Raw genomic sequence first — 72,089 nt, forward strand, 5'->3', positions numbered from 1 at the left:
AAATAATTGTGTATTAACATTTATTTGTTATAATAATATTATTATTATTATTAATATCTTTTTAAATGATATATCAATAATTAATATCTTTATTATCAGTATTGTTATTACGATTAAAAACAATATTATTATTATCAACATTATTATTATTACCATTCATAATTTATTATTAATAATATGATTATTAATATCATTAACATAATTTATATTATTATCATTATTATTATTAAGAGTATTATCATTACTAATATTATTATCATTATTGTTAGTATTAGTAATATCATCATTTTTATTGTTTGTTATTAATATTATTATTATTATTATTATTAATACTATTATTATCATTTTTATTATCATTATTATTATTATTAAAATCATTATTAATACAATTATCATTATTATTATTAGTATTATTATTATTATTAATAAATTTATTAATTATTAATATTATTTAAATATAAAAAATACAGATAACAAATTAGGTATTATCTGCTTTTTAATTTTTTTATGAAATAGTGATATATGAAATCTGCTTTTGATCTATATTATAACACTATCTGTTTTTCTTTTATTTTTTTATTATCACGATCTGCATCATGATCCAGTTTTATTTTTTTATTTCACGTGCTCCCATAAATCTGATTCACGTTTTATTTTTTTTATTTTTTTTCCTTTCTGTTCTTAATTGACTATGTCGATCCTATTCAATTCCATAAATCCATCGATATCTATCTGTTATTCTCACAATCACTAAATTCTTCATCTCCATTATCAATAACATCTTCTGTATTGAAGATTAACAGAAATATTTTTTTTTTTTTAAAAATGCTCGACAACCTCTGTCTTGTCTCATTTTGTCAAAAGCTCGAAATTTAAATCCATTTCAAAATCTGTAATTGCAGTTTTGTTAGGAATAATTCAATCAAACTTCCTGCAAAATTTCATATCCCAATTCCTCATAACGAATCTTAATTTTGGAGTCAAACTTTATATTTCAAAAGTCAAACTTTTTGTTCATCATCAAATTCGAGTTCGTTTTAAAGTTTCCAGTTAAATTGACGATTGAGAAAGTTTCTAGGAGTGTTTTGAAAACTATTTCATGTAGAAACCTGGATCTAAAATGTCCTCAAATTCCCAATCAAATTTTGAGTTTGTTTTTCTTTTTATTCGCGAACAGCAGACTGTTTGTATATTTTTTGTTTTGTTTTGTTTGTTTACTGATTTATACAAAAAAAATTTATGGATTAATTCTAATTCTATTAAAGAATCTAAATCTTCGATTGATATGCTTGAATCGATTTGGGTCGTTTGAATGATGAGGAAGGAGAAAGATATTAGAACCGAGTAAAAATGGGTTATATTTAAATTACTTGGGATTAATTACAGAATAACATAAATGGCAGAATGGTTAAGTATGGTTGCGAGTGAGCGAGAGGTCACGGGTTCGAGCCCCGTCTTGGGCAATCTTTTTAGAAAAAGCTTTTTAAGGTAGTTTTCCCATTTCTATATTATTATTATTATTATTATTATTATTATTATTATTATTATTATTATTATTATTATTATTTTTATTATTATTTTTATTAACTTTATTATTATTATTACTAATTTTATTATAATTATTGTTACTAGTATCAAAAGTATTATTAGTATTACTAGTATTATTATTATAATTATTAGTATTATCATTATAATTATTAGTATTATCATTATAATTATTATTATTATTTATATCATGATTATTATTATTATTATCAAAAATTATTATTTTCATTATCATTATTATTAAACCTTTCATTTTATTTAAAAACTACTAATATCATTACTACTATTACTATTGTAAATATTACAAAAATTATTACTATCATTAGTATTAACATTATTATTATTGTATTATTATTGATATCTTTAATTATTATGATTAAGATTATGGTTATGTTAAGTATTGTTATCAAAAATTATAATTTTTATTATTATTATTATTAAACTTTTCATTTTTATTAAAAACTGTTATCATTATTATTATTGTTATAAGTATTATTATTATTATTATTATTAATATCATTATTATTAATGAAATCATAAACATTTTTATCATTATTGAGTATTATTACTATTATCATTACAAATATTATTTTAGTATTATTATGATTACTATTCTTAACAAACAAATGATATATATATATATATATATATATATATATATATATATATATATATATATATATATATATATAAGAAAATATATTTAATACATATAACACAACACAAATTAATATTATTATATATAAAATGAAAATATATGAAACACATATATCATTAAAATAAAAAGGATATAACTAATGAATATATATATATATATATATATATATATATATATATATATATATATATATATATATAAACTTGTTCGATTACGAGTATATGTGTTAATATATATACTTGATATAGGTTCGTGAATCCGAGGTCAACTCTGTACTTGTTCAGTGCCATCTTATGCATATTTACTACAAACTATCGTTTCGTATCGTGAGTTTTCATAGTTCCCTTTTTATATATATTTTTGGGCTAAGAATACATGCACTATTTTATATCTGTTTTACAAAATAAATATAAGTATTAAACTTAATTCTACGTGGGTTAGAATCACAAATATTCCCTTAACTTGGTAACTTAATCTATTGGTCTCTGTACCGTAGGCGCGAATCCTATTGATAGATCTATCGGGTTTGACAACCCCATCCGGGCTAGTCGCGCTAGCAGTCAACGGATATTTAAGTACTTCGAGGGTCGAATCCTATTGATAAATCCATCGGGTTTGACAACCCCATCCGGGCTAGTCGCGCTAGCAGTCAACGGATGTTTAGTACTTCGAGGGTATTTATCGCACTTGATTCGGTGCTCTATAGACATCAGGGGTATTCATTATTATATTATTATCGTTAAGGCTTGTTACCAGGTGCCCATGGTTGTAGAATCTTTTTATTACACTGCGGTGTAAGGATATTTATGGAAACTGAAATCTTGTGATCTATTACTATTATCAAAATCATTAATTATGACAAACCTATGAACTCACTCAACCTAGTGTTGACTTTTTAAGCATGTTTATTCTCAGGTACTTTTTGCTTCCGCTGTATAACTTTGCTGTTACATAGAAGTCAAGCCAAGCACTGGGACCCGAGTTAACATCGTCGTTAATGGATTTTGACGGGGTGTTATAGTTGGTATCAGAGCATTGGTCTTAGCGAACTAGAATTTGCATTAGTGTGTCTAACCGATAGTTGTTAGGATGCATTAGTGAGTCTGGACTTTGACCGTACGTGTTTATTTTAAATTTTACTTATCATTTCTTGCCTGAAAATTTCAACTTATTTTTAAGTCAATTTCTATATGATTGAATGGTTTCGACTCGATAAGCAAACGTGTTATTATGAGTCTCAAAATTTTGAAAGGTTTTATGAAGTCATTTTATGTGACTAAATTATATTCTATTATTCCTATATTATTTATTAAATAAAAAGGTGTGACTATGTGATTGTACGTTCCTACGTATAACATTTTTATTCGATGAATCGTCTCGGTTTCCAAACCAACGATTAGACTTTCGAGATTTCCAAATCCGAATTATTTTAATACGATATTCCGATGTCGTATGAGTTAATAAAATATTCCTATGTTTTATTTCTTGAATTATTATTCTTCTCGCGTATTTAATTTGCGTAGCGGTATTTTTCTCGGATCGCGCTCCTTTAATTGTTCGGGCCAATTTATAAAAATCAAATTTTGATGAGTGGGTCATCTAGGCCATGTTGGCTGAAATTCTCGTGGATAACCCAGATTTATAGGGTGCATTAAAGTCTAGTCTACAGCCTGACCTATAGCTTTAGAACATTATTACTTGCATCATACATATACATATCTTTTATTTTGTCACTCCGGGAGGAACTCCCATTGTGATTCACAATATTCTATAACTCACGCACATTATCTTTATAAGATCACCTCGGTTGGTGAAACCGGGGGATGTCACTCATGATTTCTGAAATTCTTGACATTCCTATATCATCTATCCTGGTTTTGTGTATTACGTATGTACTACATGAAATATCATCCCTGATTTTTAAAATTTCTATGTTTGTTACTACTCATACTCATACGTATATAACCTCCGTGTTATATCACGTACCTATGTGCCCTTATGCCTTTGTGCATTGGTTTGCGAACCGGAAAATGTCATAAAGATTCTCGATAACTCAAGGACATTATAATGTCATCACGATTCATATTCATTACTTTTAAATTTTGTTTTCTCGTTATTTTTTATCATTGAACTTTCTTGACGGGTGGCATCTACGAAACTCTAGAATGGAAGGGCTTGGATTACCGATTTAAAGGATCCTATAGCTCAAGCCCCTAGACCTGAATAGGCCATTACGAATTGAAAGTCTTTAATCAAAAGATTATCTGATTGCATACTTATCATTTATTTATCTCGACAAGTCATACTGCAATTATTGCATAAATGGAGCATAGACAAATCATATCTTATCACATCAATCTCAATAGACTTTGTCTAACACTTTTCCTAAATTTTCTCCATAAATTACGGAATCTTTTTGCTATATATACGTATTCAAGGAGACGAATATATCATTCAGTATTCAACACTCATCTCATATCAAACCTTATTCCAAACACATAATATGGATTTCTCACTTGATTCCTCGAGCTCCACAGGCAGTGTAACCGGAATGAACGAACCAATTAGTCATCATCAATTCTGGATGAATTGAGGATGGGTTCGTAGTTTACATAATCAATGGAGAAGTGAATAAGGTGATCCTTTTTACCCACCACATTGCCCTATTGACGAAGAACCTGAAGCACTTACCGGTGAACCCGTTCGGAACACCATTTTCACCCTCATTTCCAGGGTATCCCGTCACGAATATATCATATCTAGAATTCTATATCTTATTTGTCCCCTTGTCCGAACCACCAATCATCCCAGTATAATAGAAGAAGTCAATGAGCTTCGAGCTCGAGTTGTGGCTCTGGAGAATATGGTGCAATATCTACAAGCATCAGCAGCACCAGCAGCATAACCAGCACCACCAGTACCATCAGCATCACCACCAACAGCATCAGCTTCACCAACAACAACATCTGCATTCCACGCCTCAAACATCAACATCATACGCCCCATAGATACCAAGGAATATTAGTAATAATGAGTTAAGATGTATTGACTCATTCTTCCTGAAGAATTATATATGTATACTTTATATATATATGGTTTGGAACAATGATAAATATTTCGTACTAAGCTATTACGTGTGAATCTTAACTAGTATGTACTACTTGGTTAATTCATATCACTAATATGCTATGATGTACATCCTTCGTTAATGACTTAACAATCGTTAATCACTGCTTCAACACAATAAACTCCATTTCATAATAAACCAAGTGTATTACTCAAATACATGATTGATTGTATACTTTCATTTTCGATGTACTCGAAACTTTCTAGAAAACATCATTCGTGCCTTATGAATTTCACAAGAATTCCACGAGCACCAACATCATATATTGAGGTATATCAATAACAATGAACGATGAAGTATTGATTCATAACTTCATTAGCGAAATATTTCGCGACAATTATGAAATCTCTAAGGTTTTGGAGATTATTTATTCTCGTTTCAACCGCAAATCAAATGAGTTTAATATTATATTAACTCATTAAATCTATATTATATCTGAAGAATACATATATGAATGTATATCTTCTCTTTTGTACAAACTGTTAATTGTGAAAATATTTTAACGGGTAGGTAATACCCGAGAAATATTTATATCTCACATTAATATGTTACATTGTACATTCTTCAAAATCTGATTCAATAATCAGTAACTATACTACTTACATCCACATATGTATCCGCGCACCAAAGAACAACCATTTTCATTCAAATCAAATTACATATTCTGAATTTGACATATCAGAATTCAAGTAAAGCTTTAGAAGATGTTATCTTCCTAAAGATCACTACATTCATGAATTATATTCATTCGTATTCTATGATGAATTATCACATCAAACCACCAAAATTATCATTCATTAATTTTAAAATCAACAACGCCTATTCATCAACCATTAGATCCGTTGACGATTACAATCAACGTTTAATCATCTAAAAATAAAATTTCTTGAAACCATCTCGGGTTGTCAATCAATGATTCAGATTCGTTAACCTTGAGAATGCTGACGAAGCAGCAAAAGCTATAGATGGTCTTAATGGCCAAAAGTTTGATGATAAAGAATGACGTATTGAAAAAGCTCAGATTTGGAACTGAAAAACGGATTGAGCTAACCATAAAGGAGACCAAGGACAAATACAAGGACCAAACCCTATATTCAAGGAATCCAGGTAATTCTGAATCCGATGAAATCTTTAGAGAACACCTTGCTCCGAAGTCATGTTAAAAGCTTGCGGAAAATTTTTCTTCATCAACTTTCGAACTTAGAAATTCCAAAAATATCATCATAAATATCTCCGATATTTCTGAAGATATTTTCATAAATATTCTCGTCCGAAATTATATACCTCTTTGTGCTATCTGTATTACATTATATTGGAAACTTCTGTAAAACCTAAGTATAAATTATGAATGTTTTGAAGTAGTGTTGGGAATTGAAGCATGAGTTAGTATAATATAATGACGTCAGGCCAACGTGATTATATTACAGTAAGTCATGCAAAATTTTTAATGCAAGATGATGATTCATAGACTTTATAATCATCATTTACCATATTACATAACTCTTTCATTCTATTTAACCTCTAAACATATGAAGAAAATATTTTTCTTGATGATTCGGTCTTTTTCGGATATTCTGGTAATTTGACAAATCAAATAGTGCTACTACCTTTCCTTTCTACTTTGTATATTATGATAATTCGAAACTTCATACCTACAAATTCTGGACCATTACTCGCTTTACTTAGAGTCAAGAAGAGAATAAAAAGGCAAAGAGCTCCGACATATAAGGGAAAATATAAAGCCCGATAACAACACGGAAATTACAAACCGTGTATATCAATACATATTGCAACGTAAAGACACGGGAGAATTAAAAACATTATAACCCCAAGGGAATAGTAGAAGAAAACAAATTCCTCTGATGGTAAATGAAAAAGAAGAATGACTGTATATATAGTCAATATAATAACAAGGATCAGAACTGGATTAAGCATTTCCTTAACCTTTTGGAAGTTTGAATTGACGAAGAAAGTATAGAAGTGGTGAAGATAATGAAACGGAAGAAGCTAATTTATAGCGAAATTCCAGACACAGCAATCGAGGCAATTCACCGCATTTAATCAAAGAAATCTCAAAATTCCTTAATTACCGGAGAATCAAATCTTATAAAGATTATGAAGATTTCTTTAAGTCCCTTGAATTCCGGAAATCAACTATGACTACGTCAAAAGTTAAGGCAAACATTTAATTTACTCATCTCACTCTTTTACGATAGCTTCGTTTATACTTTTCCTAAAATCGAATCGTTTTATCTATATTATTCACAAGTAATAAAACTCTATTTTTTTCAACTCATATTCATCATTACAATATTCTTGTTCTAAACGATGACGGTCTATAACAAATTTCATGACTGTGATTTTCATGAACTCTTCTCTGTATATCTGCCCTAATATTGTGGCATAAACGCTCAAAGTTTTAAATGAGATCAATACTATTCATAACACATTTCATGTGTTCAGTTTACTGAAATGCTTGTATAGGACCATCATCCCTTCTGAGGATAACCTAGTCAAATGACACTCTTGTTAATCTTTAGATCACCACCGCACTAATGATAAAATGCACTTCATAGAAGAACCTGTAGAAATTATGGTTCGTATGACTTAAACGCTTGAAACAAAATAATATTCTATCCGTTGGAATTCACGAAAGGCCCCGAGTATACCTTGAAACGTGAAGACAAAATAAAATGAAAATACCCTCACTTGTTTACAAACAACGCCGACTGATGGCAACAACTAAATTTCGGGACGAAATTTCTTTTAACGGGTAGGTACTATGACAACCCGGAAATTTCTGACTAAATTTAAACCTAACTTCGACTAATTCCGACGATTCACGAACCATTATTTGTAAATAATTGTGTATTAACATTTATTTGTTATAATAATATTATTATTATTATTATTATCTTTTCAAATAATATATCAATAATTAATATCTTTATTATCAGCATTGTTATTACGATTAAAAACAATATTATTATTATCAACATTATTATTATTACCATTCATAATTTATTATTAATAATATGATTATTAATATCAATAACATAATTTATATTATTATCATTATTATTATTAAGAGTATTATCATTACTAATATTATTATCATTATTGTTAGTATTAGTAATATCATCATTTTTATTGTTTGTTATTAATATTATTATTATTATTATTATTAATACTATTATTATCATTTTTATTATCATTATTATTATTATTAAAATCATTATTAGTACAATTATCATTATTATTATTAGTATTATTATTATTATTAATAAATTTATTAATTATTAATATTATTTAAATATAAAAAATACAGATAACAAATTAGGTATTATCTGCTTTTTAATTTTTTTTATGAAATAGTGATATATGAAATCTGCTTTTGACCTGTATTATAACACTATCTGTTTTTCTTTTATTTTTTTATTATCACGATCTGCATCATGATCCAGTTTTATTTTTTTATTTCACCTGCTCCCATAAATCTGATTCACGTTTTATTTTTATTATTTTTTTTCTTTATGTTCTTAATTGACTATGTCGATCCTATTCAATTCCATAAATCCATCGATATCTATCTGTTATTCTCACAATCACTAAATTCTTCATCTCCATTATCAATAACATCTTCTGTATTGAAGATTAACAGAAATATTTTAAAAAAAAAAATGCTCGACAACCTCTGTCTTGTCTCATTTTGTCAAAAGCTCGAAATTTAAATCCATTTCAAAATCTATAATTGCAGTTTTGTTAGGAATAATTCAATCAAACTTCCTGCAAAATTTCATATCCCAATTCCTCATAACGAATCTTAATTTTGGAGTCAAACTTTATATTTCAAAAGTCAAACTTTTTGTTCATCATCAAATTCGAGTTCGTTTTAAAGTTTCCAGTTAAATTTACGATTGAGAAAGTTTCTAGGAGTGTTTTGAAAACTATTTCATGTAGAAACCTGGATCTAAAACGTCCTCAAATTCCCAATCAAATTTTGAGTTTTTTTTTCTTTTTATTCGCGAACAGCAGACTGTTTGTATATTATTATTATTATTCTTCTTTTTGTTTACTAATTTATACAGACACTTTTATGGATTAATTCTAATTCTGTTAAAGAATCTAAATCTTCGATTGGTATGCTTGAATCGATTTGGGCCGTTTGAATGATGAGGAAGGAGAAAGATATTAGAACCGAGTAAAAATGGGTTATATTTAAATTACTTGGGATTAATTACAGAATAACATAAATGGCAGAATGGTTAAGTATGGTTGCGGGTGAGCGAGAGGTCACGGGTTCGAGCCCCTTCTTAGGCAATCTTTTTATAAAAAGCTTTTTAAGGTAGTTTTTCCATTTCTATATTATTATTATTATTATTATCTTTATTATTATTATAACTAATATTATTATAATTATTGTTACTAGTATTAAAAGTGTTATTAGTATTACTAGTATTATTATTATAATTATTAGTATTATCATTATAATTATTAGTATTATCATTATAATTATTATTATTATTTATATCATGATTATTATTATTATTATCAAAAATTATTATTTTCATTATCATTATTATTAAACCTTTCATTTTATTTAAAAACTACTAATATCATTACTACTATTACTATTGTAAATATTACAAAAATTATTACTATCATTAGTATTAACATTATTATTATTGTATTATTATTGATATCTTTAATTATTATGATTAAGATTATGGTTATGTTAAGTATTGTTATCAAAAATTATAAATTTTATTGTTATTATTATTAAACTTTTCATTTTTATTAAAAATCGTTATCATTATTATTATTATTATTATTAGTATTATTATTATTAATATCATTATTATTAATGAAATCATAAACATTTTTATCATTATTGAGTATTATTATTATTATCATTACAAATATTATTTTAGTATTATTATGATTACTATTCTTAACAAAGAAATGATATATATATATATATATATATATATATATATATATATATATATATATATATATATATATATATAAGAAAATATATTTAATAGATATAACACAACACAAATTAATATTATTATATATAAAATGAAAATATATGAAACACATATATTATTAAAATAAAAACGATATAACTAATGAATATATATATATATATATATATATATATATATATATATATATATATATATAACTTGTTCGATTACGAGTATATGTGTTAATATATATATACTTGATTTAGGTTCGTAAATCCGAGGTCAACTCTGTACTTGTTCAGTGCCATCCTATGCATATTTACTACAGACTATCGTATCGTATCGTGAGTTTTCATAGTTCCCTTTTTATATATATTTTTGAGCTGAGAATACATGCACTATTTTATATCTGTTTTACAAAATAAATATAAGTATTAAACTTAATTCTACGTGGGTTAGAATCACAAATATTCCCTTAGCTTGGTAACTTAATCTATTGGTCTCTATACCGTAGGCGCGAATCCTATTGATAGATCTATCGGGTTTGACAACCCCATCCGGGCTAGTCGCGCTAGCAGTCAACGGATGTTTAAGTACTTCGAGGGTCGAATCCTATTGATAGATCTATCGGGTTTGACAACCCCATCCGGGCTAGTCGCGCTAGCAGTCAACGGATGTTTGGTACTTCCAGGGTATTTATCGCACTTGATTCAGTGCTCTATAGACATCAGGGGTATTCATTATTATATTATTATCGTTAAGGCTTGTTACCAGGTGCCTATGGTTGTAGAATCTTTTTATTACACTTCGGTGTAAGGATATTTATGGAAACTGAAATCTTGTGATCTATTACTATTATCAAAATCATTAATTATGACAAACCTATGAACTCACTCAATCTAGTGTTGACTTTTTAAGCATGTTTATTCTCAGGTACTTTTTGCTTCCGCTGTATAACTTTGCTGTTACATAGAAGTCAAGCCAAGCACTGTGACCAGAGTTAACATCGCCGTTAATGGATTTTGATGGGGTGTTACACCTAACCCTAGCTTTTTGATTTTTATTTAATTTTTCTGTTTTTGATGATTAATATGATAGTATAGTGCTTGTGTGTTGTTGGATTAATGATTGTATGCATAGAATCACTCGTTATTACATGTTTTCGGTTTGTTTGATTTTGGACAGCAGATTAAATGATCATTTCAGTATACTTAACTGATGTTTCTGATAAATTAAAGTGTTTAAATGTGTTCCTCTCATCAAGACATTGATTTTAGACTCCGGATTCATGTTATTTCGATTCCCGGAACTTAAGTTATGATTAAAATGGTGTTTTCATAAAATTAAAATATAAAAACGAATGTATTCAGTTTTGGTCTGACTTTGTGATCATTTTTGGAGTCTCTAGGGTGTACTAGTGTGTTAGGATTTATGATTGGATGAACTTTCATGTTCGGGTCATCAAAATCCGAGCCACGGATCACCCGGTACGATAAAACATGTTTTTGAACGGATTAAAGCTCCAAGTTGATTCATGGCTGTAGGTCACAACTTGGGGTCTGATTTTAGGGTGTTCTTGAGTACACTAATGTGTCGGGTGGTTTGGTTAGACGAGGATATATATAAGACTTGTCGAAAACCGACACCTGAAGCTCAAGTTATCACCGGACGAACGTTTTAATTAAACTTATGATTATAACATTTAAATTATGATATAAATAATGATTTACATTATTATTAAATTACTTATGATATAAAAGTAATTATTTTAGTTTAAGACTTATGATATGTATATATATATATATATATATATATATATATATATATATATATATATATATATATATATATATATATATATATATATATATTAATTAAGTTTAAGACTTATGATATATATATATATATATATATATATATATATATATATATATATATATATATATATATATATATATATATTATATCATTTATTATATCATTTATTAATTACTTTATGATTTAATTAAATATTTAATTAAACTTATGATTAATAATACTTTTATTATTAATGGAAAATACTTATGATAAGTATTAAACTTATGTTATGAGATTATTATTATAAGACTTATAATGAATATTAAATAATTATTTAATTATTATAATGCTTAGTTATTATTTAATTATTAAATACTTATGGTTTAATAATTATAATTAAATACTTATGATATGATTAATAATTCATTATTAATTAATAATACTTATGATATGATTAAAAATTTATTATTAATTAATAATACTTATGTTATAACTAATATTTAATTAATAAATTAAATACTTATGTTATATTAATTATATCATTTAAACTTATGTTAACTTTATTAATTCAATTTAATATAATTAAACTTATGATATGACATGACTTTAAATAACATTATAACTTATATTATTATTATAACTTATACATTAAAATCTAATGTTGACCATGTTTGACCAAGGTTGACTTTTTGAGTTGACTTTCGGTTGACTTTGACTTTCAGTCGACTTTTGTTGACTTTCTAATTATGGAAACTTTCCTAAGTTAAAAACTTTCCAAAAATAGAAACTTTCTAAATATGAAAACTTTCTAAATATAGAAACTTTCCTAAAATAGAAACTTTCCAAAAATAGAATTTTTCTAGAAATGAAAACCTGCCAAAAATAGAAATTTTCTAAAAATAGAAAGTACGTGTTTTTACGCTGTCCTGATCAAACTGAAGCATACTGAGTGTTGTTCTATGTTTACTTGCAACAAGTACTATAGCTATCATACCAAGACTTGACCTAAGTTAGTTATTTATATCGACCTGCTTTATTTATAGGTCGGCGTTGTGATCATTCTTGATCACTTTACTTCCCGTGGTTCACATTTCTGTGTTATTACTTCGTTTACGTTAAGGTGAGTTATAGTCCCATTTTTCTATTTTATATCTTTTGGGATGAGAATACATGCATTTTATTTTTCATATTGGACACAAGTGAAAGTTGGTTTAAATTATTCATTGTGAGTCGAACAAAAATATTCCCTAATCTGGTAATTGTAATCACTGATTTCTACTGGTGAACGCGAATCCTATGGATAGATCTATCGGGCCTGACAGCCCCATTTCGAAGATACACATGTTCAGTGTATATTGTTGTTTGGTAAGGGCATGGAAATGGTTAAGTGATTACCAGGTGGCTCACGGGTTAATGGAATAATATTTTTATATGTTTTCGAGCATATAAATTTTGTGGTCCAAAATGAGTCTTTATGTTTTCAAACATAAATTTTTATAGTTTAAATTGATTATTGTTTGCAATATCAAACCTATAATTCACTCAACATTTTTGTTGACAGTTACTCGCATGTTTTATTCTCAGGTTCATGATTGATTGCTTCCTCTGTGCTTAGAGAGTCTGCATATTTATGATGGCAGTTTTTGTTAAACATTAACTTGCATTCTATTTTGATACATTAAATTATGGGTGTTTGTTGACTTTGTTTTGGTCAACTTTTGGTTAAGTATTTATATATGGTTTTTCTAAACTTACATATTTTGGTAGGTTTCCTTTATAGGAAATCATTTTTTAAATAAAGAATGCAAGGTTATTTATTAAATTCATTTAGAGTTATGATCAAGCTATGGGACCAAGATAACGATGGTCGTCAAGTGTACTTTGACGGGTCGTTAAAACTTGTTCCATGATTTAGAAAGACCATCCTCATCTTCTGGGTCATTAGACTGTCCAGCGCCAAATTCATCAATAAAACGACCAATATGGTCTACATTAACCTAGCGAAACCAACAAAAATGAAAAATATATTAAAAAAAAAAGAAAACAGTGACATATTTTTTTATTTAATCCATCACAAACTTGATACACCATAAATTTTGCGATTAACTTATTCCCTGAAGGGGTCAACTGAATTACTTCTCTTTTTTTGTCGAGATCAACGTTTTCATTTGAGGGCCCCGGTTCATTGTATCCCATGTTCCTCACCAGGCTTGGCATTCTGTCTAGACTATTTGGTCTCCAGATGTTAGAAGATGAATGATGTTGTTGCTAAGGTGTCCGAAATTAATGCTTTGCAGTTGTTGCTGCATTGGAGGAATTTGTTAGGCAAGTGTATTTAGGATGATTATGAGAAAAAACTAATTTATTCAACTTCTACTTTAGAAAAGCATCTTTTGTTAAAATTCTACTACTTTAAATATATGGTGCCAGAATGGATCCTCCGCATTTTGATTCTACTAAGTTTGAAAATGATATAGGTCAAAGTACACGGTTCACACCATCGTTTAAAAATCAGTCCATTATATCACAAAAAGGATTAAAAGAATGATAGTAAAACTTTTAGTTTTAGCTACGGAGTTTTTAGTATACTAATTGTATTCCAAACGAAATTGCAAGTGTAAAGTTACCTAAATTTGTGGTCGAGAAGCTGGCGGTGATCAACACATTCTAGTATTGGCAGGCCTCCTGTTGATTTGTTTCTAGATGTAACGTGCATATATATAGAAGTAAAAGCAGCTGCTGCACTGTTTCCCTTTCTACTGTTATGAAAACCTAGCCACCCTCACAGCACATTTGAAATCGAGGCGTTCTTTAGAATGAGATTTCAACCACTCTTCAAACAATATTTTTTTGTTAGGTGTTACCATTTCACCACATCAAACCGGTTGTATACGTTCTTATCTATTTCAACTATATTTTTTTTGTTAGGTGTTAACAACACATAGTAGCAGTGGCACAACAAAATGATCAAGTAAATTACAACACAAATCCTAAAGTCATAATACAACCACAAAATGAACAGCCATTACCTTAACGAAAAATAAAACCAAAGCTGTAGATACTAAGTTGGAAAAAAACCTCTTCTTCTGCCTTTTCACTCTCTCTTGCCCCTTTTTAGGAAATTTCGGTGTTGGAAAAAAACCTGAAATAAGAATATAAAAAATAGTTTTAAACAATCTCATAATGACTAATTGTAATGTGAAGAACAAAACAACATAGATATTAATGGCGGCCGTGACTAATTGCGTGAATATGTTTCAAAATCGTAAATACAGGTAGAAAGACTAATTAATTAAGAAGAAGCATCAAATTAATAATCAGCAAAGAACCCATACCATAGACCGATTGGAACAACATAGATACCAATGGCGGCAGTGAATTTAACAGCGACATTACAAAGACCCTAACTTCTGCCAAGATAGTCATTCGATTGCAATGAATCAGGGGAAAACCCTAATTACAGCACACAACGGCACTCGAATGTGACGAATGAGGCAAAAGAAATAGGTGCTTATATTCAAGCTTCTTCTATGGTGGCTTGTGGGGTAATCGGGTGGAAGATGCGTTGTTGTTGGCGGCGGTGCTATCAGAAATAAGTGGAGATGGTGGTGAGCGGTGGTGATGATTAATCTGGAAGAGGGGTCGTCGTAAATAGGTTTTAGGTTTGGTCGGTAGAGGGTAGAGAAAAGAGCGGATCAGGGGTTGTCGTTTTTGAGATGTCAAACGACGTAAAACCGCACGAGTTTTAGTATATTAAAATAAAATAATAATAATAATAAAATAATAAAGCTTAATGAATAATATACAATTATTAAATTAAATAAATAAATACGTAAATGATAACAACAACAACAATAAAGCTTAATGAATAATAAATAAATAAATAAAATAATACTTCAAAGGCTTGAAAAAGTCAAAATTCACTCCATCTTTATTCACAAAACAAAACGTTGTAACTCCTTTCTCAATAATCGTAATTCTTAATATTATTTAAATTGTTTAACGATATAATTAAATTTATATTAGATCAAATAATTCTCAAAAACGTGAAAATTGAAGAAAACTGTAGTTTCTTACTTATATGTCTGTCTACAAAATTGCTTCAATATACTCAACTAAATCTTAAATCCAGGCATTATCATCAATCGTTTGCTTATAAGAATTCATGTTGTACCTGATTCTATATTCTATATAGCCAACTAACCAAGTTTGAGTGCTATTTCTTTTTTTTTTTGAATAAAGCAACAACTCAATGACACTTTTAAACCTCATGAGTGTTAGTACTAAGTTATGACATTTTTGAAAGAAAAAGAAATATCCTGCTGTGACGACTGATTATCAAACCAGCTCCTTATAAACTACTCTGTATATAATTGACATATATATCTATAATTTCTATGTTGAATGATTTGAAATTGTTATTGAACAGCCGTGCAACGCACGGGCTCAAAACCTAGTAATTTATATATGATTCTTTAACAAAAATTTTATTAACTAAAGGGTTTTTGGCTCCGGCCTATCAATATTAAGGGAGTTCCTTTAAGGTTATGAGTTCAAATTCTGTCGTGAACATATAAAAGAGTGTGTTTGATTTATATAAAAAAAAAAAAATAGTACGTGGGTTCAACCGTTCAAAGATGCACCCATTATTCCTTAATAATTCAAGTTATTTGGCCTTATATTTCTCACACTTGATTTGGGCCAACTTTTTCCATACATTTTAGACCTCTTGGAAGACCAACAGAAGAAATTGTATTAAATTTTACATGTTGAAGAACAATAAAAGAAGTTATTGAACTGATACAACACACTCTGTTTTAGTAATCACTGTATCTAACTAAACTTTCAGTTTTTTTTTTTAACAATGAACAATTAAAACGACAAAACTATTTTGTGAGTAAGAAGGCGAAAAAACAACGATGCACTTCAATAAATCTGTACTGAACTTAGGAATTAAAACATCAGCAGGCACAACTTCCTTCTTGCTCAGTTTCTGAAACCATTGTTGGAATTCTTGGAAAAGACCTACCCGCAAAGCCAAAAAAAAAAAAAAAAAAAATCATATTCATAAGCTCAACTGAATAATATATGCACAAGACGAAAAGGGTTGCAAGGTAATGTATTATATGTACTACTAACATTTCATTTAAATCTTGAGGTTGATGTTCACTTTCAAGTGCAGTTTTCGCAACACAAAGGAATGCTTCATCAACGTTGTAGTTTTCTTTTGCAGATGTCTCAAAATATGGTATGTTTCCCTTCAAAGCGCACCATTCTCTTGCCGTCCTCTCAGATACCTTTATTTAACACTTTTAGTAATCGATCGTTTCGTTTGAACCTCTTTTTTTTTAAAGCATTTTCAGCAAATCGAAATTACGAATGTAGATATATACTTACAACTCGGCTGCTCCCTCCATCTGTGTCGACTTTGTTCCCCAACAACACGAATGGAAATCTCTCGGGTTCACTTGGATTAGCCTATATATAGGTAGTTAAAGTATGTTTAATAAGCATATAATTATAATAAGATACTAATAATTATTGAAAAAGATAGATGAAAATCATAAATTATATTGTAAAAAAAACATGGTTGACCTGCTTAAGAAAGTCTTGATGCCAAGTTTGTAGAGTTTCAAATGTTTTTTGAATGTTGACATCATAAACAAGTACACAACAATCAGCCCCTCTATAAAATGCAACTCCAAGACTATGAAACCTCTCTTGACCAGCTGTGTCCCAAATCTGTATATATAACCATCAATCATCAAATCTATATCTATAATTGTTCTGAAACTTATGTTCAAAATTACTTGTCTCGGCAAACTCACACACCCTTACACAAATATTTCACGAATATTTACAAATGTTCATTACAAGGCTTGAACCTATAACCTCTTAGTTAGAGGGATTCCTCAATAGCGCTAGGTTACTGGTCCTTTGATCACTCACTCACAAATTAAATGGAAAAGTGGAAATTAAATACCGATACAATTGGATATAATACCCTCCTAAAACTACATGTCACTTTATTTGTTAGACTTAATTTGGATGCAAAACATGATACTATAAATAAATTAAATAAGACCAATCAAATCAGATATTTTAGTAAAATTTAGGAATGAGTGGTGTACTCCCTTATTCCTATAAATAGAGTACACATTACTATTTACATCTATTCAAGTCTCTAGCTTATTCAAAATAACCATAAAGAATTATTAAAATTTTAATTTTACCATTTTTATATATTTAGTCGGTAAAACATTTATGATAATTTCTTCTTTCATCTACTTTGTTAAGAGAAACTAATTAATTCGAATAACATATTAAATGAAGAACTTAACAAAGTATGCATTTTAATAACATATTTTAAATTGAATATTTTTTTTGTTGAGGGACACTTTTTGTGAGATGAATGGAGTAAAAAAGATAAGCTTAATTAAGCTGGTAAACTAACAACACAATTGTATGCATTAATTGTTGTGTCTATCAAAGTTAGTTTCCTTCCACAAATTTAGATCCCACTTGACGTCTTGTTTTCTTTAACAACGTATATTTCAAATTTATATATACAATTTTGATGATTATATATAATTAGGGTTACAAACTGTAAACATTTCTTTTTTAATATTGACTTTCCTTATATAAATTTGATATTAATATTATTCATGACAGGGTTAAGTTATAAATATGGAATAAAATTATTTTTGGAATGCTTAAGTGTAGCCCTTAAAGTTACGTTTATCATTTTCCATATAATAATTAAACCCAACCCAAAATTAAATGTTAGTATCATACTGAAATTATTGGAAAATTGTTCTTATCATATAACTTGACTTGGTCAAAAATAATCACATGATAATCTGATTAGAGATTATGCCTCGTTTTATTTGAGTAAAATATCCACTCTTCCCGAGTATCCTGAAAAGATAATACCCGGTGTGTTTCCTGTTTTTGTACTTACTTGCAAAGTGACAAGCTTATCATCTATATGCAACTCTTTGGTAACAAAATCAGCACCAATTGTGGCCTTGTATTGTTTGTTGAACCTGTTATAAACGTATCTATGATAATTGCAGTTAATTTTAAACAAAATTTCATTATTACCATGATGATTGCATAATCATAAACCTGTTACTACTAGTACTAAAAATATATATATGAGGATACTGATTCATCAAAGATGTCTTGCCAACTCTACAAAACAATAATAATAATCAAGATATATTAATACGTTCATAATTTTCATATATTGTACAAAAACGTTCTGTATAATATTGGTGAGTTGAACCTTAAAGTAAGTTGTTATGAAGAAAATATTAATGAATTAATACGTACCCACTATCGCCCAGAACAATGACCTTAAGCAACATCCGATCAGACATCAACATGATCGGACAAATTTATAGAGCCGGTCGACGAATGTTGCCAGGAGATATGTAAGCCAACGGGTAAGAGTGACCACCTTTCACGTTGATTTCTTCTCTCTTAGTGCTTGTCTTCCTATTTATATTGTAGTTTTTGACATTTATTTGAAGTCAACAAGGACCTTTTTATAATTTAGACATCTTGAAAATCTGTTTTTTTATGTGAATATATTTGAAAGACAAATATTTTATTTGATATATGTAGTTTAATTGATTATTCTGTCAATGTTTTTGATATTTCTTTGGTCACCTTGCTAGGGTATTCACTGTTTGAAATAATCAACTTGCTCAATTGGACAATCTGAATTATCACATTGTCCCATAATAAATGTCAATTTTCACATTTTGAAATCTTTTTTTTTTTTTTAACGTTAACTCTAAATTGAATATATATTTTGTGTTATATCATGAATAGATTGAATTTAATGTATTTTCATTAATATAAATTTCACCGATTATTATATAACACAAATAAAAATAATAATAGTAATAGTCAAATTTAAATAACAAATAATTTCTAAAAGACAAAATAGGACGGAAGGAGTATTATTTAAATTGGATATTGGATATATCGCGTTGGTTCTATATCGAATAATTATTTTAGTTCTTGGATTCGTACTAGACAGATAGTTACATCGACCCTGGAGGCCCCCGCTTCGTGATGGATATGGGTAAATTAAACCTAGATGGATATAGATATGAACATGGATGAAAAGTTTCATCCATGAATATTCATTAACAACCGAAAAACATATACAAATACAAAAATATTTTAGGTAAACGGGAACACCCGGTAAACATATTAGCGCTAAATATATTGATTTTAATAAAGACATGAACATTGATGAAAAGTTTCATTCATGGATATTCATTAACAACCAAAAAACATATACAAATACAAAAATATTTTTAGGTAATGGGGATCACCCGGTAAACATATTAGCGCTAAATATATTAATTTTAATAAAGACACAAAAAACACAAAATGGCTATATGACAAGCCTTATAACCTCTTAAACAACCATGCTAAGTAAAACAAATAATCCCCACTCTATTGAAGCTAGAGATGAGGAAAGTAAAATTCTAAACGAGTATACAGAAGCAGTGCTAGATGAGGAAAGATATCTAAAGCAAAAAAGCTAAAATGAAATAGAGTGGTTAAGTCTTAAGAGTTAGGAGATAGTAATTCCAGCTATAGTAAATATGCATGTTTATATATTTACCATTACATATACATTTTCTGTTAGATATACATTTTCCTTTCAACCTTATAATGAAAAATAATTATGATATATTATAATAAAACACGTATATCTAACATAATAAATATACAAATCACATATTTAATTATTCATAGTGAATGTAAGAATCTAAAGTCATTTTCTCATGAACAATTGAAAAATATCACATCTCTCGAAGAGATGGATAATCTAGAGGGAAGTAAATTTTAGGTAAGAAATAAGAAATGGAGGTAAAAAAATTTTTTATTATTTTTCTATTTTTTTTCAAAAGTTAATTATGAATGATAACATCAGGTGAAAATATAAACATTTAAAAAGACACTTAAATGATGAATGTTATCAATTTGACGAGAAAATGCTCGAAAAATGACATTTATCACAGTGAATGTTATATCTAACGTCATCAGGAATAACATTCATCGTGATGAATGTTATTCTTCGAGCGTTTTCTGGTCAAAATAATAACATTTATCACAAATTGTCTTTTTTAAATGTTCATATTTTCACCCGATCTTAATGTTTGTGAAATTTAAAAATATAAAATATTTCCTCTTCCCTCCTAAGTAAAATCACATTTTTTCTATTGATGTTTTTAAAATTCATAATAATCTGCATCAAAATGCTCTCGTAATCTATATTTTTATAAGTAAAAAAACATCCGAAATCGTTCAAAAATATGTGATAAATGATAATACGGAGTAATCGTGACGAATGATAATATCATTCATCAAACGTTTTGATGAATATAATATCATTCATCACGATTATTATCATTAATCACCGATTTTTGAACGATTTAGTTATATTTTTCTCGTAATTTTTGCGTTTTCTTCTATTTGCATATTAAGAGACTTTAAAAGATAATTTTTAAATATGTGTGTGTCTCTCTCTGTGTGTGTGTGTATATATATATATATATATATATATATATATATATATATATATATATATATATATATATATTTGTTTAAATTAAAATTTAATACGTATATATTATCTAAATTGGTTGATTTAATGGTCGTGCAAGGATTGAACTTTATTATTGTCTTGTGATCTCAATCAATACAGGTAGATGACAGTTTACACTTTTGTACATGTGATCTTTGATTAGGTTTGGTTAGTGCACATAAAAGTCAATTATTTTTAATTATATTTATTTCAACTCTATTTTATTTCTTCAAAAGAAAAAAGAAATATTAATTATTATTAACTAAAAGATTTTTTAATAATAGTTCTTAGGATTGTCGTCGAATTATACAATTATTATAATCACACATTAATATATTATTATTACAAGCGTGTTCTCGACCGTTTTTTTTGCTGCTTATTTACTTACTGTTTTTTAGTATAATTGTTACTTAGGTTATATGTTGTTGGCGTGTTAGGTATTTAATATTTTTCTAGTCAATTGTGTTCCACCCTGTTGGTGTGATCAGTGATTTAGGTTTGTAGTTTCTGTTGCTTGTTTGGTTATGTTTAAATTTATTTTTGTATTAGTTGTAATTGTTAATTTTCAAATCGTATTATTATGTTTTTTCACCAAACTAAGAAAATATTCATGGGTGAATATCAAAGGGCTAAAGATGGTCCTCACTTTAGGTGTTAGGATATAAAACAAGTGATAGTTAAGTTAATATTAATGAGTCTAACTAAATTTTTATCTCAAAACATAAATTGATCATTTGTTATGATAGAGTATGTGAGTTGATGGTGTGACCTTTTTTTACACCTTTTTGCTGATTAAACACTATGGTTTGAAAATGTATTGTTATGGTGGTCTCGGTTCGAGTGCGAGTGAGAGGCGTGATATTGATGTGGTAAAATAAGATTGAGCGTTGAGTAAAAGAAAAGAAATTATTAAAATCAATTAATTTTATAAAAGAACACATTTAGACCAATCACAAAACTCGCTTCGTTGTTTTCTAAACCCACACCCAAACTCACGCCCCGTAACATCAAAATTGAGTGTGGCTTTTTGCCACTTGTTCAAGATGGTTCTTTTACCTCAAGACTGTTGGAATTCATCATATTAACAAGTTTCATATATGTACATGTCAAAACCAATTTCAACTTTTAAGCGGAAGCAATTTTCACAAACAAATTAATATGTTGTTTAATCCTTTTAAACATGAATCCCAAAACCATATCAAGTCTAGAAATATACTTACAACTATAAAAGAGCTAGAAAAGGGATGTACCTACTCCAAGTTAGGAGGTTACAAGATGATGAAGATGATGATGAACAAGAGTGTAAAACCCAATCCTTTGATGCACCAACACCACCCTTTAAGTTAGTTAATATTTAGGCACTTAACTAACTAATTAACCAAGCTCAAAACCCCTTTGATTACACTTGAAAAACTGGACAGCAGCTACTAGAAAGATGATGAGAATGCAAGCTTCAAAAGCATGAAACCTCAAGAGATAATACCTGAAACTAATAACCAACACCTAGTACTTTGGTTAGGATTTAATTAGGACACTTGATTAACAAGATTACTATGCAAAAACACTCCCTTCTTCCCTCTAAAAGGCCACGGCCAGCTGCTGTGTTTCAGCAGGAAAAAGGCAGTTTTTATTAGTGTATTGCTTGTTTACCCTCTCACTTGAGTCAAGGAATCCCTTGGTTAAAGAGAGTCTTGCATGCCTTAAGGAATATATTGTTTTCAAGTAACCAAGGCAAGCATGGGATGTCACCTAGGAGTCCCAAAATCTGCATTCTTATATCATTTAAATAACAAGTATAATTTATATAAAACTTGTTACATTTTATATAAAACTTGTTATTAAATTTCAAGTTATAAATATAGGTTACTTGTACTTTATAAACTAATTTATAAAGTATAACAAAACATAATTATTTATACATATAAATAATCAAATCCTTTATATATAAATTGTCCAAACAATTTATCTCAAGTGATAATATTTTAGAAACCCGATTTTCTAAAATTCAAGTTTCGCGTATTTGATTAATGATCCAACAGTTAAGATCAAATACGTTTAAGGTGTCGGTAAGCTTGTTATTGGGTATGACCCGACTTGGATCATAACATGTTAGCCACATTAATTAAATATGTCTCTCGGGCATACGAAAAACCTTCAATCTCCCACTTGCACGAGAAACATAAGAAATTAATGCAAGTGATGGATACCACCTAACGACCGTCCATCACCCCTAATATGTTATGACTTGGTGCCATTCAATAACATCATCCCTTTCGAGTTCCCATCTCGAATATGATTAGGTGAATCTTTCAATATATCCTTTTGTCCTAGATGTCATGTTAAATCCAAGAGACATAGAGTGATCACTCTCTTATAGATTTAACTTTATCAGGCCTTAGACATCTGACTCTCAACGAATAAGAGGGACAAATTCCATCTTGGCTACATACGTCCTAGACACTACACTTTGTACCATACCTGAAGCCTCCCTTATGAGCTACCTTTTCAGAATAGCGAAGGAAGGAATCAAGGCACGATATTCGGTGAATATCTGAACCCAATATGTATCTCAGGTCAGAGGATACAATGATATTCTCCTTTACTCAAGATTACATGTGATCAACCACAAAGGCTCCATACAGTAAATCTTGAGAGCGGGTCTTCCAATATTTGTGTCCCACAAATATCTATGAACCTTGGTTGCAACCTCGCCCCACATTCACCATTTGAATGTTAACCAATCCAAGTTCATAATAGTCTAGACCTCACACTTGTTCCCACAAATGTGATCAACTACGGAATTTAGAATAATTATTTATTCATGGATAAAATATGCAAAATAGGAACACGACTCAAAATTAAATTAATACCATAATTATATTAATGAGTTTGAGCTAATTCGTTCCGTTACAATACATAAAATAGATCATGTCCAATCACTAGCATATCGAAGCCCTAATGCACAAACATGTCCCTCATGTTTTGGCCCACGTAAAAGCTTCGTGAGTGGATCCGCAACATTATGATCTGTGTGAACTTTGTGAATACATATCTTTCCCTTTTCAACCTCATCCCTGATGTAGTTGAATCTCCGCTCAATGTGACGAGTCTTTTGATGAGCACGAGGTTCCTTGATCTGAGCAATCGCACCCTCGTTGTCACAAAAGATCTCAAGAGGGTCCTGAATGGAAGGGACCACTCCTAAGTCGTCGATGAATTTCTTCATCCATGCAGCTTCCTGAGCTGCCAATGATGCGGCAATGTACTCCGACTTCGTAGTGGATAACGCAACAACATCCTGTTTTGAACTCTTCCAAGAGACCGCACCTCCATTTAACATGAAGACATAACCGGACTGTGATCGAGAGTCATCTCGATCAGTTTAGAAACTCGCATCCACGTAACCTTTTACTGCGAGTTCCTCTTCACCAGACCCATATATTAGAAACATATCCTTAGTTCTCCTAAAGTATTTCAATATACTTTTAACAGCAGCCCAATGACTGTTTCCTGGGTTATTCTGGTATCTACTTGTCAAGCTTAGAGCGCATGACACGTCCGGTCTAGTACATATCATTGCATACATGATTAACCCAATAGCAGATGCGTATGGGACATTTTTCATCCTCTCTTGTTCATCTTTTGTGGTGGGACATTGAGATGAACTAAGGAGCGTTCCTCTTTGAATAGGTACCAAACCTTTCTTAGAGTTCTCCATCTCGAACCTTTTCAAGATCTTTTCAATGTATGCACTTTGATTCAAACCTATCAATTTCTCGGATCTATTCCTATAGATCCCAATCCCCAAAACGTATTGTGCTTCTCCAAGATTCTTAATGGAGAAGCATTTACTTAGCCAAGTTTTAACTCCTTGCATTGCCGGAATATCATTTCCAAAATAACAATATATCATCCACATATAGTACCAGGAACATGATAGTGCTCCCACTAGCTTTCTTATATACACAAGCTTCATCACCATTTTTAATGAAGCCAAATTTCTTGGCTTCCTCATTAAAACGATGATTCCACATTCTAGATGCTTGTTTCAATCCGTAGATTGACTTCTTTAACTTGCATACCTTTTTAGGATATTTCGGATCAACAAAACCTTCAGGTTGAACCATATAGACATCTTCCACAAGATATCCATTTAGGAAAGCGATCTTGACATCCATTTTCCATATTTCATAATCATAATGAGCAGCAATGGCAAATAATATCCTAATAGACTTTAGCATTGCCACAGGTGAAAAGGTTTCATCATAGTCAACCCCTTGAGTTTGAGTGAAACCTTTTGCTACAAGTCTAGCTTTATATGTATCCAAGTTTCCATGTATGTCGGTTTTCATTTTGAAAAGCCATTTACAATCAACTAGCCTTGAGCCAGTCGGTTGTGTAACAAGTTCCCAAACTTGGTTGTCATACATGAATTGCATCTCAGCGTTCATGGCTTCCTGCCATTTATCTTTATCAATCCTTGATAAAGCATCTTCGTAGTTTGTGGGTTCATCCAAATCAACCACATGGCAACCATCCATGAGAAACCCATATCTCTCGGGAGGATTACTAATCCTACTAGATCTACGAACGTCCTGTGTACTTTGATCAACCACTTGATCATTCTCAACATTTTCGTGTTGAGTGCTAGTGTCAACCAATTGTGTATCATCTATTTGATCTTAAACCTCTTCAAAATCTATCTTCCTTTCACTATTACCTTCCATTAGGAACTTAGTTTCAAGGAATTCCGCCTTTCGAGCAACAAATACATTTTGCTCGGTCGGATCATAGAAATAGTATCCCATATCATCCTTAGGATATCCTATGAAGATACACTTCATGGATCGAGCATGCAACTTATTAGCATTATAGCGCTTTGGATAAGCTTCACATCCCCATACTTTCAAGTATGAAAGAGAAGGAGGTTTTCCAAACCACATCTCGTGAGGAGTTCGTTCCACTTTCTTGGTTGGGGCCATATTTAAAATACGAGCCGCGGAGCATAGACAATAACCCCAAAACGATAGAGATAACGAGCTTCTTGCCATCATAGATCGAACCATATCCATTAGGGTTCGGTTCCTCCTTTCGGAAACTCCATTAAGTTGGGGTGTTCCTGGTGGAGTAAGTTGCGAGATAATCCCACAACTTCTAAGATGATCTTGGAAGGCATCGCTTAGGTATTCACCTCCTCTATCGGTACGAAGTACCTTGATTGTCTTATTGAGTTGATTTTGTACTTCGTTTTGATACTCTTTGAATGCTTCAAAAGTTTCGTCCTTATGTCTTAACAAGTAGACATATCCGAAATGACTGAAGTCATCAATGAAAGTAACGAAGTATCTTTCACCATTCCTAGTTATGGGCTTAAAGGGTCCACATACGTCCGAATGTATTAATCCCAATAAGTCCTTAGCCCTTTCGTAGGTCCCTTTGAAAGGTGATTTAGTCATTTTGCCTTGCAAACAGGATTCACATACATCAAACGAGTCCATCTCATTTGATTTCAAAAGTCCATTCTTTTGAAGTGTATGTATTCGGTTCTTGTTTATGTGACCAAGGCGGCAATGCCATAAGTAGGAATCACTCAAATCCCTTTTGAGTTTCTTGGTGCTTGTATGGTATATTGAGCTACTAGATGATGTGTCATCATGAACCAATTCATAAATTCCATTTGAAGGCGTAGCCTTAAAATAGAATACATTATCTAAACAAACGTGGATATCATCATTAACAAAATTAAGATTAAAATCACATTGTTTCAAACGGGAAACTGAAATAATGTTTCGACATAAATTCGGTACATACAAAACATTGTTCAAAATAAGTTTCAAACCACTTGGAAGCTTTAACACAAAGTCTCCTTGAGCCTTCACTTGCACTTTGGCTCCATTACCCATGAAGAGACTTGACGTTCCCGTTTGCTTGCTACTTCTTTTGAACCCCTGCAAAGAATTGCAAATGTGAGTTCCACATTCAGTGTCTAATACCCATGTATTAGAAGAAGTAATACTAAGCTCTATATATACCATATATATGTTACCTGAGGATTGCCCCGCATCCCTCTTTTCCTTCAACTCCTTAAGGTAGACCGGGCAGTTGCGTTTCCAGTGACCCATTTCACCGCAACCGAAGCACGGGTCTTCCTTGGGGTTTGCTTGTCCGGCAACCTTTTGCTTCTTGTTTTTGTTTTTGGTTGGGGTAACCATCCTCCCCTTTCCCTTGCCTTGATGGGCGGGTCCTTTCCTCTTAGCCGCTTTAGGCTTAGAGGTGCTATTACCTTTGGACCCACCATCATTGATCATTAGCACGGGTGAAGCCCTCTTACCCATGCTAGTTTCCGCCGTCCTAAGCATGCCATGAAGTTCTCCAATGGTCTTATCCATCCCATTCATATTGTAATTAATTACAAATTGGTCAAACCTCTTTGACAAGGAGTTTAGGATAAGATCCGTGGCAAGCTCATTAGATATGTTGAGATTAAGACGGTTTGCGCGATCAATAAGGCTTTTCATTTTGAGGACATAAGATGAAACGGATTGGGTGTCATCCATATGACATGCATGTAGCGCTCGAACCGTTTCGAAGCACTCGACACGAGCTTGTTGAAGGAACATCTCCTTCAATTGAGTGATCATGTCATATGCACTATGATGCTCGAAATTCTTTTGGAGTTCGGGTATCATAGTCCCAAGCATTAGGCAAGCGACTTGCACCGAATCGGCGCAATACTTATCCCAATAAGCCATGCCCTCTATATCTTCCTCGTCCGGTTGGTCGGGAATAGGGTCCTCCAACACATACGCTTTATCCTCAAGTTTGAGGACAATTCTAAGATTACGGAACCAATCCATAAAGTTCGTATGGTTGAGTTTGTCTTTCTCGAGGAGAGACCTTAACGATAGGTTGTTTAGGTTAAGTGGTGCATTTTGCATGTTGTTGTTGTTGTTGGCGGCCATCTACAAAATTTAACAAAGTTCCTTTAAGTATCGATTTTAAATTTAATAAACAATACCCTTTTATATTTTAATTGTTTTATTAAATCTTAGAATCCAACGGTAAATCAAATTTCGGTTAGGTGACCTTTATCCCGTCATTTGATTTAGCTAGGTAGTCATTTATGTGACAATTGCAATCCTTTTGCAACTTCTAAGTTATGGGATCATGCAATCCTTTTGCATGGCATATTTATCCCATCAACGCCTATTTGTTCATCATGCTTCGGTGATCCTAAGTTCATGATTCCCAAATCAAGTCGTCATACTTGTGTAAACATGTAAAATTAACATGCAAGTGGTTAGGTGACCTTTATCCCACAAGCATGCAAATTTTATCTTAACATATTAGTTTGCTCATAACGGTTAGGTGACCTTTATCCCATTATGAGTTCCCTACTATGTTTAAGTGTCCCACAAAAGGATGACGTTAAACTTGTTTTCCTTGTTTTAGTATTAAAGGGATTTTTAAGTTTTCTTTATTCTAGTATAAGAAAACACAATTTCCATACACTAACATGCATTTAGTGTGTGGTCCATTTGAAAATCCATTTTTCATGTCAAGTTTTATATCCAATAAACTTGTATAAACCATTTTATATGTTATCCTTTTGTTGTTCATAATAACCATTTATTAAGTCCTTATGTTGTTTCTAATATAACCAATTATAATGTCATTTTGCAAGTTGTTAATATGTGATTTTACTTGTATCATCCAAACATACAAACACAATAATCATACAAGCATGCATAACAACAATGTTCACAATCAAGCCAAGGTGGTGGACACTTGTTTAGCCGAAAACAAGTGTCACCTAAAGGGTTAGATCACAAAGTAAGAGATTTTTCAAAATCTCCCACTTAATCTTGCATCCATATGCTCCATCTTGTGTTCTTCCTTCATCATCTTGAATCTTCATTTCTTTTTACAAAGAAAATATACAACCTAATACATTTTTTTTCTAGGAAAAAGAAATTACAACCTAATCTATTTTACATACCAAAATAAAATAAATTACATTGCCAAATTACAAGATTATTACAAACCAAATGAATGAATAAATATTACAAACTATAAGAATGAATAAATCAACCAAATCATACACACATCCAACCACAAGGTCAAGGCTTGATTGTGAACAACAACTAACAACAAAACATGACCAAATTTGAAGCTCCAAACCCTTTTGGAAGCCCCATAAATTCAGCCATTTTAACATCCCACCCAAAACCCAAAAATTTTTTGATTCTAGTTTCATGCATGTTACTAGATTGTAATCTAAATGGGTTTTCAAGCCAAATACAGGAAGCATATTTCTATGACCTCGGCTCTAGATACCATTGTTTGAATTCATCATATTAACAAGTTTCATATATGTACATGTCAAAACCAATTTCAACTTTTAAGCGGAAGCAATTTTCACAAACAAATTAATATGTTGTTTAATCCTTTTAAACATGAATCCCAAAACCATATCAAGTCTAGAAATATACTTACAACTATAAAAGAGCTAGAAAAGGGATGTACCTACTCCAAGTTAGGAGGTTACAAGATGATGATGAACAAGAGTGTAAAACTCAATCCTTTGATGCACCAACACCACCCTTTAAGTTAGTTAAGATTTAGGCACTTAACTAACTAATTAACCAAGCTCAAAACCCCTTTGATTACACTTGAAAAACTGGACAGCGGCTACTAGAAAGATGATGAGAATGCAAGCTTCAAAAGCATGAAACCTCAAGAGATAATACCCGAAACTAATAACCAACACCTAGTACTTTGGTTAGGATTTAATTAGGACACTTGATTAACAAGATTACTATGCAAAAACACTCCCTTCTTCCCTCTAAAAGGCCACGGCCAGCTGCTGTGTTTCAGCAGGAAAAAAGGCAGTTTTTATTAGTGTATTGCTTGTTTACCCTCTCACTTGAGTCAAGGAATTCCTTGGTTAAAGAGAGTCTTGCATGCCTTAAGGAATATATTGTTTTCAAGTAACCAAGGCAAGCATGGGATGTCACCTAGGAGTCCCAAAATCTGCATTCTTATATCATTTAAATAACAAGTATAATTTATATAAAACTTGTTACATTTTATATAAAACTTGTTATTAAATTTCAAGTTATAAATATAGGTTACTTGTACTTTATAAACTAATTTATAAAGTATAACAAAACATAATTATTTATACATATAAATAATCAAATCCTTTATATATAAATTGTCCAAACAATTTATCTCAAGTGATAATATTTTAGAAACCCGATTTTCTAAAATTCAAGTGTCGCGTATTTGATTAATGATCCAACAGTTAAGATCAAATACGTTTAAGGTGTCGGTAAGCTTGTTATTGGGTATGACCCGACTTGAATCATAACATGTTAGCCACATTAATTAAATATGTCTCTCGGGCATACGAAAAACCTTCAAAGACCTGTTTCAAGAAATCTCTCATCCTGAGTAAGTTTCAATTTAAAGACGTTCAAGTCCCAAAGGTGAAATGTAATTCAATTTTTCTTTCCAGCTGTTCGAACATCAAGATAGTTTGTTTAAGGCGTAGTTTATTCGGTTTCAAGTAACGTCTAATTAGTAACAATCTTATATTTTCTTCAATTGTAGGTAGTAATAGTTGGGCTTCAATTTGGTTGGTGTCAGTTGGTTGTAATTTCTTGGACATATTATTCAAGCGAACATCGATTCGATATTGTCTCCAATTTCCGTTTTCTTGACAAAAAAAAGTAACCACTTCTTTTACATAAGTCACAACAAAGCTCTCGAATATAGTACTTTTTAGTTTTTTAGTGTGTCTTTGACAAAACTAGCTATTAGCTGGAACGAGAAACTTATAACTATAATAGCTGAAACTTATATTTATAAGTGTTTACTAAATCAGCTAAAGCTTGAAGATATAAATTGACATACACGGACAAAAAACAAATTGTATATAAAGATATAAGGAGTAAGTATGTTAATTTTCTCATTTCATAAGATCTTAGCTTAATATTAAAAGTTACTTCAAGTGTAGCTTATTTTATCAAAGCTTTATTTTTTCAATATGGTCTTCGATATAAACGCAGTCAAACACACATCAAAACATATGGGTCAGGACTCCGGACTATATTGAAGAACTTTAGAATTTAAACACATCAAAAACAACAAAGACTCCAAAGTATTTATTAACCTTTAAGTTGCAGCACCAAATAACCGATGCAGAAAGAAATGACAACAATAACAGCAAATGATCAAATTAAGCGCAGCCCGCAATGAATTTATTATGTATAACATCGACTAATATGTGACGATGATGACAAAATTGAAAGGTCAAGTCAAACAGAAAGCTTATCCGAGTGCTGCAGTTGAAGTTTAATAATCATCGATTATTAAAAAAATAATAGAAAGATTGGAAATTAATCACTGGCCTTGACTATGAAATTTTGGCGGCTGATTGGGTTCATAACCACCGGAGGCCCAGCAGTGCGAGGCCATGCCTGCATTTTCTTGTCAGTCTCTTCCCACCATTCCTTGTTTGAAACCGTGGATGGAGTCGTACCTGTTACAGCGCAAAAACATATATATATATATATATATATATATATATATATATATATATATATATATATATATATATATAGTGGTAGGATCAAGAGGGAAGTAACCAATCGGGGGGAAGCAAAATCTTTTTTTTTTTTTCGTTTTTTGAAAAAACTTTGTTCACGAACATTATAGATTGGATGAAACTATGAACATTTAATAAACACACTTTGTGATAAATGTTTTTATTTTGGCGGGAAAACGATCGAAGAACTAATATATAACAATTATCGTGTTTTTCGAGCGTATGTTGAGGTTTTAGATATTAGGGTTTAGATATTTAGGGTTTAGGGTTTAGATTTAGGGTTTAGATTTAGGATTTAAATTGAGTTTTTAACACGAACGGTTTAAAGTTTAGGGTTTAGGTTTTGGTGTTTTGGGTTTATGGAATAAACCCAAAACACCAAACCCTAAACCCTAAACCCTAAATCGGGCTAAATTTTACTTCACAAAACATGAAAAAAAAAAAAAAAAAAAAAAAAAAAAAAAAAAAAAAGTTAACATTCTTCACGAACAATATTATCTTGAATGTTATTTTTGTCGATCGTTTTCCCGCCTAAATAATAACATTCATCACGAAGTGTCTTTTCTAAATGTTCATATTTTCGTGTGATCTTGATGCCTGAAAAAAAATCCAAAAAACGAAGGAAAAAAAAAAATTTGCTTCCCCCCGATTGATCCTGCCCCTATATATATATATATATATATATATATATATATATATATATATATATATATATAGAGTCAAAAGTTCAAACGAGAACTATACAAAAGGCGAGAACTGCGAGAACTATGGATTTATAAAGATTTTCGCATGTAACTAGATTGAATCACCCATAAATGTTGATGGAAAGTAAAAATTAACATAAAATAGTTTGAAAAAAGTTATATTTTACCTATATAATCAAATATATAATTTGTCGTTCACATGTGCATATTTGTTTGTGAACATGTGAACAGTTTTATATAATTAACAATTTAACATGTAATTTGTGGTAATGAACATATGTTTGTTAATAATATGAACATTAATTAACATTTGCATGTAATTTGTTGCATTTAAATGCATAAAAACTACGAAATTAAAAAGTTCTCGCAGTTCTCGCCATTTTTTGGTTCTCGTTTGAACCTGCCCTATATATATATATATATATATATATATATATATATATATATATATATATATATATATATATATATATAATTGTAATAATAATAATAATAATCATAATGAAATGAAGAGAAAAATGTAACTTATGTTATGCCTAATAAATTAAAGAGATTTTGCCTATGAGATTCGGGTGTGAAATGATTTATGATTAAGCTTCAATTTAAACAATAGTCACGTTTTATGTTAAACTATATTCCACATAGTTAAAATTCAGCGAGTGTCAAACAGGGTGGATCTGATCGGGTCAGATGGGCCAATGTACAAGCCAAACTCCTAAATAATTAACATTTCAGAACATTGTCCAGTTCAGATTGGGCCAACCAACAAGCACTTTTGTACAGTGATCAACAATTTGTAAGTTCAACTAGACTTAAGATGTTGTTAGAACGTCCAACACATTTACACGATAGCTAACTCCTTTAACCAATTTGACCCATAACCCACTAAAGATAAACAAAAACATAATTGACACATTTATAGGTGAAAATAATATATAACCGTATCCATCAAAGATAAGGTCAAGGTATATCTGATTGTACAAGAGGGACATGATATATAATTTGGCCAAGTGACAGATAAATAGGCATTGGTTGGAAATTCAAGTTCATCAAGATGGTAATATACCTCCAAAAAGCTTCCTGTCAGAAATAATATAATCACATGTGAATGCAAGTACAAATGATCCTGCAAGAGCACCGACAATCTTGGCCCCAGTCATCTTTGCACACTTAAGTTTCTAGAAAAATAACACAACATCAGCCACAAGTAACAAGATCATACAAATATAAGATTTTAAAGTAAATCAGGTGATACAGTTCACATTTTAAGTTCGATATATTATAGATGTGAGGATTAAATGGTATGAGAGCTATAATAAACTTAGCAACAGAGTACAGTCGGAAGGTAGTAAATCAAACATAGCTTAGATAAGCTTATTGATGTATAATAGCAAATACGTGTATACATATTCTTACAAATTTAGTAAAAAATTCTAATTTCTTAATTTATTTTCCTCCAAGTCCAAAGTAATCTCAAATAAAAACATGTTTAGAGTGCAATAAATATGTAAGCTATCATTTCTAGCACTTAAACCAATTAAGACGTTGAAGGCGGGGAATAAAAAGGAAAAAACAATGAAAATCCATGCAATTCGGGCAAGATATCACGTCTGCGGGTCTTCAATCAGTAAAGGTCCTTAAAATGTGTAAACGAACAAAAGGTACCAGAACCGTACCGTGCCAAAACCGCAAATACCGAAACCGAAAATTAGGAATTTCAAGAACCGAATACCGTACCGATTAACCAAAGTGGCACCGGTAATTTTCAGTTTTCTATTGTTTGGAACTGAATTTTGAATTTGCTAATATGTTGTTTAGTACTGGGTACTGATTAAAACAAAGAAAATGAACCGTACTAAATGCCAATAATGTAATTGAGTGGACACATTTTGCATTAGTTATTAACGATAGCATAACATTTACGTCAGCTGGAGTTGTTACGTAATTGACCATGTTATGTAATATGTTAAACTGATTCTAAACAGTCTGCTTAGTTACTCATAAGCATTTAAGTAAATGTACTCAAACAATCTGCTATTTTAAATTACAGATTAATTTGTTATGCAAATGCATTGATGCATTTACACAATTTAATCTGCTACTCTTACCGAAACCGGCACAAATAATCTGCTAATATAATTTGTTTAAATTACAAATTAAATGCTTACATAAGAAAACAAAACGCATTCAAACAATCTGCTATGTATCAACATTGTTATGTAACTAAACAATCTTCTTATGTAATATTTCAAATGAATTCAAAATGTGTCCTCTCACATTGTGAATCTGTTAGTCTGCTAGCTATATACCGTGGCATTCGATGTTGTAATTGTGCTAGTATGAAGCATATTACATGATACTTATTGATACCCATAGCTCTTTATATTCAATTTGTATTTCGGTTTTCATATCTGGAGTCCCGGTACCTAACCGCATAGTAACAAAACCGTTTTTTTGTCTAAACTAGGGGTCGATCCGATACTGATTATCCATTATAGATGGTATTAGACTGATTATAAACAACTATGAAATGGACGCAATAAAAAATTCAAAACAAGTATCATATCCATCAATTATCTCAATAATCAAAATAGTTGTTAATCAACAATTCAACACTTCGTTGCCATTTCTTTAAATTAATTATTAATAATATATTGCATATTGTTGACATAATAAATTAATAATCTGAGTTTATCAATAAAGCTAATTAGGCAGTTTAATCAGTCAAAATAAACACTTATCATTTATCAGATAAAACAAATACAAATTTTTTTTTTTTTCATTGATAGCGGATTACCTGTGTGGATGTGCGTACTCACCAATAGATCTATGAAAAACCTGTCATCATCAACGAAACTTAATCAAATTTGTTAATTTTACAATGAATGAATATAGATGATTCTATAGCTATAAATATAAATATATCATATAATAAAAAGAATAATAAATTAGAGATGCTGAAAACGTACCGATTTGTTGAAATGAACAAAGGAAGAAGTGGTGATGTTTTAGGGTTTCGAAGTTGTAGTTTGGATGCAAATTTGACCCGGTGTTTCGAGAAATTTTCATTTATGAACCCCGTATTATCGTGTTATGAACTAAGACAGTACTTTACTTGATAACATATTGCAAATTTCACCCACCGCTTATAGATCCATTTTTAATAGTGTTATAAAATGTCAAAAGTGGCTGCCAATTTTTCACATAAATCCAAGAGTTGTTGTATCTCGTGAAGAACTTTATATTTTATTATTATTTCACCTATCATGTACAGTAAATTATTGTACTCTAAATATTGAAGGATGTAAACTTACAGAGACACCACTTTTCAATATATTTCATATGCATACTACTCTCTCTTCTTTCTATTCTATAATTAGAGACTACGTTACTAAAAGGTAGTTATAAACTCCTAAATTATAACACGTTATCAGCACGAAGTGCTCCGTATAATCAAGGTTTATCTAAGCAAGCACAAGTCACTAATCAAGGTAAGAAATTCTTTAACGATATCTTCTACTATTTATTAGTAAGGTAAATATAATTATCATCATAAGTAAAATTATATTTCTGTAATCTAACTTTTATTAACTTCACTAAGATTTATATTTATTTTATTTAAGTTATATATGGTCGGTTATACCGACTGAATTATATTTATGTAATCTAACTTTTATTAACTTCACTAACATTTATATTTATGTTATTAATTTCACTAACATTTATATTTATGTTATTTAAGTTATATATGTTCGGTTATACAGCCTAAATTATATTTATGTAATCTAACTTTTATTAACTTCACTAACATTTATATTTATGTTATTAATTTTACTAACATTTATATTTATGTTATTTAAGTTATATATAGTCGGTTATACCGCCTGAATTATATTTATGTAATCTAACTTTTATTAACTTCACTAACATTTATGTTTATGTTATTAACTTCACTAACATTTATATTTATGTTATTTAAGTTATATATGGTCGGTTATACCGCCTGAATTATATTTTTGTAATCTAACTCTTATTAACTTCATTAACATTTATATTTATGTTATCTAACATTTATGATTACTTATGCAATTAATCATTATTTATTTCATGTATACTAATGTTTATTATTAAAATTTATTATTTATGTATAATATGTTTATTCTCTTAATCTTCGTATTTATACTAAATGTATTTATAGTAATCATATTTGTACTAATAATTTTTTTTTTATTAAAATTATTATTAATACAACGAGTACATAACAGTCGTTAACGTCAACTAACGACGTTACAACGGTCATATATACATAACGGTTGTTAACGTCAATAGACGACGTTACAACGACTATATTTTTCAAATATAAAATAAACATCTCCGTTTTCACATTTTCACAAATCAATCTTCATTTTCTCATATTACCACTCTCAAAAAGTTTTTGTAAAGATGATTAACACAAGGATGATTTTTCCTATTGTATTGGTCGTACTAACTATCATCATTGTTACTAATATACCACCGGGTGAACCTATATTCTATCCTGCTCTTGTGGTTTTATCATTTGTAATCATGTCATTATTCTGTTGTTTGCTACTTATTAATTTAAAATGATTCTAATTTCATTTTATTATTTGTCTATGAATAGAAGTTGATTATGATTATGATTTATGTTGTTCATCTTTTTGATAATAGAAAATGTCGAATTTGAAAAGGCTTAAATTTACTCCTTTAGAGTCAAGTAGGAACAACTACTTAACATGGGTTATGAATGTAGAAAAACATCTCAAATCAATCGGTATTTTAGAAACCCTGAATGAAAATAACAATTGTTTCGAACAAGAGAAAGCAATAGCAAGTATTTTTCTTATCAAACATATTGACGAGTCCTTAGAATCTACATATTATATGATCGAAGATCCAAGTGTATTATGGAAAATACTCAAAGATAGATACGATATTAATTATCAAGAAATAACGGTGATCCATGAAAGAATAAAATTGAAGATGTTAGTAGACGCTCTTATAAGAATCCCGGAGATTCTTATTAATGATCTGGTAACGTGGATCATCAGTCTAGTATTTCTTGAATACATGAACATCTTGTTTATCTCTACAAATAAGTCCCAAAAGAAAAGAAAACGAGAGTGAATCTGTTGAAAATTTTTGATTAAATAAACCCTGAGCTACCTTGAGACTTGAATGATTTGAATTTTCTAAGATGCCTAGCTTGTTATGTGTCACTCATAAATAAATGGTTTTAGACCATAACGCATATGTTTATTAAGTGTTATCTTTTATGTACTTCAGATTGTAACTTGTTTGCAGGTAATATAATTTGATTATCTTGCTGAAATATAACTCATTATTTGCTTATCTTATTTGAAATTTTAGTATGAATCCTGCTGAAATACAACATCAACTAAATGGTAAAGACCGATGTATTGCAGATAGTGGTAACATACATACTATGATCAAATCTAAGAAATGTTTCATTAATTTAAATCAAGTAAAGGAATTATAAATACTATATCAGGTCTTGCAAACTTTATATAAGGAACGGAAAAGGCAAAAATTCATATTACCAAATGGTACGAATTTTCTGATAAACAATGCTTTGTTTTCTCCTAAATCAAAGAGAAATTTGTTAAGTTTCTCTGATATATATAATAATGGATATGATTATCAGTCAATGATAACCGAAAATGAAAAATACCTATGTAGCACCGAAAAGCGCATACGATGAAAAGCGCAGCGCATATGATTAAAAGCGCATATGATAAAAGCGCATATGATGAAAAGCGCAGCGCATATGATTAAAAGCACATATGATAAAAGCGCATATGATGAAAAGCGCAGCGCATATGATGAAAAGCGCATATGATGAAAAGCGCATATGATGAAAAGCGCAACGCATATGATTAAAAGCGCAGCGCATATGATGAAAAGCGCAGCGCATATGATGAAAAGCGCGACGCATATGATAAAAAGCGCAGCGCATATAATTAAAAGCGCATATGATTAAAAGTGCATATGATGAAAAGCGCATCGCATATGATTAAAATCGCATATGGTGAAAATGATATATGATGAAAAGCGCATATGGTGATTAATGAAAAGAACATATGGTGATTAATGAAAAGAATATTGAGAAAGAATCACCAATGTTTTTGAAAGAATTCAAGGTTATATATATGGACCAATTCATCCATCATATGGACCATTTTGATATTTCATGGTTCTAATAGACGCATCTAGCGGATGTTCTCATATTTGTGTGTTATCAAGCCATAATATGGCATTTGCAAAGTTTTTTGCACAAATTATTAAATTGAGAACACATTATTATGATTACACCATTAAAAGGATGAGACTTGATAATGCTGGTGAGTTAACATCTCAAGCATTTAATGATTATTCTATGTCTACAGAGATTGTTGTTGAACATCCAGTTGCTCATGTGCATACACAAAATTGGTTTAGCTGAATCAATAGATAAACGCTTTGTAACAACCCAACCCGTTAACCAACCAATAACGCAGAAAAAAAAATATTTTGCTGGTACAGCACATGGCGCGGCGCGCCATATGGCCGCGCGGCGCGCCAAAGTGGCCTGTCCAAAAAGTCATGAAATGCGAAAATGTTTGACCACTTCCCGACGTATTTAGACAAAACGCTTTTAACCATACATTAATATATGTAGAACTAACACGTTCCATTAATAAAATTAGTTTTACGAAGACCGGGCCCACATTGGCCGTTTTACGACTTTCGTATGAAAATACAAGTTTTCAACCACATGATTTGTAATACAAAATAAAGGTCGAGCATGGCGATTGGGGATACGCTACCCAATCCTAATCAATCCAAAAGCAAGCCTTCTAAAGCAACTACGCGAGTCCACTAGTCCCCGCTTACCCGAGCCTCCGCATCCATGCAATCTATAAAAAAGTCAACAACGAGAGGGTAAGCTAACGCTTAGTGAATGATAACATACTACATACATATATATGTATAAAATGGACACGCCACACAAATATCAAATACCTCATACGAACTTGTAACACAATTAGTATATCAACATACTCGTAAATACTAACAAGTCGTACACCATCCCAAAACCACATTAGCATGTACTCATCACAATATATATATATATATATATATATATATATATATATATATATATATATATATATATATATATATATAACATGCTATACAATCACAACACAATATGGTTAACCATAACGCTATGGTGCTACCGGCACGTGGTTCACACCATACGCATTTGAGTCTCACTCGTTTATAGTGCTACCGGCACATGGTTCACACTTCGACGCTACCGGCACGTGGTTCACGCCTCATTTTATAGTGCTACCGGCACGTGATTCACACTCGATGCTACCGGCACGTGGTTCACATCATTATCATAATAGTACTACCGGCACGTGGTTCACACTCACAATCCACATCACACACATGTTATGGTACTACCGGCACGTGGTTCATACCATAACATTTACAAATAAATACGCCATATACATGAACGCATAATTATTCCACTCACAATATCAACCCTTCGCCATTGGGGTTATATAATCCACATCACACGCCCATGTAATAACGTACACACAAAGTGTGCACCTCATCAAAGGTGGTCAACCAAAACGCACAACCGTGCCAATTGGACCCATACACAAGTCCATCAAATCCACCTATATGTGAAGTGAGCTCTATAGCCGAGAATCACTTCACCCGACCCGCACCCATCCTACACATACATATGCACATAGGATATTAACACTCACCTTGTCGCCTTGAAGAATGCTACCGAATAATCTGCAACTCGTCAATGGAAAGTACCTATTCCATTATCACAAATTCAACAACACACTTAGATTGGATTTACAAACCAACCCAATTTGACCCTTAGTGCAAATTTGACCCAAATGCACTTCCAAGTACAAACCGCGCCCAAAATTAACCAATAATCACTAACACAAGTGAGAATGGTCTTAATACGCCAATTAAACCCCATCATAGGTGTTAAATACCTATCTTGCCCAAAATGACACTTAAACCCTAATTTGACCCATAAGAAATCAATATCACGCCATTAGCAAGTTTTGACACCAAAACATATTTAACTCGGTTCTATGCTTCAACCTAATCCATTTTAAGTTTATAAACCTTATTAATTCGACAATTGGGTCATAATCATCACCAAACCCTAATTTTGACCCAAAGTCAAAATTAGTCAACCAACACACCTAAAAGTGTTCCAACACTTCCATAATCACTAAACCTAGTGATTAAACCCAATTACAAGTCCTAATCAAGGCCAATTTGTTCACCAACCCAAAATCCACCAACACTAACAATAAACCCGATTACTAGCATCACTAAACCCACTTCATGAGTCTAAATGGGTTTATCAACAAATCAAGTTCAAACCCTAACTTTGAATAGCAAAATCAACAATGAAATTCGGAGTTAGAACTTACCAATACCGCCAAAATGATGCCGTTGACGAGTAGAACAACTTTAATGCTTGAGGTTTGACCCGAAACAACCTCCTTCTTCTCCAAATGGATTTCTCTCTCACTAGAACTCAATCTCTCTCTAGGGTTTGAGGATGGGAGTTTTTGATGAGTGAGATGTGATCCAAACTGATCAATGGATCAGTTTTGATGACCCCAAACCGACCCCAAGTGAAAAGACCAAAGTACCCTCATTTAGACCTTTTAAAAAGGCTGAAAATTGCATCAGACGGGTTCGGCGCGCCGCGCCGAAAGGTGGAGCGCCGCTCCAACCTTCAGGTCTGTTTTTAGTTTCTTGTTTTGGCCATAACTTTTTGACCGTAGCTCCGTTTTCGATGAATCAAATATCGTTGGAAACGTGATAAGATTTCCTTTCCAATGGTAAGGCTTTAGAACATCAACACAAATTTATTTGGGGTTGAAAGGATACGTACACACCTTGTCACTTCAGACAACGTCTAGTTTCCTTCGGCGTTTGAGCAAGCAACACGTAAACTTCATACACGCATCGTACACCATAAATACATTATGTACAATAAATATTTGGGTCTTACAACTCTCCCCCACTTAAACTCGATCACGTCCTCGTGATCTTCTCCACTTAACCAATCCGGACCTACTCAACGATCCTCACTCAAGTCCCAATACGAACTTTCCTAGACAATTCTTCCCAATGGATCACTTTTAACAACTAAAATCGTCAACCGTGATTTATCAAAACCACAATCCGAGCACTAAAACCTGCTCAATTTCCCATATCGGGAAAAACTCAACCAACCTCGTACCGAGATATAAATTCCTTATCGTACCTTTACCACGGACAACGCTAAATGTAACGACCCGCACTTTTTCGATCGTTCTATACTTATAAGATTAATATTTACATAAATTAAACCTTACCAACATGATAAGCAATCCAAATTGTTGAGATTTATGTTTTTGAAAAGAGTTTTACACAACGTTTGACCGTCTAGTTTGACCGATGATATCACGAACTATATAACATATGATAATTATACGTTTGTGTATATATATGTATATATACATATTTAACATGATCTAAGAATGTTTTAATATCTCATTTTGTATTAATAACAATAAGTTATATGTATATTTTGAAACTACTAACTTAAGTTTTCAAAACGATAACCATACGCAACGTTATTTGACTTAAATACTTATGACCTATAATGTTTATACATATATCGTATAAGTAATGAATTTAATCACTTTTAAGAACTTAAATACATAAAACCATATAAGTGTATTCACAAAAGATAGCTATATTTGAATCCTCATTCCATTTTTCACAAAATTTCTATACGTATATCTAGAGTATATGTACTCGTATCATACGCAGCTTCTAGATGTATTTACTATTGGTATATACCAATAAAAATCTACTCCTTAGCAGCCTTAAATGATTAAGAAACATGTGGAACCAACCATTTGTCAAGTAGCATGAATTATTTAGCAAGAAAACAAAGTTAGGTATCTTTTTTTTCCTTTATAACCTAAAAACGTTTTATGCATGCACACCATTTCTTCACCCCATTTTCTCATACTTACACTTCCATTTCTCTCTCAAAATACTCTTAACTTCATACTTGATCATCTCCAAGCATTTTCTCCATCATTTAGCTTCAAAAACAACACTTAAATCTCATAAGAAAACCTTACAAAAACACTTCAAGAAATCCTTCCAAGAACACAAACTTACTTCCAATCTTTCATCCAATTCCATCACCCTTTTGGTTCTAGGTTCTTACTCCTATTTTACAGAAACCTTGTCCAAGGAACTTGAGGTAGTATCTATGTTTATAACCTTATTCGATTCATATATATATAGCTATCATATTTTCTGGTATACAATTTTAACAACAAGAACATAGTTTGAATGTTTTCAAACTTGTTTGCAAACTAAATAGATCCTTCTAACTTAACTTTTAAAATACTTCAAGACCTGTAATATAACTTAAATATATGCTAATTTAACAAGGTATAACTTGGTTTTTCAAAGAACACCTTAAAAACTGTTTTTACGACGTCAGAGTGTAACCGGGGGCTGTTTTGGGTTGGATAATTAAAAACCATCTAAAACTTTGAATTGAAGGTTTATGTTCTGGAAAAATGATTTTTACTATGAATATGGTAACACATAAAAATTTCATGATTTAATTCAAAGTATAAGTATTTTTAGAAAAATAATCATTTAAGGTTGCCTACATAAAGGAAAAGGTTTAACTTCATAAGTTTCACTAAAGTTTCACCTATGCCGTGTGATTTTGAATACAAACTAAGATATTTACAGTTCATAGTCTTAAAGAGGAACTCGATCCAAGGAGATGGCAAGTTGAATCAACGAAAACGGAGTTGTAACGAAGAAACTATGACCGAAACAAAATTGGCTATCCAAGACTAGTTTAACTTCGGGATTAATTGGAGAAAATTAAAATAAATCACATCTTTTTAAGATAACATGATATTTTATATATATGTACTCATAATTCAATTTTATATGGTTCAGGATCACCCGTAAACAACACGAGAAGATTAATCATAAGATCCCATGTTTGTACGCAACACGTCATTTGACAACACCGGTACTTTATGTACGCAACACGTCATTTGACAACACCGGTACCGTGGGTCAAGATTAATCTCGACCAATACATATACGTTGGGGGTTTTATTTATTTCGTTGGGGGTTTATTAAACATCTAAATATGAACCATTAAAATTGAATTACTAACAACGAAATGCTAACTACGGACTAAGGAATTATTAAAAGTATTAAAAGTATAACAAGTATATATATGTGACGTTTGTTTAAAATGAAAATATATTGATATATTATATATGGATAGGTTCGTGATATCAACCGGAAGACCAAGTCAAAATATATATATCTTCAAGACGAAAGTGAGTATATAGTCCCACTTTTAAACTCTAAATATTTCGGGATGAGAATACATGTATTTTATGTTTTACGTTATGGACACAAGTAACTGAAAAATATATTCTACGTTGAGTTGTACCACTGGCATACTTCCCTGTAGCTTGGTAACTAATATTTACAGCGGTATTGTAAACGCGAATCCTGTTGATAGATCTATCGGTCCTGACAACCCCAACCGGACTGGACGACCAGTATTCAACGGTTGCACAGTACTTCGTTTCGTGACTACACTTGGTACAGTGTAGTAAGATTTCATATTAAAGGGAATATGCGACGTGATTAATTGTTAAGTATGGTTACCAAGTGCTCAACCACTTAGAATATTTTTATTAAACTGTTTATATATGAAATCTTGTGGTCTATATATATATTGCTGCCGGCACTAAACCTATATCTCACCAACTTTATGTTGACGTTTTAAACATGTTTATTCTCAGGTGATAATTAGAAGTTTCCGCTGCATTATGTTGAATTTGAGCAGGATCTTGCGTACGCATACATGTGTCAAAAATAAAACTGCATACCCAAGGATTTGTGTTGTAAAATATGCTAGAAATCGTGTTGTTATCATCATTTGTAAAGTTTGTAAGTCGAAGATTATCGCTAAATGATAATCATCTTTTTATTGTCCAAAGCTTGTATCAAAACTAAGAAGTTGTGGTTTGTAATGTATAATATATGCAGTTTTCCTTTTAAAAATGTCGCATATAGAGGTCAATACCTCGCAATGAAATCATACGTTATCTAACACGTTCTTATGGTTAAGGACGGGTTATGACATGTGGTATCAGAGCGGTGGTCTTAGCGAACCAGGTTTGCATTAGTGTGTCTAACTGATAAGTCGTTAGGATACATTAGTAAGTCTGGACTTTGACCGGGTCTGATTTAAAAACCATTGCTTATCATTGTTGGTTAAAATTTATATGTAAATATTATGTAGTACTAATGGGTTAGTTGTTGTGTGATAGATGTCGGGCTCAAAACTTGTTATCACATTCAGCGACTCCGAACCAGAATCTTCAGATGGTGTTCCAGTCATTAACCTATCCGATGATGAAAATAATATCTTTGGGGAAGACTCACAAATTCCGGATGAACCGACTATAGAGAACCCGGAAAGTGAACCCGAGGAGGAAAGTGAACCCGAGGAGGAAAGTGAACCCGAGGAGGAAAGTGAACCCGAGGAAGAAATACAGGAAATTACAAAAGAAGAGTTCGAACTAGGAAAGAAACGAAAGGCTAATGAATTAGAAAATTCAAATCCTGAGTTTAATAAGGATGATGTGGCACCAACTCCACTAGACACTACCACCCCTATTCTCGCTATTCCTATTCGTTCTATCCCGGCATCCAGTTCTTCAGTCCCACAGCCAAAATATAGGCAGACAGCCAGGATAAGCGTTAAGCGATTCTTTGAACCTAAACGTCCTAGAAAATAGACCAAACGATGCGCTGCCGTATTAAAACATGGGATCATATAATGTTTTGTATAATATTATTAGTGTGGTTTGCTTAATGTTCGATGTAAGATAAGCATATGTAAAATAGTGAAGTGTGAAATGCAATAATTTTCCATGGTTAAGTATTATTTAGATGGTAGTAATTGATTCTGTACTAAGCTATTAAGTATGGACATTAACGGGTAGGTACTACCCTAGATATAATTATAAAACGCTAATAAGAAGAAAAGGCTTTTATAATAATACCTGGTTCATATTATTAATAAGCTATAATGTACTGTAAATATACACTACATCTATAATATTCCATGTGAATAATTATTTTCTTTTCATTCTTATAGAAGAATATGGCGCGATTGAACCGAATGACGGAACAAGAAATCCAGGAACTCATCAATCAGCGAGTGAACGACAGAATGTTATGGGTCGAGGCTGCAAGAGGTGCTGCAGTTAACCCAAATCCTCGTGTGGGGTGCACTTACAAAACTTTTCAAGCTTGCAAGCCCTCATCATTCGGTGGAACAGAAGGACCGATCGGTTTAACCCGGTGGATAGAAAAGATGGAAACTGTGTTCAAAATCAGTGGTTGTGTTGAAAAGGACATGACCAAATACGCATCGTGCACTTTACAAGATAGTGCACTCACGTGGTGGAAAAATTATGTGAAGGCTGTAGGAGGAGATGTAGCTTATGATACTCCGTGGGAAGAATTCAAAACAATGTTAATCAATGAATATTGTCCAAGGAACGAGGTTAGGAAGTTGGAAGATGAGTTACGAAGTCTGAAGGTTATTGGTACTGAAATCACCAACTACAATCAGCGATTCATGGAATTAGTTTTGCTATGTCCTGAATTGGTTCCAACCGAAGAACGGAAGATTGAAATGTACAAAGATGGTTTGCCCAAAAAGGTCAAAGCAAATGTTACAGCATCGAAACCTATGACAATTCATGAAGCTATAACCATGGCAAACGAGCTAATGGATCAGGTCATCATGGATAAGAAAGTATCCAATACTGATGTGAAGGTATCAGGTAACAAAAGAAAGTGGAATGGAAATTATGATCGAGGTAACCAACAACAATCTTTTAAGAAACAAGAAAACACGCAAGGTACAGGTAGTGGTTTAAGCTTTGGTTATAAAGGACAAAATCCTTTATGCAACCGATGCCACAAACATCACTCTGGTTACTGTAATGTGGTATGCAACAAATGTAATCGAAAGGGTCATCTTGCTGAAGATTGTAGGGCTCTCGTTACAAATACAAATGGTACCAAGACTCCTGCCACCAATGCAAATAGAACTGCTTTGGCTACCATTACTTGTTTTGGGTGTGGAAAACAAGGTCACTATAAGAGCCAGTGCCCGAATCCAGAGAAGAATATCGGACCTGCACGTGGAAGAGCATTTGTTATTAATGCTAAAGAGGCATGTGAAGACCCGGAGCTTGTTACGGGTACGTTTACCATTAATAACTTATCCGCATCTATTATATTTGATACTGGTGCTGATAGAAGTTACGTGTGTAGAGACTTTCACGCTAAATTGAATTGTTCATCATTACCTCTCGATGCTAAGTACATGATTGAGTTAGCTAATGGTAAACTAATTAAAGCCGATAAAATTTGCCGTGATTGTAAAATAAATTTAGCCGGAGAAACGTTTAAAATTGACTTGATACCCGTAGAATTAGGAAGTTTTGATGTAATAGTCGGCATGGACTGGATGTCCAAAATAGGAGCTGAAGTTGTGTGCGCCAAGAAGGCAATTCGTATTCCTCGTAAGGATAAAACGCCAGTAATGATTTATGGAGAGAAGGGTAACTCAAAGCTAAAACTCATTAGTTATTTGAAAGCTCAAAAGTGCTTAAAGAAAGGGTTCTATGCTATCTTAGCACATGTTAATAAAGTCGAAACAAAGGAAAAACTGAAGAGCATCAATGACGTGCCTGTGGCAAGAGATTTTCCTGAAGTCTTTCCGGAAAAGTTGCCGGGATTACCTCCATTTAGATCTGTAGAATTTCAAATAGATTTAGTACCAGGAGCTGCACCAGTGGCTCGTGCTCCATATAGACTTGCACCGTCCGAGTTAAAAGAACTTCAGAGTCAGTTAAAAGAATTACTGGATCATGGATTCATACGACCAAGTACTTCACCGTGGGGAGCTCCGATTCTATTTGTTAAAAAGAAAGATGGATCTTTTAGGATGTGTATAGATTATCGTGAATTAAATAAGTTAACTATCAAGAATCGGTATCCACTACCGAGAATTGACGACTTATTTGATCAACTCCAAGGATCATGTGTGTACTCAAAAATTGACTTAAGGTCGGGCTATCATCAATTACGTGTCAAAGAAGAGGACATTCCGAAAACTGCTTTTCGGACACGTTATGGTCATTACGAATTTTTAGTCATGCCGTTTGGATTGACGAATGCGCCAGCTGTATTCATGGACCTCATGAATCGAGTTTGTAGTCCGTATTTAGATAAGTTTGTTATCGTTTTCATTGATGATATTCTTATCTACTCCAAGAGTGAACAAGAGCATGAAGAGCATTTAAGGTTGATATTAGAGTTGTTGAGAAAAGAACAACTATATGCTAAATTTTCTAAGTGTGCTTTCTGGTTGAAAGAAGTGCAATTTCTTGGCCACGTTGTTAGTAGCAAAGGAATTCAGGTTGATCCAGCAAAAACTGAAGCCATTGAAAAATGGGAGACTCCTAAGACACCAACGCAGATACGCCAATTTTTGGGTTTAGCCGGTTATTATAGAAGGTTTATTCAAGATTTTTCCCGAATAGCTAAGCCGTTGACAGCGTTAACGCAAAAAGGGAAGAAATATGAATGGACCTCAGAGCAGGAGAACGCATTTCAAATACTAAAGAAGAAGTTAACTACGGCGCCTATTTTATCGTTACCAGGAGGGAACGATGATTTTGAAATATATTGTGACGCTTCGCGACAAGGTTTTGGTTGTGTTCTTATGCAACGGAAGAAAGTTATTGCATACGCATCCCGACAATTGAAGATTCACGAGCGGAATTATACGACGCATGATCTAGAATTAGGAGCAGTCGTGTTTGCATTGAAGATGTGGAGACACTACTTGTATGGAGTTAAATTCACTGTGTTTACTGATCATAAAAGTCTTCAACATATTTTTATCAGAAACAGCTGAACATGAGGCAACGTAGGTGGGTCGAATTAATAAACGACTATGATTGTGAAATTCGTTATCATCCCGGGAAGGCGAATGTGGTGGCCGATGCTTTAAGCAGAAAGGAACGAGAACCAATTCGAGTACGAGCAATGAACATAAAAATTCGCATGAACCTCAACTCACAAATCAAAGAGGTTCAACAAGAAGCACTCAATAAAGAAAACATAAGAAAAGAAATAATGAAGAAGTATGAGAAGCAACTCGTTATACGGGAAGATGGAATTCGATATTTTGCAAATCGTATTTGGGTACCGAAGTTGGGTGGATTAAGGAAGTTGATATTAAATGAGGCACATAAGACAAGATACTCGATACATCCTGGAGTTGGAAAGATGTACCAAGATCTTAAGACACATTATTGGTGGCCTAATTTAAAGACAGACGTTGCAACATATGTTGGGGAATGTTTAACTTGTTCCAAAGTCAAAGCTGAACACCAGAAGCCGTCAGGGTTACTTCAACAACCAGAAATCCCAGAATGGAAATGGGATGGTATTACCATGGATTTCATCACGAAGTTACCAAAGACTGCCTGGGGATACGACACCATTTAGGTGATTGTTGATCGTCTCACCAAGTCTGCACACTTCTTGCCTATAAAGGAAACGGATAGAATGGAGAAACTATTACGATTGTATATAAAGGAAGTTGTTTCAAGGCATGGAATACCTATTTCCATTATATCCGATCGTGATAGTAGATTTACATCAAAGTTCTGGCAATCACTACAGGAGGCCCTAGGAACTCGTTTGGATATGAGTACCGCGTATCATCCGCAAACCGACGGGCAGAGTGAAAGAACGATTCAGACTCTTGAAGACATGCTCAGGGCATGTGTGATCGATTTTGGAAACGGATGGGATAAATATCTACCATTAGCAGAATTCTCGTATAATAATAGTTATCATGCGAGCATTAAAGCTGCGCCATTCGAAGCATTGTACGGAAGGAAGTGTAGATCTCCTATTTGTTGGAATGAAGTAGGAGATCGACAATTAACTGGTCCCGAGTTCATACACGAAACGACTGAGAAGATAGTACAAATCAAGGAGAGATTGAAAACAGCCCGTAGTCGCCAAAAGAGCTACGCCGATGTTCGAAGGAAACCATTAGAGTTTCAGATCGGTGACATGGTTATGTTAAAGGTGTCACCTTGGAAAGGTGTAATACGTTTTGGAAAAAGGGGTAAACTAAACCCAAGGTATGTAGGCCCGTTCAAGATCATCGAACGCATTGGACCGGTAGCTTATCGACTCGAGTTACCGCAACAACTCGCCGGAGTACATAATACCTTTCAAGTCTCAAACCTTAAAAAGTGTCTTGCAAAGGAAGACCTCACCATTCCTCTTGAAGAAATCCATGTCGACGAGAAACTACAATTCATCGAAGAACCAATCGAAATCATGGATCGTGAAGTTAAACAGCTCAAACAGAGCAACATACCGATTGTTAAGGTTTGTTGGAATGCTCGAAGAGGTCCCGAGTTTACTTGGGAATGAGAGGATCAGATGAAACAAAAGTATCCACACTTGTTTCTCGATGACGCAAAATAGGTACAATTTTAAAATTTCGGGACGAAATTTATTTAACGGGGAGGTAATGTAACGACCCGCACTTTTTCGATCGTTCTATACTTATAAGATTAATATTTACATAAATTAAACCTTACCAACATGATAAGCAATCCAAATTGTTGAGATTTATGTTTTTGAAAAGAGTTTTACACAACGTTTGACCGTCTAGTTTGACCGATGATATCACGAACTATATAACATATGATAATTATACGTTTGTGTATATATATGTATATATACATATTTAACATGATCTAAGAATGTTTTAATATCTCATTTTGTATTAATAACAATAAGTTATATGTATATTTTGAAACTACTAACTTAAGTTTTCAAAACGATAACCATACGCAACGTTATTTGACTTAAATACTTATGACCTATAATGTTTATACATATATCGTATAAGTAATGAATTTAATCACTTTTAAGAACTTAAATACATAAAACCATATAAGTGTATTCACAAAAGATAGCTATATTTGAATCCTCATTCCATTTTTCACAAAATTTCTATACGTATATCTAGAGTATATGTACTCGTATCATACGCAGCTTCTAGATGTATTTACTATTGGTATATACCAATAAAAATCTACTCCTTAGCAGCCTTAAATGATTAAGAAACATGTGGAACCAACCATTTGTCAAGTAGCATGAATTATTTAGCAAGAAAACAAAGTTAGGTATCTTTTTTTTCCTTTATAACCTAAAAACGTTTTATGCATGCACACCATTTCTTCACCCCATTTTCTCATACTTACACTTCCATTTCTCTCTCAAAATACTCTTAACTTCATACTTGATCATCTCCAAGCATTTTCTCCATCATTTAGCTTCAAAAACAACACTTAAATCTCATAAGAAAACCTTACAAAAACACTTCAAGAAATCCTTCCAAGAACACAAACTTACTTCCAATCTTTCATCCAATTCCATCACCCTTTTGGTTCTAGGTTCTTACTCCTCTTTTACAGAAACCTTGTCCAAGGAACTTGAGGTAGTATCTATGTTTATAACCTTATTCGATTCATATATATATAGCTATCATATTTTCTGGTATACAATTTTAACAACAAGAACATAGTTTGAATGTTTTCAAACTTGTTTGCAAACTAAATAGATCCTTCTAACTTAAATTTTAAAATACTTCAAGACCTGTAATATAACTTAAATATATGCTAATTTAACAAGGTATAACTTGGTTTTTCAAAGAACACCTTAAAAACTGTTTTTACGACGTCAGAGTGTAACCGGGGGCTGTTTTGGGTTGGATAATTAAAAACCATCTAAAACTTTGAATTGAAGGTTTATGTTATGGAAAAATGATTTTTACTATGAATATGGTAACACATAAAAATTTCATGATTTAATTCAAAGTATAAGTATTTTTAGAAAAATAATCATTTAAGGTTGCCTACATAAAGGAAAAGGTTTAACTTCATAAGTTTCACTAAAGTTTCACCTATGCCGTGTGATTTTGAATACAAACTAAGATATTTACAGTTCATAGTCTTAAAGAGGAACTCGATCCAAGGAGATGGCAAGTTGAATCAACGAAAACGGAGTTGTAACGAAGAAACTATGACCGAAACAAAATTGGCTATCCAAGACTAGTTTAACTTCGGGATTAATTGGAGAAAATTAAAATAAATCACATCTTTTTAAGATAACATGATATTTTATATATATGTACTCATAATTCAATTTTATATGGTTCAGGATCACCCGTAAACAACACGAGAAGATTAATCATAAGATCCCATGTTTGTACGCAACACGTCATTTGACAACACCGGTACTTTATGTACGCAACACGTCATTTGACAACACCGGTACCGTGGGTCAAGATTAATCTCGACCAATACATATACGTTGGGGGTTTTATTTATTTCGTTGGGGGTTTATTAAACATCTAAATATGAACCATTAAAATTGAATTGCTAACAACGAAATGCTAACTACGGACTAAGGAATTATTAAAAGTATTAAAAGTATAACAAGTATATATATGTGACGTTTGTTTAAAATGAAAATATATTGATATATTATATATGGATAGGTTCGTGATATCAACCGGAAGACCAAGTCAAAATATATATATCTTCAAGACGAAAGTGAGTATATAGTCCCACTTTTAAACTCTAAATATTTCGGGATGAGAATACATGTATTTTATGTTTTACGTTATGGACACAAGTAACTGAAAAATATATTCTACGTTGAGTTGTACCACTGGCATACTTCCCTGTAGCTTGGTAACTAATATTTACAGCGGTATTGTAAACGCGAATCCTGTTGATAGATCTATCGGTCCTGACAACCCCAACCGGACTGGACGACCAGTATTCAACGGTTGCACAGTACTTCGTTTCGTGACTACACTTGGTACAGTGTAGTAAGATTTCATATTAAAGGGAATATGCGACGTGATTAATTGTTAAGTATGGTTACCAAGTGCTCAACCACTTAGAATATTTTTATTAAACTGTTTATATATGAAATCTTGTGGTCTATATATATATTGCTGCCGGCACTAAACCTATATCTCACCAACTTTATGTTGACGTTTTAAACATGTTTATTCTCAGGTGATAATTAGAAGTTTCCGCTGCATTATGTTGAATTTGAGCAGGATCTTGCGTACGCATACATGTGTCAAAAATAAAACTGCATACCCAAGGATTTGTGTTGTAAAATATGCTAGAAATCGTGTTGTTATCATCATTTGTAAAGTTTGTAAGTCGAAGATTATCGCTAAATGATAATCATCTTTTTATTGTCCAAAGCTTGTATCAAAACTAAGAAGTTGTGGTTTGTAATGTATAATATATGCAGTTTTCCTTTTAAAAATGTCGCATATAGAGGTCAATACCTCGCAATGAAATCATACGTTATCTAACACGTTCTTATGGTTAAGGACGGGTTATGACACTAAAAGTGACCAAGTCTCAACCTAAAGTCAACAATCCGAACGTTGAAGATCGAACCACATGAATCCTCACGGATTACTCTTACCACTAAACATCCTTTGTAGTGCGCAATACAACCAATACGCCACTATCCTAACATCATAAGCAACGACTAAAACCAAAAGCGCCCAAAACGACTATGGCAACGCTAATCCTAAGGTGTCCAAAATCGACTATTGTCACACCCGTAACAACACGTGAGCGATACACGGCTATCGCAATCACTAATCACACAACATGGTCCTCACGATCCCACCATCGGTGTATAAAACAACCAATAGATCACTCAACACCGGATGAAGTCAGCGGACCCCGAAGGTCATGCTCCACCAATCAAAAATACTATGATGAAGTCAGCGGACCCCGAAGGTCATGCTTCACCAATCACATACGTACTTTTGGCCTCGAACAACGAGTAGTGCAACATCGCACTCTGTTACACTATAGTGAACCCTAACGGATACCACTAACCATCCACACAATCGAGCAAGAACCACCTATATCAAACATAGGTACAAAACAATAATTCTCTAAAAGAGAATCCGACACACACATCCCTTAACCGAGGGATTTCACCTTGCTTGCCAAACACGTCCATTATCTCTCAACGAGATTTACCACATTACCACCTTGGTGATAATTCAAATCCAAAATCATAAGTACAATTTAACCGAAATTGTACTCTACCACAATCGACCAAATCTAGGTCCCGACACAAGTTTCGGTTTACTAAAACATTGTCCGAAATCTCACACTAAAACCTCCTCGTGCGGGAGTGTAACTCCTCTACTTGGAATTACGTTCCATAACCGCATCTCGTACACCCGTACAATGCTACCAAAGGTAGAGTTTACCAATAATTGGGTTCGCACGGCCCATCACCATGTCTTGCTCCAACTTTGAGCATACCAAGGATCCTAACCTATCCTTGAACATTTCGAACGAAAAGTGTACCACAAATTGCACGAACTATACACTCGCAATCATCCAATTGCTTTAGTTTGTCGAATTTCACCAGATCACTCATGAACCTAATGGTTTCACTTCGGTACCCTAAGTACAATGTAACCGCAACACAATCGGAGTCGAACACCACGCTAGTAGGTATAAAAGAGGCACCTAATGTCGCTTCACATAGGCTCCTTTACCAACATACATCAAGATCAACACTCGATTTCAAGAATTTCAATCCACCCGACGAACCTCGTGGTTCATCAACTTCAACGCGAAAGCGAACACGCGCTTAACGACCGAACACTAAAACCCATTTCCATGGTTTGGTAGAAACATTTTCCAAATACTAAGGGATGCTCGGTTGCACCAAGTCTTACGCCCTTCGCCCGACAATCCAACGTCACTATAGGGTACTTCCATTAGGAACGTCACCCATATCAATAACATGCACAACACAATTGAGAACTTAAGGGTCTCACTCGAACGAGCTTAACGACCCGGTACCAACCAAAATGCCTAAGCGCCCAAGGATTTGCACCATAGAGTCAAGGCACAACACACCACTTATATGCTCTACTGAGAGCAAACCGGAACCATAAACGTAAACCGCCCGCTTGCTACAAATTATCTCCAACAGAGAATAAAGTTTAGCTAAGACTTACGCACATACCGCATGTTATTACAAACGAACAACCTATAATTTCGTACTAAAAGTACCTGATGTAGCGCTGTTGGGCTTCCGTGCTCCACTTCCCATCATGTATTCGCGCTCTAACCTCCTAACCCGATCGTCATGCAATTCAGAACACTCTGACTTCCGGTGTCCCTCCATCCGGCAAATGAAACACCTGATTGAGCCTAAAGGCACCACCGTACAATCTTGTACCAAATGACCCCGTTCCCTACACTTAAAGCACGTAAGCTTGTAACCCTTCTTACTCTTCTTCTTCACATTCCTGAAGCCTTCAGGCGTACTTCGTGCCCTCTTACCATGAGCACCATGTAATCCTAACCTTGCAAGTACATCTTCATCATCACTACCTCGAGGTTTGGGAAACCTTTTTTTCAAACTCTTCCTTTACAACTTTAGTCGCTTGGTCTCGGACCATTTCCGTCATTTGTCCTTCGACCAACTCCTTAGTTACTTCCCTAACTTTGCCAGTGAAAACCGAGACATATTGCTCAAACACGGCCTCAATCTTTAACGCTAAATCATCCTTCCCTTCGTGAATAGGCTCACTCGTTCCGCATCCATCTTCCGTTTTCATTCTAAGGGATGCAAACGATTAGATCACGAACGTATAGACCACACGCACAACACCGTCCCATCTTGCTAAACACTCATCGTACATCACTTGTTAGACATGATTTGCACCCGTAATAAGGTTTGCAAGTCCTTATTACGCATACACGCCGTATCAACTTGTTAGTACAACGACCGCCTCGCTTGATGATATAAACAAACACAAACAAAATTCTACGCGATATAGACACACGCGAGAATTATTATCACAACACAAAAGTATATTAATGATACCCACATTACTAATATAAACGTTAGTCCACCTACAAATAAGGCACTAACTATAACCTATTCCGACCCGTAATCCTACAAGTCCCGCAACAAATTAAGCACACACAAAAGTCTAAGTGTAGGTACCTATCTCAAGTCACCTAAATCCCTTAGACCATGCTCTGATACCATTTGTAACAACCCAACCCGTTAACCAACCAATAACGCAGAAAAAAAAAATATTTTGCTGGTACAGCACATGGCGCGGCGCGCCAAAGTGGCCTGTCCAAAAAGTCATGAAATGCGAAAACGTTTGACCACTTCCCGACGTATTTAGACAAAACGCTTTTAACCATACATTAATATATGTAGAACTAACACGTTCCATTAATAAAATTAGTTTTACGAAGACCGGTCCCACATTGGCCGTTTTACGACTTTCGTACGAAAATACAAGTTTTCAACCACATGATTTGTAATACAAAATAAAGGTCGAGCATGGCGATTGGGGATACGCTACCCAATCCTAATCAATCCAAAAGCAAGCCTTCTAAAGCAACTACGCGAGTCCACTAGTCCCCGCTTACCCGAGCCTCCGCATCCATGCAATCTATAAAAAAGTCAACAACGAGAGGGTAAGCTAACGCTTAGTGAATGATAACATACTACATACATATATATGTATAAAATGGACACGCCACACAAATATCAAATACCTCATACGAACTTGTAACACAATTAGTATATCAACATACTCGTAAATACTAACAAGTCGTACACCATCCCAAAACCACATTAGCATGTACTCATCACAATATATATATATATATATATATATATATATATATATATATATATATAACATGCTATACAATCACAACACAATATGGTTAACCATAACGCTATGGTGCTACCGGCACGTGGTTCACATCATACGCATTTGAGTCTCACTCGTTTATAGTGCTACCGGCACATGGTTCACACTTCAACGCTACCGGCACTTGGTTCACGCCTCATTTTATAGTGCTACCGGCACGTGGTTCACACTCGATGCTACCGGCACGTGGTTCACATCATTATCATCATAGTGCTACCGGCACGTGGTTCACACTCACAATCCACATCACACACATGTTATGGTACTACCGGCACGTGGTTCATACCATAACATTTACAAATAAATACGCCATATACATGAACGCATAATTATTCCACTCACAATATCAACCCTTCGCCATTGGGGTTATATAATCCACATCACACGCCCATGTAATAACGTACACACAAAGTGTGCATCTCATCAAAGGTGGTCAACCAAAACGCACAACCGTGCCAATTGGACCCATACACAAGTCCATCAAATCCACCTATATGTGAAGTGAGCTCTATAGCCGAGAATCACTTCACCCGACCCGCACCCATCCTACACATACATATGCACATAGGATATTAACACTCACCTTGTCGCCTTGAAGAATGCTACCGAATAATCTGCAACTCGTCAATGGAAAGTACCTATTCCATTATCACAAATTCAACAACACACTTAGATTGGATTTACAAACCAACCCAATTTGACACTTAGTGCAAATTTGACCCAAATGCACTTCCAAGTACAAACCGCGCCCAAAATTAACCAATAATCACTAACACAAGTGAGAATGGTCTTAATACGCCAATTAAACCCCATCATAGGTGTTAAATACCTATCTTGCCCAAAATGACACTTAAACCCTAATTTGACCCATAAGAAGTCAATATCATGCCATTAGCAAGTTTTGACACCCAAACATATTTAACTCGGTTCTATGCTTCAACCTAATCCATTTTAAGTTTATAAACCTTATTAATTCGACAATTGGGTCATAATCATCACCAAACCCTAATTTTGACCCAAAGTAAAATTAGTCAACCAACACATCTAAAAGTGTTCCAACACTTCCATAATCACTAAACCTAGTGATTAAACCCAATTACAAGTCCTAATCAAGGTCAATTTGTTCACCAACCCAAAATCCACCAACACTAACAATAAACCCGATTACTAGCATCACTAAACCCACTTCATGAGTCTAAATGGGTTTATCAACAAATCAAGTTCAAACCCTAACTTTGAATAGCAAAATCAACAATGAAATTCGGAGTTAGAACTTACCAATACCGCCAAAATGATGCCGTTGATGAGTAGAACAACTTTAATGCTTGAGGTTTGACCCGAAACAACCTCCTTCTTCTCCAAATGGAGTTCTCTCTCACTAGAACTCAATCTCTCTCTAGGGTTTGAGGATGGGAGTGTTTGATGAGTGAGATGTGATCCAAACTGATCAATAGATCAGTTTTGATGACCCCAAACTGACCCCAAGTGAAATGACCAAAGTGCCCCTCATTTATACCTTTTAAAAAGGCTGAAAATTACATCAGACGGGTTCGGAGCGCCGCGCCGAAAGGTGGAGCGCCGCTCCAACCTTCAGGTCAGTTTTCAGTTTCTTGTTTTGGCCATAACTTTTTGACCGTAGCTCCGTTTTTGATGAATCAAATATCGTTGGAAACGTGATAAGATTTCCTTTCCAATGGTAAGGCTTTGGAACATCAACACAAACTTTATTTGGGGTTGAAAGGATACGTACACACCTTGTCACTTCAGACAAAGTCCAGTTTTCTTCGACGTTCGAGCAAGCAACACGTAAACTTCATACACGCATCGTACACCATAAATACATTATGTACAATAAATATTTGGGTCTTACATGCTTGCAGCTAATAACTAGACAATTGGTAATGAGTACAAAACTCTCAATATTTATATGGGGACATGTAAATTTACATGATGCGACATTAATTCGCATTAAACCAAATACAAGTCATAAATATTCTCCATTACCAACTTAATTTTGATCGAGAGTCGAATATTTTCCATCTTAGAACATTTGGTTTTGCAGTGTATTTTTAATTGCACCACCACAACAAATGGTTCCTCAAAGAAGGATTGTAATATATGTTGTATATGAAACATCTTCAATCATATGATATATCGAATCCATGACGGGTGATGTTTTTACAGCACGTTTTTGCTTATTGTTATTTTAATGAAAAATTGTTCCCTAGGTTAGGGGGAGAAATGAAAAAAATAAATAAAATGATATTTCATGATGTGAACATCAATTAAAATATCTTGATCCTCGCACAAAAGAATATGAAACGAAAGTTCAAAAATAATGCATATGCAAGAACTTGCAAATCGATTACGTGATGCATTTAAAGATACAAAAAGAGTGACTAAATCATATATAATAGCAGTAAATGCTCCAGCTCGAATTGAAATTTCAAAAGCTGGCAATAATTTCACTCTTGAGTCTTTGCCACGTATGAAACGTGGAAGATCAATTCGTTCCGAAGATAAAATTCCTTGAAAATAAAATCAGCTGATAATGAGGTAAGAGAAAGTGTTTAAGAAGAATCACAAATCAATATTCCTTCTGCAGAGGATATTGATAAATGTAAATACTAAAATTGCGATAAATTATGCAATATTATGGAACCGAAATGAAATGAAAAATCTCGATGAGATATTTTCATATAATGTTACAATGACATCATGAATAAAAATGATGATCTGGAACCAAAATCTGTCATTGAATATCAAAATAGACACGATTGAGCTCGATGGAAAGGAGCAATACGAGCTGAATTAGAATCGCTCAATAAAAGAAAAGTTTTCGGATCAATCGTTATCACTTTTAAAGATGTGAAACGTATGGGATACAAATGAATTTTTATCCGAAAAAGAAATGTGCAAATGAAGTTACAAAGCAAAACTAAACTTGTAACTCAAGATTTTCCACAAAGACCAGAAATGAATTATGAGGAAAACTTATCCTCCTGTAATGGATACAATTACTTATTAGATACTTAATCAACCTGGTAGTTACTTAAATGCATCTCATGGATGTTGTAACTACTTATCTGTATGGATCACTTGATAGTAATATATATGAATATACCTGAAGGGTTTAAGGTATCATAAGTATCTAATGCAAAACTCAAAGAAATGTATTCCATTGAATCACAAAGATTTTTATATGGTTGATACAATAGTATAACTGATTAAGTGATTACTTGATAAGAAAAGTGTATACATATAAACTTATTTGCACATGTGTTTTTATTATGAAAAACAATGATTGGATATATATCGTAGTTATTTATGTCAATGTTCTTAACATCATATGAACAAATAAAGAGATCTATGAAATAATTCAACTTCTAAAGAATTATTTTGAAATGAAAGATCTTGAAAAAAATCAAGTATTACCTTGGATTGCAAATTGAGCATATGCCTAATGGTTTAATTGTACATCAAACAACTTATACCGAAAAGATTTTAAAACATTTTTTAAAGACAAACCCATTGTTGTTAGATCACTCAATATTGACACTGATCTATTTCATCCCCGTGAAGATCATGAAGATCTTAACAGATCGGAAGTTCCATATTTTAGTGCAATTGAGGTTATTATGTATCTTATAAATTGTACAAGACCTGACATTTCTTTTGCAGTTAATTTGTTGGCAAGATTCAGCTCAACTTCTACCAAATGACAATGGAATGGGATCAAACACATATTTTGATACCCTTGAGGAACTTCCGATTTAAAATTATTTTATTCTAACGCTTCAAAATAAGATTTGGTTGATTATGTATATGCAGGTCATTCATCAAATCCTCAAAAAGATAAATCTCAAACTCGATATGTATTCCTAAATGGAGGTACCACAAAATCATGACATTCTTAAAACAAACACTTGTTGCAACATCATCAAATCATGACTAAGTGATTACATTATATGAAACTACTCGAAAATGTGTTTGGTTGAGATCAATGATACAAATCATTATTGATTCTTGTGGACTAGAACGCTATAAAAGACCAACAACTATCTTCACCAACAACTATATATGAAGATAATGCAGCTTGCATAATACAAATGAAATAAGAGTATCAAAAGTGACAGAACAAAATATAAATGTTGACGAGGCGCCAAAGTCATAGACGGTCTTAACGGTCATAAGTTTGATGGAAAAGAATAGTATGTTGGTAAGGCTCAGAAAAGACTAAAAGGGAATAGGAATTGAAACAATGGTTTGAGCAAACCATGAAGGAGACTGTAGACAAATCACATGGGCTAAACTTGTACATAAAAGATTTAGATGATACAGTTTCAGATGAAAACCTCAGATTCTTCTCATATACTCAATATCTCGTAAAAGACAACCAGATTAAAATGAGATACGTTCAATCAACAACTCTGCTGATCTTTATACCAAAGCACTGTCAACCGCTGTTTTCAGAACACACGTTCACAATATTGGCATGAGGCAAGTTCAAAAGATGTGACGACTCAGCGATGTCTACTTGAGGGAGAGTCAACTCTATACTGCACTCTTTTTCCCTTGACTAAAGTTTTTATCCCACTGAGTTTTTCTTTAGCAAGGTTTTTAACGAGGCAGTACTAGTTGCTCTATAATGAACTAAAATTGTCATCCAAAGGGGAGTGTTATAAAATGTCAAAAGTGGCTGCCAATTTTCCACATAAATCCAAGAGTTGTTGTATCTCGTGAAGAACTTTATATTTTATTATTATTTCACCTACCATGTACAGTAAATTATTGTACTATAAATATTGAAGGATGTAAACTTACAGAGACACCACTTTTCAATATATTTCATATGCATACTACTCTCTCTTCTTTCTATTCTATAATTAGAGACTACGTTACTAAAATGTAGTTATAAACTCCTAAATTATAACATACAGGTAATTATTATTATGTTTATATTTTACCTTAGTTAAAACAATTACAAGGTTGGTCACTAAACTTTGTAGAGAATTGCAATAAACCCTAAACTTTGTAAAGAATTGCAATGTGAGACTAAACTTTTTCCATAATGTGGATGCCTACATGGTTGATCCATAAACTATGTCAAAAGTTGTAATGTAAGATTAAATTTTATTCATGATGTGGATGCCTTAGACGTTCGCACATGTTACCAGGTTGGAAGCCGACGGTAACGACGGTTAGTCAAATTCCGTTAAGGTCCCACACCTGTTTCTCACATAAGGGTATTTTTATCATTTTTTACTATTTAAAAGTTTGTATTCAAAAGTTTTAATTATTGACGTTTGGATATTTATTTAGTTTCCGAATCAAAAATAATATTTGTCCTCACATTAGTTAGGTATATTTATTTAAATCGACGATATTTACATTAAAAATTTTAAGCATACCACAATAACAATATTTACAATTTTAAGTTTTAATGACGAGGTAACATAATATACGGAGTCAGTTTATTATTATATATATATATATATATATATATATATATATATATATATATATATATATATATATATATATATATATATATATAATAAATTCAATCACAAAATGACACTCAAGTAAAAACTTTTTTGATTTATATATACACAACAACAACAAAATCCAGTACCACATAAGTGGTGTATGGGGAGGTGATATGTAGACAATCCTTCCCCTATCCCAGAATAAAGACAAGTCATTTCTCCACCTAGAGTGAAAACACTTTCAAAAGTAGAGAAAGTCATCCCTCTCTATTCGACGGATAGAGAGATTGCTTCCGAGTGGACCTCCGGCCAATAAGTAGGGAAAAAATTTATTTAAAAAAAATAAAATTGAGACGTCATGAAAATGGTAAAATCAAATTTCCATGGTTTTAAATCTTGCCTGAAATTTAATTTAGGCTCTAAGAGTCAGTTAAGTCGTCAATAAAATCGACGTTTGCTGTCAACTCAATAACTAGAGTCGTTGATTTATATATTCACTTTACTATATATATATATATATATATATATATATATATATATATATATATATATATATATATATATATATATATATATATATATATATTCACCCAAATTCTTAGTATATTGTGCTAAGATATTTAGAAACAAAATTTAATATTAGACAATTCGTAATGGTGAGCGGTGTCACTTTTGGTATCACTTGCCTTTTTGCACTTATTGAATGAGTATGACGTGTTTCTTTATTGAGTGGAGTATTGGTGGTGTTACTTTTTGGTGTTAGTTAGGAGTATTGTGATGATGAGTTAAAATATAATTGGGTTAAGTATTAAATTGGGATATAAATAATATTTTTAAATCAATAAAAAATAAAAAAAACCGTGACACCGTCACTTTTGGTGTTTCTTTCTAAGAAATGACAAAGTAACACCACAAAGTGATGCCCCATTACCCCATACTTGTGGCGTTTCTTGGTCCACATAAGCAGGTAACTCGCGTTACTTGAGACCGTTACAATTGGTCTTATACGTACATTCAATTATTAGGTTAGATATCATGAAAACAGATAGATATTTATAATAACCGTTCGAGGAGATTTACATGGTTGGATTTGAAATTTAAATTATAATGTTTTGTAACAAAGTTGTAAAAAAGGAATATAAAGATCCAATCATGTTATGGTGATGATCCATCAACTCGATATCGATACACAAATAATAAGACAACAAAAAAACAACCATAATTGCAACACCACCAATGCTTAATCAATGGATAGCATTCCTCAATCAACTTTTAGGCCCGCCATCAAAATTCTACATACAAAATTTCATATACATATGCTCAAAATCTATTTTGTGTTTTTATAGTTCCATTTCACTTGATGTACGGAGTAGTAATTATATTAAAATTCACTCTTCTTAAACTTGAATTCTTAACACTCATTTATTTTCCTAAAACTTAACACTTTTACACTCCTAATTGCAGGAGAGAAATTACGTCCCGACATTTAATAATTTTGGTTTTATGTCTAAAATTAAAATTGAAAATGATTATTCTATTTAATTTTCTATCCTACATTTCATCTTAAATTGAGAAGATTTGATTCTTTTCCTTATTTCTTTTGTCTCTTCATTTATTTTCTTTTCCTAAAAAACTAGTGAACAGAGTGTAACAATTTAAAACTCGTTGCTGTGTATGACGTATGAAGTATCCTATCTTTATTTTTTGGCAACTAAAGTGGAGTTAGATTAATGTGTGTAATTGAAGAGATCATAAGCACAATGTTATAGGTTAGTTTGGACATTAACAAAAAACGGTGGGTAGATGTGGGGTTTAAAAGAAAGTGTGACAAAAAGGATGTAGAAAAAGGTTATTGGCTTTTTTCACACTAAATTTACTTTTTAATCTTATTTTTATGACAAAAGTCAAATACTCAAATAGGGCCTCCTTTAACCAAATCATGATAATCATAATGATATCTTTCACCACATCAGAGATTTGCACCCAAGATTTATGCATCATTGCTCCTTACATTTCATTCTTTAATTCTTTAATTTTGTTAAATGCGTGACTTATTTTGTATGTTGATTGTAAAGGTGTTTATCGATTGGATTTTGGATTTTTCAGTTTATTCAGTTGGTTTCTTCGGTTCTGAAACTTTAAAAATCAAAATCGAAAAACCAAAGTCAAATTCAAACATCAAAATCGAACCAAAAATCGAATTTAAATTTTGGCTTGGTTTCGATTAAAACCGAATTCGACTTCCAAATCGATTTTTTACTTTTTCTTCACGAGATGAAGAAACATTATATTATTAACTTTGTAAAGTATCATACAAAACTAATATACATGATCGAAGATATATACAAATTTACATAATATAATAACCTAAAATAGTATCATAATACAATACATATTATTTCAACAAAATAAACAAAATCATAACCAATTGAAAAAAAAAACTATTTCTTCTTAGTCATGGTGTATATTTTCCCAATAATAAGATATTGTAAGGGAACAACAACAACAAAACCCAAAACCACATGAGTGGTGTATGGAGAGGTGATATGTAGACAATTCTTCCCCTATATGAGAATAAAGACAAGTCATTTCTCCACCCAGAGTGAAACACTCTCAAGAGTAGAGAAAGTAATCCCTCTCTTTATTCGTCGGATAAAGAGATTGCTTCCGAGAGGACCTTCGCCCTTAAAGAGATTGTAAGGGAAGTTATACCTAAATTTTACTAATTCCATATATATCGTCTTGAACAGAAAAGTCGACTTGAAATAATTACGGTTTCAAAATGGTGGAAGGAAATTTTTTTCCAGGAAAATATGAAAGTAAAGATTCAAATAAAATTTCAAATTCGTGTAAACATAATTTGACTTGAAAAGTTAACATGTTTACTCAAATCATATTTTGTACATTTATACAATAATATTAAGAACTTAAAATATTTATTTAATTTTGTATAATTTGAATTCGATTTCGATTAGGGAAATAAGCTCAGATACACCAAATTTTTTAAGAATATTATCATATACATTATAAAAGAAAATTGTGCATATACACTGCCCATTCGAACAATCATTTGTTCGAACACATTGTAACTTGTTCGAACACATAATATGTCGACGTGTCTCAAAAAAATACAATGTACTTGAACATTCACCGCGTTCGAACATAATCTTGTTCGAATACCCTGTTCGAACACACTTCATTGTACTTGAACATATATCAGTAGCATTCTAATTTTGAATGATTTGTAGTTGAAATCTTGCTTTTCACCAACAACGATTTATTTAATATCACATAATAACATAAACACACATAGAGTCTTGCTATGAAGCATACAATTATTTCAAACTACATAACGAACTACAAATATTACTCAACAAACACACGGTGAAATATCAAACATACAAACACACAACGAAATATCTTTAATCATCACTTAAATTGGGAGTATCACAATATTGTGATGGGGTTGAACTTGACGCTTTTTCTGTACCCTTCCTGCTTGATTTTTGAGATTTTTTCTTTGTTCTTTGTTTGAATTGGTTGAGATCGGTCATAGCTAGTCGGGCAAACCAATCTACAATGGCCAGCTTCCAAACAATGACTGCGGTGTCTTTGACATGTTTTTTTCTCTTCTCCTTTCGAGGGAGTACGCTTATTTCCTTTTAGCCTGCCAGCTTGTCTTTTGGTATGTATTGGCGAATTACAAGATTAATGATTCCCTGGATCCACCCATTCACAATTATGGTCTAGTGGGCAAATACACTCATCATATGCATCTCGGTAAGTCTGAGTGCTGAAATACCTCTCTACGTGATTAGTAACGTCTTATACTTTGAAATATCTTGCCACTGCCATTACATGCCCACAGAGAAGTCCGGACAACCGCCATTGTTTGCATGTGCAAGTTCTTGCTTGTAGATTAACATTCCCCTTCTTTCTTCCATCCATCACCTCCAAGAGATTTACTGATGATGGTTTAACTTCCCAAACTCGAGAATCATAGTTTCTTTTACCCAACTTGTGCTCAGAATATGGTGTGACAAGTGTTTTTAAGGCAACAACAGTGTTTCGATGTTCCTAAAACCATTGTTGTACTGATGCTCTAAAGAATTCTAGTAACATTGTAATGGGGATCTTTCTCGCATGAGCTGACAGCGCGTTCATGGAATATGTGTTGTTGGTTGTTAAGTATGCATAACTGATATCGCTCCATTTATATATGCTTTATCTCGCGATATCTCCCTCACTTTGTTCGGTTTTTGATGATCTTGGAGCCTATTTTGTGTGATATTGTGTTAAATGGCAATTTGGGGGCTTTGGACTTAATTTGATGTAAAATTGATCAAATCTTGATCAAAAGTGACTAAGGAAATGGCAAGTGCAGAATTCAGCATCAAAAGCGCCGCTCCTGTGAAGCAAAAGCACCACACCTACATCAAAAATGACGTTCTTATGTACGTTTTGGCTCCATTTTTCACCAGTGGCCAGAAGCATCGTTCCTATAGCCAAAAGCGCCGCTCCTATCCAGCTAAAAGCGGCGCTCCTAAAGCAATAGCGCCGCCCCTGAATGTTGCCAAAAGCGGCATTCCCAATCAAAAGCGCCGCTCCTCACTTAAGCCAAAAGCGCCGCACCTGGGTCAAAAGCGGCGCTCATGTCGCTGTTTCAGCCCAGATTTTCAGCACTATAAAAGGAACAAGATTAGGTTATTTTTCATATGTATCTTTAGAGAGCAGCTACCACAACTCCGAATTCCACATGCAAAACCCTAATTTCATCATCCATTGGTGTTTAAGGGTGGATTCAAGGAAGCTAGCTCAAGATTCATCTTAGATTTACTCTAGATCTTCATCATTTACATTTTGGGTTGTAATCTCCACTTTTCTTCATTTACTTTGCATTAATTACTTGTAATAACTTTAAGATGATGATTGTTTATGTTTCTATGCTTATTATTAGTTTGATCTTAGCCATGATTGGCTAAATCTCTCATGTTTGCTTATCTATGAATCTCTAATGCTAGTGTTTGCCCCAAAATCAATTGAATAATGTTATGTGAATGAATTACATGATCATGTGTCATTGAGTTAGCTAAAGATCCATTGCTATGAGTTTGTTTTAGGGTTGACTTTGATTACATATGTTGAGTAGCTCTCTTAGTGATTTGAAAAGTGAATCAATGTGTGATTCAACAACTTGAGTGATCTAGACAACTAGCTTAGGAAATTCAAGTGATTGTGTTCTTGATCTAGGTTAGTTTTCAATTGGCCTTTAGTCAACATAGTAGTGCCGATTATCTTAAGTGATTTCGATAGTTGGGGGTTTTAAGTGATTTTAACCTAAGCATAATCTCAATAACTAAATCATGCTTAACTCGATCTTAGAATACAATGCTTATGTGAATTCCCGGAGTGTTATTTGATTTGAGGTTTGGTAGCAATACTAAACATTTTAATAGTTCAACAACTAACGTGATAGCAAAATAGGCAAAACAGGGCAATGCAAGCATAGCGAGGATTAGATAAGTGAACACTTCTTAGTTAATTTGATTTAAGTCTTAATACTTCGTACTTTTTTCTTGCTACTAGTTTACTTGTTAGTTTAAGTTTGTTTAATTGTGCAAGTTTTAGTTGTTAATCAAAATCAATCAAAACCCCCAATCAAACAAACCCTAGGACAATTGATAGTTTTAAATATTCGACTTACACCACTCTCTTGGGACGAACTTGATAAGAATACTTACATTGAAATTCTATAATAACCGGATTCTAAGTGCTCATTAGTTGTGTGTGCTTATTTGCAGTGTTTGAATCATATATAAATTTTGAGGGTAAAAGATGTATCGTAACACACCCATATCAATAACGAACTTTAATAGTATGGTGCCTCGACCATCTATTGAACCCCACTTCACGCAACGTCCGACATGAATCTGGAAGACGGTTGGATAGACATTCAAAGTGGTGATTAAAATCATACCTCTTTTTAGCCTTTCACATCTTCCAGTGGTGCCATTCAAATATTATTATTTTTTGAACGGCAAGCTTGCATCAGTGTATCATTTATTTCAACGACACTCATCATTTGCACACACACACACACGCGTTCGGGAGGAAACCCAAATCGCATTACAGGAACCCGATCCTTTAACCATCCTGAGGGGCAGGCGGACCGGGTTTGAATCCTGAATGGATCCGGGAGAAAACCCCCTGAGGTCAATCTGTATATCCATATTTCAGGCAGATTAATTAATAGGATGGGCAGAGCGAGGCTCGAATCCATGACCTAACCCTCAGCCCCAACACACAAGGTGAAGGGGATGCCATTGAAGCAATGCTTCGTTGGCTGCCATTCAAATATTTAACTCTTTTAGAAACGATCTTGAGGTTCATGAGTAAGTGGCATGCATAAAGTGCATGAAAAGCTTCTAAAAAAATATTTGAAATACCTGCTTAAACAAAGGTTAGATTCTCAATACAACATCCAGAAGATTGTAGAGAATCCCTCAGATTTCCTAAAAATCATGTCCAATGACCGGTCGTCTCTCCTGCACCAATACTGTAGGTTAATAGCAGGATGACATTGTTCGCATCCATACCCAAAACAATCAAGTTCGTTTCCAACTAACCACTTTTCAAATTATCACCATCAATTATAATTATCGAACGTGGATGGCGAACGAATGAACGTACCTACACAATAATAGAGTATGTTGTAAGGATTTTTCAACAAAATAAAACAAACAGTAAATGTAAACAAGCTAAAAAATACCGTTGCACCAATCAATAGGTAACTCATAGAAAATCTGTCTTCGTCATCAGTGAGAATGTTGGTGATGCTTTATGGGATACACAATTTAAAATTATGCAGATATGAAGGTAGTATTTGAAATAATTCTACATTGCTACCCCTCAACAACTCATTTGCATAACATTTTTCTCTCCACGCTTGGTTGTATGACAGACTTATTTTATAGCGGCCTGCCAAATCAATTCTGATATCATTCGGTCGATAAACACGACCAGCTTATTTCATGAACTCTTTTAATATGTTTCCTAGGACCTTTCTGGTGCCGTGTTTATTGTTCGGTAGAATTTGTGTGCTTGACTATGTAGCATCGAAGGATGAAAAAAGACCCCCGGTTGAAGTGTATCAAATCCAAAGGGCACATGTAGCCATGCCATGAAATACAAAGGGTAAGCTAACAAATGATAAGAAGGGCACACACGTGAAGCAAGGGGCTTGACTATGTGTGTATCATTCAACATTCTTACTTGCTAGTTATTATTGTCATGAATACACCTGGCTATTATACGCCATGAACATTTTAGTGATACACACGTAGCTATGAATCGTGTCTGGTCTGAGTAGTTTTCTTTAGTCTGGAACCCTTCGGTCAAGCACTTAGTATGAAGTTCCAGAAGAACGGCCTCATTGTTTTCCAATGTTTGATGGGAGTTTGATTATTTAGCAAAGTTCATATATCGTCATAGATCTAGGTAGCTCTTCAGGTTGGCTTGAAGCATCATAAAGTAATCGTGGCATATTCCAAAATATGTCAACATATTTGGCTCAAAACGGATTGGTTTATCTATATTTCGTCGAAATCAACAATATCATCTTCTTTTTCATCATCATCAGATTCACTATCATAAGATTCAACAATCATATTCTTGAATGTGTGATTTGTTTTCTTGACAGGGTTTACATTTTCCATACCATCATGTTCAGAATCACTACAATCTGTTAATGGCATGACAACTTCGTACTCTGTATCGATGGTTGGAATGGTATGTTCCTTTCTTGGTTTGTTTCGAGTTTTATATTCATCGGGTTGAGTGGAAAGATACTCCACATTTTGATGTGAATGGTTATACTATTCAGTTGGATTCGAAGGATGTATCACATTTTGAGGGACTACATTGACATGGTTATATTGATGCGGATGGTTATATTGATGCATATTGTTATATTATTTTGTATGATTGTATTATTGCGGATGGTTATATTGTTGCGGATGGTTATATTGATGTGGTGTTTCATTGTAAGGATACTGATTAACAGGATGCGGTGTTTCATTGTAAGGATATTGATTAAAAGCAAGTGGTTGATTGTTTGGAAAACAAGTACCCCCACAGCTACTACTTTCATGTGGATGCCTACCCAATCCCAGCCTCTGCATGGAACGTACATATCAACCAGGTATATTTCAATCGGTTGATTATTGATTGCGTAGGTCAAGAAATCACCAAAATCCTCTCCATCATTAGTGATATTTTAACACATAGTTATCCATTTTGTATTTCATAGATAACTGTGGATCTATCATATACTTTCTTAACATATTTCTTATTAAACTCCTATGATTCATGGGTTTACCAGATTCTGGTATGATGGAAAGTTTCATTGGTACTCGAGGACAATCAGGTGACATATCGACTATATCATTGTTAACATTAACAAATGGAGCTGTTGAACATATGTATTCTAAAAACTTATTCATTATATTATAAAGTTTTGAGTGCGTTACCAGAATTTAACAACTATTTATTGACGAAGGCGATGACAATTTATGTGTTGATGTTAAAAGATGAAATATTTTTGGTATTGGTCTCCTAATTCTGAATATAGAACAATTATATATTAAAAATGTAGAAGGTGGATAAGGATTTTTATTCAAAAAATATGGAACCCTCAATATTTTTTTAGACCATTAAAATGTTCAAGTACTTTTAATTTTATATATATTCAATCATAAACATGATCTTATAATGTATAATATTATATTATGGTGTTAGAACAACATATCGTTCCAACAGTCAGATTTTCAGGATAAGATTTTCTGATTCTCGCGATAGTATTTTCTGACATCTTCAGTCTAAGTATAGTACATTTACGATTTAATGAGATATTCCGAATAAGATTTACATAGGTATTATGAGATTTTCTGGATAACATTTTATGAGATATTATAGATAAGATTTACATATATTTTATGAGATTTTCTAACAATGAAACTATGCGAATCGGAACACTTTATTAATCTAACACATTGTATTTTATAATTTACTGGAACAAATAAGTGTTTAAACGTAGTACATCAGTGCATCGTTAGAACAACAAACTGTTCTTATACAATAGCATACATGATTATTTGGATTTCGAGGAAAACATTTTCTAAGATCTGAAGATATTTTAGGATACCGTTTTAGATATTTAACTAGAATGGCCGACGAAGACTTAATTAGAATCTTAAAAAAATAAAATACAATTTATAGCATGTATTTTAACACAATCGAAATCATGAGATCATGAGTTTTTCACTTTATAGTCATAAATTAAAAGCAAGTTACATAACAACTCGTTTTACACATAAACATAAAAGAACAAAATTGTAACCAACTTCAAATTAATAACAGATTCATCTTTTTTCTCCCTGCTAGAGCAGTCTTTCCGGAAGCTTCTGACGTAACTAGGTTTTCTCAAAGAATCTCGATTTCCTC

At 32.5% G+C, this 72,089-nt stretch overlaps 2 protein-coding genes across 2 annotated transcripts; both read right to left on the reverse strand.

The window, feature by feature from the left end:
* Positions 1 to 16,785: 16,785 nt before the first annotated feature.
* Positions 16,786 to 19,581, reverse strand: LOC139893041 (ras-related protein Rab7-like). The gene is made up of 7 exons (XM_071876178.1): positions 19,436 to 19,581; positions 19,268 to 19,294; positions 19,062 to 19,161; positions 17,696 to 17,842; positions 17,498 to 17,578; positions 17,240 to 17,397; positions 16,786 to 17,125 (listed from the first exon to the last, which is right to left on the reverse strand). The coding sequence occupies exons 1-7, from the start codon at positions 19,486 to 19,488 to the stop codon at positions 17,062 to 17,064; spliced, it is 630 nt and encodes a 209-aa protein (XP_071732279.1). The 5' UTR covers positions 19,489 to 19,581; the 3' UTR covers positions 16,786 to 17,061.
* A 12,275-nt stretch (positions 19,582 to 31,856) lies between these two features.
* On the reverse strand, positions 31,857 to 36,067 carry LOC139893042 (uncharacterized). Its single transcript, XM_071876179.1, has 4 exons — positions 35,999 to 36,067; positions 35,827 to 35,867; positions 34,096 to 34,207; positions 31,857 to 32,259 (listed from the first exon to the last, which is right to left on the reverse strand). Exons 3-4 carry the CDS (start codon positions 34,187 to 34,189, stop codon positions 32,117 to 32,119), a joined length of 237 nt encoding a protein of 78 aa, XP_071732280.1. The 5' UTR covers positions 34,190 to 34,207; positions 35,827 to 35,867; positions 35,999 to 36,067; the 3' UTR covers positions 31,857 to 32,116.
* Positions 36,068 to 72,089: the final 36,022 nt, after the last annotated feature.

This window comes from Rutidosis leptorrhynchoides, chromosome 2, assembly GCF_046630445.1.
Source record: "Rutidosis leptorrhynchoides isolate AG116_Rl617_1_P2 chromosome 2, CSIRO_AGI_Rlap_v1, whole genome shotgun sequence".
NCBI classification, from domain to species: domain Eukaryota; kingdom Viridiplantae; phylum Streptophyta; class Magnoliopsida; order Asterales; family Asteraceae; genus Rutidosis; species Rutidosis leptorrhynchoides.

Coding starts and splice junctions, on each gene's coding strand:
- LOC139893041 (XM_071876178.1), bottom strand. CDS start 19,488: ATGTTGATGTCTGATCGGATGTTGCTTAAGGTCATTGTTCTGGGCGAT. Junction 17,579..17,695: donor ATCAAGACTTTCTTAAGCAG/GTCAACCATGTT, acceptor ACCTATATATAG/GCTAATCCAAGTGAACCCGA. Junction 17,398..17,497: donor ATGGAGGGAGCAGCCGAGTT/GTAAGTATATAT, acceptor TGTTAAATAAAG/GTATCTGAGAGGACGGCAAG.
- LOC139893042 (XM_071876179.1), bottom strand. CDS start 34,189: ATGACTGGGGCCAAGATTGTCGGTGCTCTTGCAGGATCATTTGTACTT. Junction 32,260..34,095: donor TGACAGGAAGCTTTTTGGAG/GTATATTACCAT, acceptor GCGCTGTAACAG/GTACGACTCCATCCACGGTT.